General features: G+C 35.2%; 1 protein-coding gene and 1 pseudogene across 1 annotated transcript; one reads left to right on the top strand and one right to left on the bottom strand.

Moving 5' to 3' along the window:
- Positions 1 to 1,660: 1,660 nt before the first annotated feature.
- On the bottom strand, positions 1,661 to 5,337 carry LOC113228640 (annotated as a pseudogene).
- Positions 5,338 to 16,913: 11,576 nt separating this feature from the next.
- LOC113228639 (protein eva-1-like) lies at positions 16,914 to 50,644 on the top strand. Its single transcript, XM_026461997.1, has 8 exons — positions 16,914 to 17,058; positions 18,410 to 18,630; positions 20,466 to 20,604; positions 42,267 to 42,413; positions 44,105 to 44,248; positions 46,560 to 46,670; positions 48,781 to 48,927; positions 49,971 to 50,644. Exons 1-8 carry the CDS (start codon positions 16,914 to 16,916, stop codon positions 50,441 to 50,443), a joined length of 1,527 nt encoding a protein of 508 aa, XP_026317782.1. The 3' UTR covers positions 50,444 to 50,644.
- The last annotated feature ends 21,445 nt before the right edge of the window (positions 50,645 to 72,089 follow it).

Here is a 72,089-nt window from a genome sequence, read left to right as displayed (position 1 = left end):
TCCGGTGCGTGGTCACCATTGAAGAACCTTTCCGCCCCAACGGCCATCAGTTATCCTTGCTATGTGCCCCTCCCACTGCAATTTCAGCTGAGCAACTCTTCGAGCTATGTCGGTTACCTTAGTTCTCCTACGGATTTCCTCATTTCTGATTCTATCACGTACGGCAATACCGAGCATCGCTCTCTCCATTGCCCGCTGAGTAACCTTGAGCCTTCTTATGAGGCCCATAGTGAGAGACTATGTTTCTGATCCATATGTGACCACTGGCAGCATATACTGGTCAAAGACTTTCGTCTTGAGACACTGAGGTAATTTGGACGCAAAGATTTTTTGTAGTTTCCCGAACCCTGCCCATCTGAGCTGGATTCGACGAGTGACAGCTTTCTCAAAGTTGGACTTACCAAATGGACTGTCTGCCCCAGGTATACATAATGGTAAACCACTTCGAGTGTAATGCTCCCAATTTTGGAGCGGGTACAACATGGACATTCGACATCATTTTCGTCTTGTCCATGTTCATCTCAAGACCCACGCTTTGGGAAACACTACTGAGATCTTCGAGCATTGTGTTCAGGTCTCCCAAGGTCTCAGCCATAAGAACTATATCATCGGCAAATCGTAAGTGCGTTAGATACTCGCCAAGTCCTTTCCAATCTAGAAGCATGAAAATATCCTCCAACGCAGCAGTGAACAGTTTCGGGAGATATTACATCTCCCTGTCTCACGCCTCGTTGCAGTTGGATAGGATTAGAGCTCTGATCCCGTACTCGGACTGACATAGTGGCGTTTTTTTATAAGTACCTTAACACATTGATATACCTATAGTCTACTTAGCACCTTTGGAGAGACTGCAGCACCGGCCAGGTCTCGATCGAATCAAAGGCCTTCTCATAGTCCACAAACGCTAAGCAAAATGGCCGGTTATATTCCTCGGTTTTCTGTATAACCTACCGCAGCGTATGGATGTGGTCTATGGTACTAAAACCCTTTTCGGAAACCGGCTTGTTCGGGAGGTTGGAAGTCGTCAAACCTGCGAGCGAGACGATTCGTGATAACTCTCAAAAACAACTTATAGATATGGCTCAGAAGCGAGATTGGCCGATAGTTGGTGATTTGCATATTTATCCTCTAAACAAGTTTGAATGTAAGAACGTGGTCACTAAAAGGCTATTGACTTTGTCATATGAGGAAACCGAAAACCTCCTTCATGTTCCATTATAGTTAATTCCCACAAACACAAACACACACACACACACACACACACACACACACACACACACACACACACACACACACAACAAAATACTTGCCCTCTAGTCTTAAATTTTTATTTATATTTATAATTTTTTGATTTGTATAAACCAAATTTTGAGTAACTTTCATCTCATAGCAATCATTCGTGACGCAGTCAATGTTTTATTGATATTTTATCCGTAGGCGGAGGCCTGGAGACCTATAGCACAGGGTATCCTAGTTTAGGCTCCAGCCTTCACAGACAACAAATGTTTTATTACTTAAGAATGTTTAATTATGGTTGAAATTTTGTGTGAAGGAAATAAATTTATTATTATTATTATTATTATTATTATTATCTCTCTCAGGATTTCAGGCTTAGATGAAATGATGCTACCATCATCAGTTTTTCAGCTTTATCAGTTGGCTAATCTTTAATACGCTCTGTATTAAATTGGCGTATGTCGTTAGTCAAAGACTTCGATATCTGCCTATTTAGCCGCCTGTGGTGACTTGCATCCTCTGAGTTCTGTAGCCTCATTTCATGTCTCTGTTCCATGAGTTGGAGTGTTTTGTCGGAGAGTTTCTTCATTCTGGTACGGTGGGTTTTGAAAAACTTGGACCCAACCGTACGGACAGTATCCACCACCATGTTGTTTCGATCGTTCACATCTATGCTGTTTTCGAGGATTTCGAAGCGGTTTTGAAATTCGAGTTGAAAGCTCTCGGGGTTTTGGAGTTGTGCAGGTATTGGTCGGAGCGTAGACTTTATCAGTCGAGATCTTTCAAGCCTGATATTGATATTCAATGTGCCTTGTACCAACCGGTGATCACTTCCTGTTTTAACGCTGTTGATCACAGAGACATAATTGATTATATGCTTTTTTTTCGACGTATGATGATAAAGTCAATCTTTTTTTTACTTTACTGTCCATTTTCAAGTTGGAGATTTCCTGAAAAAGATGTTCATCATATAGAGATTCTCCTTTTCCATGAAATCAACCAACATCCGGTCTCTGCGTTCCGTTGTCCAACTACAAATTGCCCCACTCTCAACTCATCACCGCAACGCTTTCCCAACTTTGCATTGAAGTCCCCCATCACAACCGTGTAGTGGGTTTTGTAGCTATGCATGGCTTTTGAGATCTCCTAATACATAGCCTCCACTTCATCATCTAGGTATGATGAGGTCGGAGCATAAACCTGGATGACATTCAATGAGTACCGTCTTGATATTCTGAATATCACCCTCCCGGTAGTACAGTAAGTTGCCGGAGTTAAGGATTATCGAGTCCTCCCCCTCTCTTCGGACTTCAGATAGCCCAAGCCCAATGATATCCCAGCGTAACAACTTACTAGTAGCTTCTTCCAATTCTGTGACGTTGCATCGGTCCTTAATATGCGCGTGTTGGAGGTTGCCAGGTCCAGTCGTCGTCGTGGATGGTAGCCGGGTCTCTACCGGGGATTATTCGCACCCCATGCCCTGTTTCCAAAGCCGCTACCGTGACTAGAAAAAGCAGGACTGCCGGGGACTAGGGGCCAATTCTTTGGCGTGTGTACCATAGGGAGGGGGAGGAGGGGGTGCCATAATCGCCACGCTTGGTAGGCGGGTTGGCGATCGCAGTTCTGGCCAAGATGGGTAGAAGACGCTGCTGCCCGTCTTCTGGCAATTTTCCTTTAGTCGCCTATTACGACATCCACAGAATGAGAAGGGGGTGGTGCTATTCTAGGCCGGCACCACACAGCTAAGTTTATTTGTTTATTTTTCTCTTTTTCAAAAAAAAAAACGAAAGTAGCAATAAGTATCGCCTTACCATTATCTCTAAATATATCTTGGCATCGACGTACAGTTTTCATATTAAACGTTTAGATTTCCCAAGTTGACACTAGTTTTATCAATTTTCCTTAAAAGGTGAAAGCGGATGCCTGAAAATAATTTTTGGTATGTGAATAGAGGATAAGGCCCGTCAGTCCGAAGCCGAGGCATAAATAACGAACTTTTAATGGTTTTGAGAGAAACCGGGATCCCTTTTGAATATCGATTCAGGGTTTTTTATGTAGGAAAGTGGACAACTTGCTGCCGATGATTTGACAAAAATTGCTGTAATGGATTTCGAAGGTGTGCTTTTTCGGCGACTACCTTTTTTCCTTTTTTTCTCTCTTGTTTAATTCGCCAATCGATCCAAGGGCAAAGATTGAGTAGTTATTCCAATACAATTATTTCGTTTGAAAGGGTTGTCACGTCTATTTCATTCTATTCCACAGATTCGAATTCAAATTAAGTTTGTCTTACCTGTTGTCTTTGATTCGGTCCAGAGACTATGATGAGTGGGAGAATTGTTTGTATAACTTTGAAAAGTAATTTGTATAACTTTGCCTATACTGAAAATAACAAACATATACTGCCATCTATCCGCTTTATTTATGCCGTTTCCATAAAAAGCAGCTTGTAATTGGGATTTTTATTTTTTTATGGTAACAAGTGATGGAACGAACAAGCAGTGTGCCTGGTGCTAAGCGCCTCGCCTGTCCATAACAGTTGCGGTGCCGCTTAGAGCTTTAAATCGCAAATCTGAGTGATAACTTGGAAAGTCCTATGTGCGTGTAATTTCACCAGCATACATACCTTTCGAAACCGAAACGCAGTAGTGCTGAGATTACTGCTACTAAAACAGCGTGTTATAATTAAAACAATGTTTTCTTAAGAGTAGGTTAACTATTTTTTCTCCGCTTGCAGTATGTCCGATGAACTGTTCTAATTTGAATAGGTTATTACTCCTAAATTGATTACGCAGCTTATTCCAGCAATGTTATAATCAAAGTAAATTCTGTAATGCACATAAGCCAAGTCATAATACGTATTGGCTATTACTTATTATATCAAATGCTTAAATGATGAAGTAATTTCGATTCATTTTGTACAGATGACAGGTTTTAAGCGTTCCGTTTTCAACATGACTCGCTCTTTACGCGTACGCAGCACCAACAACACAATTTTGTTTTAGCATTATACTGACGTCACCGTGACGTCATCACCTTTTTGTTAACACTGCTGTATTAATTATAAATAAATATATACTTTCTTTAGGATCCCCGACTTTCGGGGGTTGCGAACCTTCTTCGATGTGCAGATTTCTTAACGGTATTTTCTTTCACCGAAATGCTCGTAGTAAATTTCAAATTAAATTCCCACCCCGCATAGAGTGAGCGCGGGCGCAGGACCATAACTTCAACCCTCGCATAAGAGGAGACCCGAGCCTAACAGTAGGACTCATAAATGGGTTACTCAAAAGTATATAAATATTGAAAACTGTTTGAACAGCGTACTATGCTTATGCGTATACTTGAATAACTTACATTGTAATTTTATGGGGAAATAGCACACTCGGCTACAAGCTCTTCATTTTGTAAAAGAACGAATAAGTATATTGTAAATGTAAAAGAAACAGACAACTGTCGGCCACATTTTACTACTTTAGATACTTTAACTTCAATATATGCAGTATTTTTTTTAATGGGTCTTTATGGGGAAATCCGAAACTATAGAAGATACAAAGAAACTGTCTTGGGAACCATTAAGTCTTTTCTTGTGAAAACATTTTTGGCATAGTCAATTTTTTGGTCAAGCATGCAAATTAAATAAAATTGATCAAATTTTTTTAGTGCTGATCGACTCAGTTTTATGTAAGGATCATTTCATTGTAAAGGACGAAAAAAATCGAGACAGCAGAAGTTGGTCAAATTTAATCAAATGTTTTTCATAGAAAATGACAATTTTTTTTTTCTTCGGTAACTTTCGAGATTCTTCTTCTCAGCATATTATTATTAACTCCACTGTTGAATATTTGCCTCTTGGTATGTTTTCCACTGCCCTCGGTTTGCGTCTATTCTGCTACAGGTCGATCCTGCCGTCTTTTTGAATTCGTCCAACTATCTCGCTGGTATTCAGAACAAAACTCTCTGGCTCGAGCGGTCGCCATTTCTACGACATACGTGTCCATCCCATTGCCATTTCTGTTTGGCATCTTGTACGCCCACGTCGATGACTTTGGTGCGTAAACGTATTGCTTCATTTCCTATCTTATCGCTTAGAGATAAAGGCATTTAGTCTTTAATTTGCTAATAAAAAATGTCAGTTACGTTGATTTTGCATAACAATGAAACTGGAACTAAATAAGATATTAAAAAACTGATTAGATGAGGTTGTAGATCTAGTTTCGTTCTCAACGTTGACGACAGATATAGTAATAACTCAATTTTGCTAGAAATATCGATTATGTTACTTATAATAACGAGGGCAGTATAACTTATAAGTTGTTGAGAAACAATTGTAATATGCGTTGTGTTGTATGTGTTATATCTATATGTCTAAATCTATTAATAACTTGTAGTTGTGTATTGTATATCAGATTGTCTGTTTACCTACCTTTTGTTTTATTTAATGTATATTTAGGGGACTATAGTTTACTTATAAGTTATGTAATATGTATTTTTTATATATATGTAACTGTTTGTCCCTCAATAAATTAAAAAAATAAATAAAAATATGTGTGCGTGAAACAGATTTTAACTACCCCGCCTAACTTGCCGCTGCGTAGGTAATGCTCATAAATACTTAATAAGTGTTCTCCCTTTGCATAAAGAATCCCAGATTCTGCAGACTATAGTTGCATATTACTTCTAAAGTCTATCTAAGTTCAAAGCCTAATTAATGGAATGGACTAATTGCTGTACCAAGTTACATTAAAGTGCTACGTGCGCTTACGAAATTTCTGCCTCGCATTCGCTTGAATTTCACACCAATTGTCTGGTTTCAGAACTTTTTTTTATACTAAGTGATGGGACGAACAAGTCGTGCGCCTGATGGTAAGCTACACGCCTGTCCGTAACAGTTGCGGTGCCACTCAGAGCTGTAAATCGCAAAGATCTGAGGTGCACTGCCTCTGCGCCCATCATTCTGAGACAAGACTCATGTGCCTGTAATTTCACCCTTACCTAAAATACCTGAAATAGGCAAGGTGGCAGTAGTTCCCTCTTACACAAGGAGCTCTACTGCTACTAAAAATATGGGAGTGTGGTAGGTAAGTGCCCTAAGCGGTTACAAAAATAATCTTGCCATATACAATATTTTCACGACTAGGAATGAGTAATGAACTCATAGTAACGACATTATTAGATACTCAAGGCGAGTAATCTAATACGAGTCTTCTCCATTCAGTGCTTCTATAATTAAAGGGCTGATAATTAATATCTTACCTCTGCCTCTCGCAAGTTTTTTTATCGACCAAACTATGAGTGGTAATTACTATATTTGGGTCGAATGTTTTTGAAGCTTAAAGTAATAATAATAGTTAGCCTATATAGTCCCACTGCTGAGCACAGGTCTCACAATGAGAGGGACTAGGTTGTAGTTTCTATGCAGATTGGGAACTTCACGCACCACACATCATTAAATTGTGTGTGCATGCAGGTTTCCTCAAGATGTTTTCCGTCATCGAAAGCTGGAGGCGGAAGGTCAAACTATTAGGCTTCCACGGCGGAAGAAGCTATCCAAATTGTTAAATTGACGTAATTGTCAAATTAGCTTTATCGACTTTTTAGATTTATGCCATATTGTATCTGCAAAAATAGTTTCATTTTTTTCGGATATAAAATCGAGGGAATCAGCTATAACCGTAGGACTTGCAAAGAGCCCGAAAAGTGAATAGTTTCATTTCCAGTATGCAGCAAGAAATAATAAGGAAATTGAAATTTGACAAGGTATCGAAGTTTAGCAGTTGCTGCCATAGTTTTTATGGCATGAGTATGTAAAAACTCAAGGCTTAAGTTGAATCCGTCCATTAGCTTAACTGGGTCAACTACGCGGAGTTTTCGAAGTTCGGGATTAACCAGATTGCTTACACTAGGTTACTTAGTATTCGTCGTACTAAAAGTGCGCAGTAAGCGCATAATCTGGACTCGTTGAGATGTTGCCTGAAAATTGTGAGTAGCGAAATTCTGAAGTCAGGTAAAATATAGTGTGAAGAGGGTAAAGGAACAAAGTACAAGTACAGAAAATATTTCGGCGAGTGTGTCTATGAGCTTTATCAGCTCATCTCGCCCGCCTCCTTTTACCATCGGAAATCCAGACGTACGGCGGGATATCACCCCTAATTTGGTCAATATTCTCTTCAGGTGTACTAAGCGCCTTTCGCTATCTTTTATTATGCGCACAACCAGAAATGAGATTCCCTGCTTGCGACTGCGTTTTCAAGTGCATACAATTTATTGCCTGTTCAGTCGCACCTTAAGGATACTCGAGATATCCTTAAGGTGCGACTGAATAGGCGTCTTCTGAGCGAGCTCGTTCTAGATCCTATGTTTGCTCCAGGGCTACGTAGCGGTCAAGGATACATATAGCCCACAGAGTTTGTTTTATGTTGCCACAGCATTCCATCAGGTTACAGGTTGTCGAGCAATTATTTCTGTAAAAATTATCCACAAGCTAAAGTAAATGATTCTTAGGCGTGTAGCGAGGAAGGAAATGAGCAAAGCATAGATACTCGTAAATATCAGTTAGGAAGATTGGCACTTAGTACGCATAAAAGTTGTCGGCATTCGAACCATATATCAACAAATCTTCATACGAAAAACATTACAAATCCTTATTTTCACGTAGTATTTTCTCGCAGATTTGCCGCTTTTAACGAAATTACGGTGTTCTGCTTACATTATCGTTTATTTTTCAAAAGAATGTTAAGAAATGAAAATATCTCATAATTCTTCGTTCGTTTAATACTAATGGACAAGTAGATAAATTTCGCTTACTATCGAAATTTATCTACTTGGTTCTCCAAGCATTATATCATATAATATCATAGGAGATTTTTTTAGTTTTCACTTCTGTATGGTAAATGTTAGTCATGATAGCCTAAATAGAAGGTTTGACATTCCGCCTCTCAAGCAGCGGTCATGGATTCGAATCCGGGCTCGCACCTCTGCGTTTTTCGGAATTTAAGTGCGAAATTGAAATAAAAATTTACCATGGACATTTCCGGTGAAGGAAAAAATCGTGATGAAACCTTCACGCCTAAGAAGATTCACAACCCTCGGAAAACGTGTGATGTCCCCAATGCGCATTGGGCCAGCGTGGTGGACTAAGGCCTAAACCTTCAACGGAGTGGAGACCCGTACCCAGCAGTGGGACGTATAAATGAGTTGATGATGATGTGATAAATAAATAATTTCCTTATACTATGTCGTACTTTATTGTTGTTTGGTACACGCACTTAAGTTGAATTTATTTCATTTTATTAGTTAAATGGAATAAACGGAAAAAACGGACGTATATCAATCATACTTCTTAACTTTTATAAAAAAATAATACCTTGCTGCTGCCTAAAAATAATAATAATTCTTTATTTCGGACCATTAAAAATATCCACAGTATGTTAGTACGAGAATTTAAAAACAAGGTTAGTATCATACAGTGCAGACTTAATTTATAACTACACTATAAATTGGGCTACGCCCTTACTTTGCTCTATCCAGAATTTTACTATTGGACAGTCAAAACTTCCCGATATTGCACTTAGAATGCTGTTGGGACTTTGTCTCACGCGACTCAACAGCGAAACAATCTTTTTCCGTATTACGGCCTGGAAGCTGTCCGTGTGAGCTTCCGCAAACATGGCCGAGGCATTGCACCATTTTGCTTTAAATTAAAATCTTTGATTAAAATTAGTTGACAACTAAATCGAAACTGGCACTGGCCCAAGCCTAGCCTATAATTTAAAAAATATTGTTATATTTTTGACGTCTTCGTGACTTGACAACAACTTACCATTTATAACCTGATGATGTTAATCTTAATACTTAATAGAAATTGCCTTATAATTGTTAACTGCCAACGTATATTCATAGATTTGCATACCAATAAAGGTGTAATATGAGAACTGTTAATATATTATATATTTTTAGCATCTTTTGTAAACCCTATTTTAAGCAAACAAATATAATTCATTCATTGAATAGAATCAATCACAACATGATTAAACTAATTACTTAAAATTGCTCCATCATTGTGCTTGATAGGTTCAGATCGAAACAAGTTACTTGTTTATTTCAATCACATTTATTTTCAGGATAATATTTAATTCAGTACTTGAGTAGTAACCCGTGTTTGAGTTTTCGTCGATAACGAGATTACGATCTTACGTTTCGAAATGTCAACATAACTTTATTGTCAGAAGCGCAAAAAATGTCAAAGTACATTTAATACGACACAAAATTCCATAAGTAAAATAAATTTACACGTTTAAACGTCACTTTTAAACTACTGCTTGTTCAATATGCTGACTTCCCTGAGAAGAACGAGCAAGAAATCCTAGGGATTGTTCTTTTCAAAGAAACATAAATGCTATGAAATACATTTTGAATCAAATTTGTGTGGAATCTAGAGCCGTGACGTCTGTCCATTCATCTTTATCTAACACGTAGTCTTTGATTTTATGATATGACTCTTCAATTAATATATTTTTAATATTGTTTTGAAACTTAGGAATGATAATCTTAATATATGCTCCAGAATATTATTGTAAAAACCTATACAATTCCCCATAAACGAAATCGTGTTACCATGAGTTTGCATTAGCTCTAAGGTTAATATTATGGATATCTTCTTTGTTAATGAAATTATGTATATTTTTACGGGTATATAAAATATTTGAGTAAATGTACTGTGATGCTACAGCCATGATACCAGTCTCCTTAAACGTTTCTCTGACAGAAATCCAAGAAACGGTCCACAGAACGAATCGCTCATTTTTGCAATACACATATGGTTTGTAAGTCTGCCGCTTTATCGCACATGAGAATCCCGTAGGACATTATAGTAAGGAAGTAACTAAAGTAAACTATTCTAGCATTGGATGTGTTTTAGTAACGCTACCCCCGCGCAAACGTACTACACACTTTCTAAAGCTGCGTGAAATATATTTAAGTACATATGAATATTTGTGTATTATTTCAAGAATAATTTGTAGGTGTTCCATTTCTTTTGGAGTCGGCCTTTCTAGTCCTCGTGACTCCAAACCCATTATCCGTTTATTTCTTTTTTTACTTTCCTCTAGTTACTTAATTCCTACTTCTATCATAAAAAGTACTTTTAAATATCTTTCAAGAACGTTCGTAATAGGTAACAAGGCGACGTAATAAAATACATTGGTATGTAGAATATGAGTGCTTATTATTAGATTTTTCGGAACAATACGTTGGTCGCACAAATTAGTATGGTTTTTTTTTCATATTTAATATAACTATAAGCATAAATGAATACCAAAGACACTAAAAACGAGTAAAAGTAAGAAAAATCATTCGTTGCTTATTTTTTACTACCGGAAGTCATCAATTCTTTATCGACGATTAGACGACGCTTTCTGGAGTGAGCTTTAGGTGCTTACTTTGCTATGTAAACATCGGACAACATGAAATCTAATATATTTGTGTTTCTATAAATATTTTTTTGCCGGCATACTATAGTGACTTTAAGAGAACAGTTCTGTGAGTACGCTACGTCGTCTGCATACGTCGGTGTGATTGTATTTTAGATATTAATGAACTTAACCCAATTATATTGAGAAGACACAATCTATAAGTTAATATCGAGGTTCACTGTTTAATATTATACTCAAAAATTCATTAATTTTCATACAAAAAGACCTAAGTAATTCTAATCTTTCGAGACAAAACAAAAAAATCTCTATTAAATAAATTTTGAAAACCCGTAATCTTAAGATAAGTTAGTAATGATTCTGTTCATATTAGAATATCTGAACAGAATAGAATATTCTGTTTATATTTATTAAGTTAAAAACTAAAAACAAAAATGCAATAAGCACATAGTGAAAATTCGTAATGTCCGCTGGTTCATTCCTTAGTTCAGTTAGGAGATCGTCAGCCACGGTATGGCACGGTCGCTGGTCCGAATCCAGCCAGATCAAGGCATTTTTCTTTTGTGTTCGACTTTTGTATTAATAATTAACGTTATATCTATATTTGTAACCATAATTTTCCGAGCTTGGAACTCTTATGTAAATAATGAATAATTCTATAATACTCTGTAACGCAGACGCCAGTATTACTGTTTGGCATCAATATTTGTTTTCGCACTAGGAAAAACTCATAAACAATGGGTGTCTGAATTTTGTCCAATCAGAGATCGTTTATTTTATCGTAAACTTTTGTGTGACAAAAATACCGATTAATGTTGAGAAGAAATGACAATCAGCTCACAGTGAAACACGAAGTTAAGCTTCAAGTTCAAAATAAACAATAGTGAGTATCGGTATCTCTTGATATAGTACGAGTGTAGGTATCTCTTGTAGTTGTTTGTGGACCGCTACACAAACCACACGCTTAGAAATTTCATGATGTTGCTATTACATATTGATTGTTAATTGTTTTATCAGGTGTTTCTTACTTGTTTTACAAGCCGACGGTTTCAAGTTTTCAAATACAGTACACAGTTATGTCAACTTACGTGTTTGATGTGTGGTGGTCGATAAAGTTAGAAAAGCACGTAAAATTTATTAAAAATTTAGCAATTTCTAAGTAAGTTTCAATTCAGATAGATTGTCTAATGTTTTGTAAGTTCATTCTATCGCTATTTTTATTTAGTAGTCACAAGAGAAGATATAATTTATCGAATAAAATAACTGTCTACAGTGCTAACATACAACGCCATCCGGTCATCAATTCTTCAAGAGCCGGGTGCAGTGGACGCTTTTTTTGGCGCCCAGCGAAGGCATTATGGATTAAGTACACCTTACTCTGTTATTGATATCATGTTGCCTCTTTTATTATACTAGAATTAATGTAGAATGATCCCTGTGACAGTTCATAAAAATCTAATAAATGTAACCTTGTAACGACGTGTACTAATTTATAAAGTATTTTTATAATTTTTTTTTATAATATATAGTGATGAGACGAACAAGTCGTGCGCCTGATGGTAAGCTACACGCCTGTCCACAACAGTTTCAGTGCCACTCAGAGCTTTAAATCGCAAAGATTCAAGGGGCACTGCCACTGCGCACGTCATTCACCCTGAAACATACTTCCGGAGCTTACTTTAGTAGCAGTAGAGGCCCTTGTGAAAGAGTTCATCCAGGGTACTGCCCCCATACCTATTTCTACCGCCAAGTAGTAATGTGAGCACTACTGCTTTACGGTTTATTTAGTGATTGCGTATTTATTGGCAGTAGAGTTTTTTTAGAAAAAGTTCGTCCAGAGAAGTACTACCTTACTTCGCTCCGGTTTTAAAGGACGCTGGTGAAATTACAGGCACATGGGACTTGTTAACTTATATCCCAGGGTGACGGGCGCAGTGGCAGTTCCCTTCAGATCTTAGCGATTTGAAGCTCTGAGAGACACTGCTACTGCTATGGACAGGCGTGTCACTTAACACCAGGCGTACGACTCGTTCGTCCCGTTGCTTGGTATTATAAGAAAAATGTTGCCGTACGACATTCTCCTTGGTCATCATGGTGCTATTTTCCCTGAAAGCAGTACTTAACAATTCCCTGTCTGATATAACACATATAAAAAAAAGTCCCGCTTTTAAGTTAATAACTTTTGTTTACGTATTTACGTTAAATTAAAGTAAAAATAACAATGAATTAATGTTTATTTGTAAGAAATGAGTAGTTCGAATTGTTTTTAAAATAAAAATGAAGTCTTCTTTCAGTAAAATGTACTATCTACGGTATTTAAGGTACTTTCTGTCCATGTGGCATAGCTGTAGGACGCCCAGTATAATAATTTTCTTATTTTGTAATGGAAATGGTAAAAACAAATGCAAAATAATTTTGTATATTTACTGTTTTTAGTAGCAGTAGAGCTCCTTGTGAAAGAGTTCTTCCAAAGAAGTACTGCCACCTTACCTATTTCTGCCGCCAAGCAGTAGTCACCATTACTGTGTTCCGGTTTTGAAGGGTAAGGGTGCTGGTGAAATTACAGGCACATGGGACTTGTCAACTTATGTCTCACGGTGACGGGCGCAGTGGTAGTGCCCCTCAGAAATTTGCAATTTAAAGCTCTGAGTGGCACTGTAACTGTTATGGACAGGCGTGTTGTTTTCATCAGGCGCACGACTTGTTCGTCCTGTCACTTGATGTTATAAAAAAAAAAATTCAGTATAAAAGGATTTCTATTCCATTTCCAGTTGCTGTTACCCATTGTTTACACCTGAAAAAAAAGATAGTTTGACTTAAAATGTATAATTATATATTTTAAGCCTAAAAGAAAAATACCAGAAATGATAATATTGTACGAATTTTTTGTAGTTGTACGTTTCATGTAGGTATAATGAGCGGTACTATCGATAATAATTCATTGTAATGTGAGACCCAACGCTATTGCTTTTCATGAATTTTATTAATCTTAGCCGCACAACGAAATTAATGTGTTATACTACATTTTATACAACTTTATTACTTGTTTACGTGATATTCTTATACTCACCGATTTTCGTCTAGTGGAAATCGTGGCATGAAAATTTTTTTTGGCTGTTTACCCGGCTTGTTTTAATACGGCATATTGCGCATGTTATTTAGTTTGTTTTACTCTTAATAGGATTTAAAACACATAATATTTCTTAATACATGTAACAATGCACATAATGATAGCTAAAATTACAAAAATTATTACTTATTTAAGCATCACGCAACGACATCACGGAATATAACAAACGGTGTCAACATCAACGTCAAATGAGAAAAAATGGCAGCTACATAATACGCCCACTTTCAAAAGTGCTTAGACAGCACGTAGTTGCATTAGATGAAGGTTTCTTTTTGATTTGAATGGCTTAGAGTCGCCATTAACACGTTTAGACCGGCGTGTACCACCGGTGGAACACGGACCGCTAGTCCGTCAGGCGTAGTGCCTAACCGGTGGTCACACAACACTTGATTTTTGGTATACTAAGAAACCCACGCCGCTTTGAGAGAAAGTGGTAAATTTAAAGTTTCGTCTATGCAAAAGTCAAATTTCCATAGTGTAGCTCAGGAGTTTGATATTGTGTAAGACAGTACAAAAAATCTAGGTTAAAAAACATTAAAAAGAAGATCTAGTAACGTACATAATAAAAAAAGAGAATAAACATACTAAATGATTTCTGAAAATTGTATTAAAACAGTTAGAACTAGCAAAAAAAAATTACTTAACACAATAGGTTAATTAGAAAGAGATAAAGCATTATTTCGCCGTGTCCACGGGTGGCGCACCCCGTCGCGACACATATTATGGTTGATGGGGCGATGATGTACTACCACCGGTAGCTATGTGAGAATCTTTCCCGCCGGACAACAAATAATGGTAATTAGGTTCCCAGTCTGTACGTGTTCAAATCACTGCCTGTTTCTTACGTTGTTTTTCTTCTTAGGAGTTGTGCCAGCCTGATACCTATGACAAACGTCGAATAGAAAGTGTCACAGGGATTATCCTATTTAGAATTTAGTATATATTTATGTACAGTGAAATGAAATGAAATGAAATTTATCTACATTATTCTTGTAGGTTATTAAGGTGCATCTACGCCTGAGGACTCTTCCGATTTTGTCTGTATGGAACAAGATTTTTTAAAGATATTTAAAGAGCTCTTCAAATGTGTTCAATAGCCCTAAAAACAAAACATAAAACTTTAAACGTTTTATTGTAAATTTTTGCAAATGTAAGTTAAGACTCTGTTCGACCGGAGCTTATGTATATATATACATAAAACTCACGCCCTTGCCGTTCAGGAGAGGTAGGTAGAGATCACGGAACGCCGCCTTATTATGACGTGATAAGAAATTAAGTTAAGAGTTTTAGAACCCAGCTTCACTTTTAGGTCTTTTCGTAATAAAATGATTTGGTTAGATGTCTAGGCACTGAAACCATTTTTTTCGGCTCTAAATCAGCTCTAGACCTTTCACAGATCCCACGATCACGGATGACTGATGGGACCTGTAAAGCGCCAGAAATGTTGGTTTGTTTGATAAACAAATATGCTCTATTTAGAGCCGAAAAAATAGTTTCCTTCTGTACGTGTAACAATCGCGAAAACCTCAGATCTTAAATTTGTATTGAATTGATATTCTGTTATTTTTTTGTAAAATTACTCCACTAGACTGTTATAAGTATTAATACAAAGATCAAACACTTAGAAAGCTTAGTTGGCACGGCGTCTGGCACGGTTTGTTTGAAGACGTTGGTCCAAATCCGGCCGGATCGAAGGAATATTTTCTAAGTGTGCGTCTTTGTATGAATAATTATGACAAACCTAAGAAATTAATTAGGTATTTTTAAAATACTGGAAATATCTTTTATTTCCCGGTAATTTATATTTGATCCGTATTGTTTTATTATATTCCCTTATGGCGCGCCGTTTGCATCGTGTGTGACGGCGAGGAAATTCAACCGTCCCAAAAGTTTTGATTTCGGGATAGGAGAAAACATATCAGACCTCAAAATTTAGGCAAAATTTTGTTTCTAACTTCTATGATTACATTTTCGATCTTATAAGTTTATAATTGGAAAGAACGTGGGCTTGTACACAGTTAACATCGGAAATAAATATTATGTTCTTACAGATACCAGTACATTTGCAATTCGGAGCAGTGTTACTTAGCTCCACTGTTTGCATTCTGCTATTTAATAAGTCGCGATTTTTGTGATTAAAAAAAAGAGACAAAGTAACTACTTGCAAAATCTCAAGATTCTTACGTTTATCGCTGTTGCATGTTTTATTACTTATTTCTGGCGTAATAATGTGAGCATTATTGCATTTCGGTTTTGAAGGGTAAGGATGATGGTTAAATTACAGACACATGGAATTTGTCTACTTTTGTCTCAAAAAAAAAAAAACAAAAAGGGTGACGGGCGCAGTGGCAGTGCACCTTAGATTTTTGCAATTATAAACTTAGAGCGGCACTGCTTCTGCTATGGACAGGCGTATCGCTTACTTACTACTACTACTTGTTAGTCCCGTTATTTAGTATCGTAAAAAACAATTGAGATCAATCAAAGCATTATTGATTTTCTTCTTAAGAAACATTATAAAATATCAGCGTTAAAGCTACGACTTAATTACAAATACGGCCTCGTTGAATGAACGGCTACCATGCTGGTCTGCCACGCAGAGCTCCCGGGTTCTATTCGCGGGCCGGGAGGAGTATTTGTATGGCCTACATTTATTTCTCTCGCGAGTTTGGGCGTAACTTCTGGTCGTCTATGTGTCTGTCCACTTTGCAAGTAAATACAAAGTGCATGTTCTTTTGTTAAGGCAGTAACACCACGAGAGGTCTAATTTCGCTAAACATTTATTATATTCTTATTCCGTAGCAAGGAAAGAAACGTCCTAGCAGTAAAAAATTTAATTGAGGAGAATAGACGAATTACATAGAATGAAGAGATTCCCCACATACTGCATATAGGATCGTGAAGTGTTCACAATATTCGTTTTTTTTTTTTAAATTATTAACTTAATCTAGGTTACATTATGTCATTGCTGGTGAGCTTCTTTCAAGCATGAAAATACTTGTGTGAGAAGCCACCGCTCTTCCAACCGCTACCGCTACCCACCTATGTGCTTGTCCGCATGCGAGCGCATCCACTGGTGCAGCAGCGGCGAGTCCCACCGGTCAATATAGACGTTCAGGATGATGTTGGATGGTCTACGCAGGCGGCTCAGCAGCGACGCAGTGCGCTTGCACAGGATAGCGTGGAAACCATCCATTGCCATCGCCGCGAACGGAAGCGCTGCAGAGCCGCAGCAGACCCAGCAGCACCCTGCGTTGTTATATTGTACGTTCAATGTGCCGGCTAATCGCTGCGTATATGACACCCAGCGGCTGCAAGGGTAGACGGATTGCCAGAAAGCATTGAATAGAGTTTTCTTGACTTCGTTGGAGGAGATCAAACAAACCGATTTTAGTTTTGCAAATATTTTTTGAGTGTCCAACGTATGAGGATATACTCATGATGTGTCTCGAGAATACACGTCTCACGATACGGGCGGAGAGGGAGTCTGTCTGGATCCAATACGCAAATAAGCTATGTTACTTATTGATTATTTATTTATTAGTTACACAAGCATTAAACATAGTTTTACTATACACTCTTAAACCTAAACTACGTACGATCGATTTTTTTTTTTTTAGTTTACCACTCGTTCTGTAAACATTGTACTTTGTCATTTGCGCTTTATTTACCTCAAAGTATTATATTCGAATTCGAAATTTATACTTAATTTCCTTGAATGAAGGGGCCACTACATTATACGAATTCGCATTAAGCCGGCCGGAAAATGTCTATGTAATAAGAGCAAAAATGTCGACGAGACGTTATGCGTTTCCCATTGGCGGTTCGGGCGGAAGTAAAACAAGCCACTTCTTTTTTTGATTAAAGAAGAATATATATATATATAAACTAAAACACAAATTATTGATGTAAGTAGGGGCTTTAGGTATAAAGAAACTTTTTGTGGTACCAGGGGCGGTAACAAAAGGGTACTAACTTAGTATTTGTTGGAAAACGCAATGCGTTCCCAGGACAGATTTTCATTAGGATCGTACATAAAGCGTTTTCTGATCGGCCCAAGTTGATTCTACGTTGACAAGTGTGGTTACTCCCTGATCTAAAGGAAACGACGTGTTCTGGTACTGACCTAAAAAAACTAAAAATAGATTTAAAATTGGTTACAAGCACAACTAGTTATATCATCATCAACTCATTTATACGTTCTACTGCTGGGCAAGAGTGGCTTTGTGTGGGTTGGGAACTTCACACGACAGTGAAGTACTGGCACCGTACCTATTTCTGCCAGTAAGAGTAATGTGAGCATTACTGCGTTCCGGTTTTGAAGGGTAAGCGTGCTGGTGAAATTATAGGCACATGGAACTTTCAACTTATGTCTCAGGGTGATGAGCGCAGAGGTAGTGCGCCTCACATCTTTGCGAGTTAAAACTCTGAGTGGCACTGCAACTGTTATGGACAGGCGTGTCGTTCCTCAAGCTAAACTTCAAATGAAATTTCGCACATAAATTCCGAAATGTTTAGAGGTGCGAGTCTGAGAGGCGGTAGGGCAACCCATTAGGCTACAACGGCTTTTTATTAGTATAATTAAGTTTTTTCTCAAGCAAGTTTCTTTTTGCAGCTCTCCTCGGTGGTACGTTGAAGACAATGCAGCAAGCGGCATGCGATGATGAAATAGTCTCCCTTGCCTGCCCAAGAGGAACTTCCATTAGCATCCAAGTGGCTGCCTACGGAAAGACAGCACCTCAAGGACATAACTGTATGACTGAAAGCACCAATTTTCGGGATATTGCGGTGGAGGTGGAAGGTGCTGAGAAATGTTTGTGGCCAAATTCTATGCAGGTTAGTTTTGCTACAGTTTTCCGCTCCATCATGGACCAATAACTCCAGAGGACTGTTAATCGCGATACAAGACACCGTAGTAGGGTTTTTATTAAATATTGGTACGCCAGATGTCGTGACGAGTACCTTACAGTTATTTTTGTAATTTGTTTTACATGATGGCTGCAATTTATCAAAGCTACTGGGGGTCTTTAACCTTACATTGACTTTTCGTACCATGACGCGCTTAAAGTAACTTTATGATAATGTTAAAACTATGATGTTTTATTGGCAGCTTTGTGACTATTCATTCACTCAGTTCGTACTATGACGCGACTTTAACATTAAAGTAATGTAGTTCTTATGTCAAGTTTAGCAGTCTTAAAATAATTTCTCGGACGAAGTGGAAACAATATTATTTTCGAATTTATTGTCTAAATATTGATTTGTAATGATTAAAAGTTAAGTTGAACTTATTTATTTACACACATCTCTACAATATTTTGTTTATTTTTTTATTTAATAGTACATAGGAAATAATTTCTCGTTAAAGAAAAATACGTTAAATAGAAATTCGTAAAATTATGACAACGAATTATGAAAACGAACAATCTTGCTCCTTGCCGACACTAACAATTGACTATAATTCCGAATTCACAACGTGACTATCAAGACTCAGCTTGTTTTATTTATTTTTATTCATGAAAATGCGGAAAAGTAATTGAAAACAACGTAATTTTAATAGATTACATTATTATATACTTTTCTTTTTTTGGTAGTTAAATTTCTCTGAATGTAAATAATATTAAGTACTTTAACATTATACTACGATGGGACGATTCGGAACATCAAAAAAGAAAGAGATGGCATTATAAACTTCATATAGCGTTATTTCTTTCCTATTTTTAGTAAGGAATAGATAATATTGGGAAATCATTCGTTCTTTCAGTCACTTTAGCAATAATACGTTACTTAGTTGATAGGTTTGTCATGGTACGAATATGAGTAATATTAATAATAAACTTACTTTAAGCTTACATTGAAATAAGATTGTTTTTGGAAATGTTATGGTAGGCCCTCAGAGAGTAGTATGTGACACGTCTTTCGTCAGTTCGATTTTTAAATACTGGATGTCAGTCCACCGGGATGCGAATTGTAAATGACAATTACCCATTTATTGTATTATTTCATTTTATAGTCATATTTTATTTTATTTTATTGCATCCTATAATTTATAATTTATTCTATATTATCTAAGGTTTATTAATATTTTTATTAATAAACACTCAAAATGTATTATTTTTGTAATGCCTGAATAAAATTAATGCCGGCTATTCTTTTATTTTGTTTAGGATTAGCGCCACCTACCCATATTAGAACGCGTTAATATGTAAATTAGTTTGTAATACACACTGCTCTCTATTGACACGCATATTTCTCTAAATTTAGTAATTAATTTTAGCTCATGATGAACATTTGAATAATTTTACAGGGAAAATAATATTGACTTCTTATATTTCATCTTGAAGAGGTGTTAATTGATACCCATTAGTCCAGGCTATTGATCAGCGCCGTCTAGACACCTGTTTCAGAGTTATGATCAGTAGTATAATAGTCCTCTTGAGTTATAGGTCCTTGGCTAAATTAATATAAATTTTATATTTTTGAAAGGTTTGGACATCTAATTATATAAACTGTTGCTATTTTAAACTGCATTTCGGAGTGTTATCTAAAAGAGACATAAAGCACATTTTTTTAACAATGAATCTTGTGAGCTTGTATGTCTAGTACGTGCCAACTTTAAAAAATGTTTCACAAGTACTTATGAAGTACAAGTCTAATGTGTTTGTCTCCAGTATTCTCTCCTACAAACCGTGGTGGAAGCGTGTCAAAAGAAGCCACAATGCAAGTTTAGCACTAAGCCGAAGCCAGGTCTGGTAGACCCTTGTCCTTTGGCAAGAAAGTACGTCGAGGTTGCTTATAAATGCCGTCCTTGTAAGTCCTTTTTCATTATCCTTATCTTCTTGCAAAAACATCGTCGGTGTTTTGTAGAAGGGTGTAGTTTTTTTAAATTTGTTTAAAAATTCAATTTTGATATCAGTTTTAAAATGGAATTTAAAACACGGGGTAAATATTTTAGAATAGAAAAACTAAAACGTAGCTCTTCTGTAAAATTTTTCGAAATCACTCTTTTCTATAAAACATCGACGATATGTTCTTGTACAAAGTTACATGTAATTTTAAAAGCGTGTAGACAAGTAATGTTTACACAAACCTTTAAGATATTATTGATGCAAAAATCGAACAAACACGAAGAAAAATTCTTTCGATCCGGTTGGACCGGAACCAGCGACTGTTTTGTCATAACGGGGCTACCGCTCTCCCAACTGAGCTACGAAACGAGTCAGCAGACCCGACGAATTTCTCTAAGTACTTGTTGCAGATCTTTGTTTTCGGGTTTAAACGATTTTTATGCCGTAAAATAGTATACGCCGTAGCATCATCACAGAGAATAGTAAGTTAAAGAGTATCTCAAGGTAGGGTATTGGGACCATTGCTATTCTTAATATATATAAATGGCATTTCTAAATCAATTAACGACCGTATGAATTCGCTGATGATTGTACGGTAATTTATGGCAATGAAACAAGTATAAATACAAATTTGAACTCTATTATAGAATGGCTGAAATGTAATGATCTAGTAATAAATCTTGACAAAACTAAAGTTATGAACTTTAAACAAAGATACAAAAAACCTATGCAAACTAGAGTGGTCTATGAAAGCAAGGAAGTCGGTGAAACAATGACAGTAAAGTTTATATATAGATAATAATCTAAAATGGCAAACACACCTAGAATATGTATGTGGTAAGATACTAAAGTTTTCTTATGCATTGTTTAGGCTATCGAAAATAATAAATTTAACTTAATTTACTTCTCGTAAAGCGTCGTCTCCGTTTATTTCAATTAGTCACACGATCCCGCCGTTCTCATCAACTGAAAAGTAGATTATGTAAAACTGCTCTACTTCAAAAGAGTGCAGAATTTAAGAAATTATTATTTAATTGCCTAAACGATATGACATTCTATAATATTGAGGATTTCTTATAAAATTCACATTTCATATTATTTAATTTGTTATTGATTATTATTTTACTATTGTTATTAAGTTTCATTAGTATTAGATTGCCTTGATTGGACTGCATGATTATAATAACATTACACATTATTGCATGAGAATTACCAAAACTAACAAAACTTTGTATGCCATAAGGCGGATCACAGTGATCCAAAATTCATTCTTGTAACAACTTTATAACCTGTGAATCACAAAGAAGTAAATGATTTTGATTTAATTTGATTTGAAAATATTTAAGATATTCGATCGGCCTCGTATTGACTTTTTATAGGAAGTAAAAGTATATTTAAAAAAAAAAACAACTTTTTGGACCCTTCACAGGCCCTGCACTCTTGTTCTCCATAGATATACTTTTCTATATCTATGTTGTTCTCCAATAATCTTCAATCTTGTGTAATACTCGACGAAATTAAAGGCCGCATAACATTGTCTTTTAATAAGGTCGAGTATTAATTATTTGACAGTAATTGTTTCGGATAGATATCGGATGGACAACGAGAGTAGATCCCCCAGGTCCCATGGTCACGGCTGAATCAGAAAAAATAGTTTAATTTCCTATGTGTAACAATCGCGAAAACCAAGAACTTGATATTTTAATTTTTTAGTTAATTTTTTTGTGTGTGTCAAAATGTTGGCAAGAATTCTAAATTATGATTATTCAGATTTGTGAACAAAAGATATTAGGCACGTAGAATTTAACAAACAATTAAGCGAAAAAATATAAAACATTGCAAACTCAATATCGTTTCCCAGTTCGCACGTTAGCAGCATTTTTCCATTAAACTTTTTTAATTCGGCAACACCTATTTCAACGTTCGCCAAAATGCGTACGGTAGCAATATTTGAGGCATATGTCAAATGAAACTGGGAACATGAAAATGCGAGAAATTATTCCCGCCTTTGCGTTTGATATCGAATCCACAGAATGCGTATTTACAAAACCTGATACATTTGAAAACCTCAGGCGTTAAGGATTACATTTCATATTATATTCGTAGTAATAATAGCTCCGAAAAGTAAGTTAAAAGTGACTTTATTCAAAATATGAATGTTACTGCGTTATTTACTAAGCTACGAAAACTGTTGTGCAAAATAAAAATACGTAAATAACCAAACGAAATACTGAAAGTTCCGAAAAATCTTCTTGACGTTGTACTACTCTACCAATTTAATTTATATTTTACCGAAAACTATTATTAGTCATATTTATCCTAAATTATATTAATTATAATATAATTTGACCTGAAAACATGTTCTGAAAATGTAACAAATTAGCTGCTTTTTCTTATGCTAACGTAACCTGACCTACTGAATAGGGGGCGCAACCAAGATGTGACCTTTGTAAAATACATTGAAATAATTTTTTTAGTCCCAAATATGGCCGCTAATGGCAGCACGCATAATTTTAATACAGTATAATAGTTTCTGTCTTATCAATACTATTTCATTTGTAGCGCCTAAGATGTAGTGGTCTGCCTACTTATAAAACGTATCGAACGATTTCGAATTCGACTTTAGTCTTTGTGAATACGCGCCACAAACGAAAACATTACATTGAATAACTGCGCTGATATCGTCCTTTATGAGTATAGTGGCTAAGTCGTCGCGGCCATTATCTGAAAATTATTGGCTCCTCGCTTTTGTTTCAACTAGTGATGTTTACGTTCCTTTCCTATGGGGTCTCTTGATTTTGAACCCAAAATTATTTAACGTACAAAACATTTCAAAACATTGTGGGTTTGAAATATTGAAACAATTAAACTTACAGCGATATTAAAATTAAAATCGGACCAATTATAACACAGCTGCGTGGGCGAGATAACTCTCGTTTAGAAACATTTCTGGGTGCAATTTGTGTATTTCATAAATTTGATGTTCATTCATGTATAAATTGTTATTCTAAATTTGTATGTATTTAAAACGTTTTAATAAGTATAAACAATTTATTATTTTTCTTAGCTTTCTAGCTTTTCTAAATGCAAGAATATTTTTCTTCAAAAAAAATTTCATTAAGTTGGATGCTTTTTACTCTTTGAGCCCGTGCAGTTATGAAAATATAAAAATTAAACGGGGAGTTGAGAAAACGGCACCATAATATTACAATCTTCTTCGTATCAACAAGACGTCGTTGAAGGTGCTTAAGTGATATCCAAAACAAGGTTAAACAACATTTATACGAAACTCGCCTATTGTCTTAAAAATGTTTGTTTTTCTGATTTGCATTAAATCAACTATGCAACCACATAAGATTATATCTCTTGGATATACGTATGACCTAATACGACGTATCTCTTAGCTCAACGCTTGAGTACTCCATTCATAGTAGTAGATTTATTATTCAAACACAATTCAAGTGCTACAGTATATCACAAACCGGATTTCAACACTGACATGTGACAGTTAAGTTTACGAATAAATATCCAACTGATAAGTCGTCAACAGAGATATTACTCATCTCCAGAAAGAGTATAATTAACGTGACTATACGTCCTACTTGGAGTGGGACTGCCCCACTGTTGAACTGCCTCAGTGGCTGAACGGTTACCATGCCGGACTGCCACGCAAAGGTCCCAGGTTCAATTCCCGGGCCGGGAGAAATATTTGTATGGCCTACATTTATTTCTCTCGTAAGTTTGGGTGTAATTTGTGGTTGTCTATGTGTGTCCATGGCATCCGCGACACAGAGTTTCCCTAGTGCGGGGCTATGTTGAGTGTGTGCGTTATTATTATTATTATTACTGTCCATAAAATTCTTAACAATGTCCATCTTTGACGAAACAGGACCCACGTGACATTACTTAAAAAAATAGCGCGAAAAATATAAAGCCAGCCCACAAGACTACAAAAGATTAGTTCTTTTTAAAATTTTTGATCATTAAACATTTTTAGGTCTTTTTTCATTAAACATTTCGGAACTACTATAAATATTTTTAAACCAATAATAAATATAAGGGCTTCCCGTTCTGAGGGTAGAAAAATAATGGTCACGTTAAGTATAATGCAATAACTTTCTCTATTTATTACCGAAATGTAGATAAGTTGTTACTGCACTCGTCCGTAATTAAATAAAAAAAAATATCAGTTATGATTTGTGACACTTTGAAGCCGCTGTGTTATATTATCCGAAGTATCCAAAGCAACCGTTGAATTATTACGTTAAGCGTGACATAACTTGATTGAGTCACTTAGCGTCTGTGTCAATCAACTATTAAATTAATTGTGTTTGAGCGATCGATCATAGTCAGCAATGTATGTATATTGGATTAAATAACTTTGATTAACGAATTAAATAACTTTTACATTAAATTTTCGTTATGATTTTAATAATAATATTATGTTGTTTTACTATATTATTTTTGTGAAATTACTCCAATTGAGTACATATATTTTATTGAACACAAAGTAATAACTAGACTAGAACGGTTAGATACATAAAAAATGTAAGAAAGTTTTTATACAGAAAATTTTAACATTTACCTATTGAATAGTTATAATTATAAATACGTAGAAAAATTCCTTTGATCTGCCTCTTTGTAAAAGAGTTCGTCCAGGGAACTACTGCCAACTTACCTATTTCTGCCACCTAGCAGTATTACTGCGCTTTGATTTTGAAGGGTGCTTGTGAAATTAGAGGCACATGGGACTTTACAACTTATGTCTTATGGTGACGGGCGCAGTGCCCCTCAAATCTTTGCGATTTAACGACAAGCGTGTGTTTACTAAAAGCGCATGACTTGTTTGTCCCGTCACTTGGTGGTAATTATATAATATTTGATTAAAATTGATTGTAATTAGATAGTTTTATATGTTTTCATTATAGTAAAAGCAATATATTTCTTTCTACGAATTGTAATACGAAAAATAACTTTCTTGGTGCATCACTACGTAACAATTCGAGATCTAGTTTTCCATTACTTTCGCGCATTCAGAGAAGATATTATTGATTTATTTTCACTTTATTATTCTCCATAAATCTAAAAGCAGGGAAAGTTTCTCAATAAACTGTTACTGTTTTGTTACTGATAAACAAAATGCGCGTAAATTAAAAAACTTTGCAGATCACCGCGACTTTATGGGAGGGATACAAAACATTGTTTATTTACAAATAAAGTGTGACATAGTGATAATTATTTGGTTTTAAGAAATAAAAAAGATGAGGAAAATATGTGAACAACGTCTTTGACATTATTAATCATTTCAGTTAATTACGGATTCGCACTTTTTACAGTGCAAACAGTTAAGCAACACGCCTGTCCCCAGTTGCGGTGCCATCCAGAGCTTTAAATCACAAAGATCTGAGGGGCACTGCCACTGCGCCCGTCACCCTGAGACATAAGTTGATAAGTCCCATGTGCCTGTAATTTCATCAGCATCCTCACCCTTCAAAACCAAAACGTAGCAATGCTCACATTGAAAACAAATAAAAAAAAATAAATAAAATCTTTGAGTTAATTATCAAGCTTTGTCATTATTCATTAACAACGTAGATCTAACTATTAATTATTAATTACTATTAGTTAATGGAGTTAACGTATTGAATTCAACATTTATTGACAGGAATTCGTTCTTTTGTTGAATCCAGTAGCTTCTTAGTTAGGTAGTTCATGCATATACGCACGCACACCACTGTGCGGACGAGTTCATTACTAAATCGCACGTTTAAATTTTAAGAGTACCCTACCGTCGCAATTATGTTAGAAAAAATGTAGAAGAAAAATAACTTACTATTTTATTTAAGAGCTGTGAAACAATAAGATGATGTACGGTAAAACTCAAAAGGGTTTATGTTACATCGCTTTAGTTCTTAAGCTAATTTGTAATCTGTTTGTATAATAAAATAAATAAATGGTGCTTGGCGGCAGAAATAGGTAAGGTGGCATTACTTCCATGGACGAATTCTTTCATAACGAGCTCGACTGCTACTAATGATTTGTTACTTTGTGATCTATTGTAGAAAAGCTATAACCTGTATCTACGATTCCAAATGAATAAAGTAGACATTTTACTCTCGCTTCTGGGATTTATTGCAATTTATATACATTTAGGACGTGCAACTAACTTGTACTTACCAAATTACAATACTAATGTAAAGTTACACTGTTATTGAAGAGTACATGTTAGTACGTGCCTTATCTATAAAATAAAATAAAATGCCCAAAAAATCCTTTTTTGCTTATATGTGTATAATACACATATTATTTATTTATTTTTCATCAATATTATAAAACTTGTTACATTAAGCTTGTTTTACAATTATTATACTTTTGTTCCTCTAGTATGAGGAAGAATTTGAGTGCACACGTGTTCGGCATGACACTACTTCGACATCCCGCAACTTCGATGAAACAATGCTACGATAAAATGGCATGAAATTTGTCGAAATTATGTGTTTTCGAAGTGCTGTCATATCGAATATGTGTGCGCTGAAATTATGTTAGACACTCATGTTTTGTATAGACATATGTAGATTCTATAGAATGCGATAATGATGAGTATTAAAATAGTTTTTCTTTCGTCTGGGAATAAGTTTACAAAGTTTATTTTTGTGGATACAACTATTTGTGCTACTTTTTAATTTGTTGGGTTCATCAACAGTTGTTGCATCAATTACAAGTCCAATTTACATAAGTAAGAGTATTTTAACAAGACGTGCAACTAGTAGGAGCGATGCCACACGGGAGTTGTCAGCGCACTGCGTCGTTAGGACGCTTGATTCAACGCACCGGGCTTTACACGAGCAAAGCGGTAACAATGTCACCCCGCTTACTTTCGTACCGCAGCACCCCTCCCCGTTTCGTGTCCTGGTCACTTGTCCGATGCGTCCGAACACACCATGTGGCAGTTCTATATAAATATATGAGTACAAAGCAATGTCACCGCTCAGGCGGCGCAACCTCGACGCGACGCATCGTGTGGCATCGCTTTAACAGAAGAAACTATCTTGTATTGTAAATATATCTTATGGTTATGAAAGGGGAAAAAATAGATTTTGCAATTATTGTGCAACTTCTCGTGTTTCAGGCATCAGCGTGTCACCTTTCAGACATACATAGTTTAGTTCTTAGTCCGTCATAAAAAATAAGTATGAAAATCCGATCTGTTCCTTACCTTATAATCGGATATTTCAATGTTCGAGAATGATTCCGTCTAAAATCTGCTGAGCCCTGAGAACCTGAGATCACTGGTTGCTTCAAATGACGCAGATTTTAAAAAAAGATCTTTAGGTAAACATGAACTTTGGACGTGAATCCTAAATAAATATTAGGCTCATAATAGCATTTTACAATATATTGCTTTGCGTATAATATTCATTTATATAATATTAATAATAAAGTGCCAGGTTACCACATCAATAGCCACAAAATAGGGAATTCGCTCTACTATGAGTATGGTACTCAGTACTGGTAATAGAGCGAATAGCTAGCGATACGTAGGGAGCTACGTAATAAACTCCTTGACAGACATTTATTGTGTAGTGTCACTGATTTGATCGACCTGACATTAATGCCAAATTTTTTACCGACTTTAAGAAAGGATGAGGTCCTAAATTCGACTGTACTTTTTTTATGTGTATGTTACGCGATTACTACGAAGAGGTTACCTAAGTATTAGTCCCATTTAAATTTGAAGAAAATATTTCACCTCTAAGGGTGGCAAATTATGGAATGAATCCGGTTTCGCGGACTTTCCGGTAACCGATTATTAACTTTTTAATTTCATCAAACATCATTCAAATCATCATTTTCTAATTTTTGTTTGTACGTATAAACAAAATTTGAAGTTGGTTCCTGTTTTTAATAAAAAATATATTTAATATTCTATTTCGTCTATGTCTATACCGTAATATAAAATATCGAGTGATACCCGTTATCTCTCATACTTTTCACGCGAGAAATGCGTGACAAAATGAGCAACTAAATGCGGCATTAGACGAGACATTTTGGAGTGATAACATGCCGTTTGAATAAACGACTCTTTCATTGATTCTTATTACGGTGTGGGATTTTGGAAAATGAACGGTAGTGGTGATACGATTCACTTTTCCGTATGCGTTTAAAATGAAATAGCGAAAGAGGGGAATAAAAAAAATGTGTGAATAACCAAATCAGTATTAATAGTGGGATGAAAATATAAGAATGATTAAAATTGAAAATGTATACGCATTAATTAATTTACTTTCGCCAGAAATACGCTATACTTACCACAGCTGCTTTGGGTGATAATGGTATAGGATTAGGTCATCAACATCCAACGAAGATTGGAGAATGAAGACCTTTTCAAATAGTTGTGAATCTTAATATTCAGTTTATTGAATGTCACGATGTGTTACTACCATGATATATTTTTTTTTTGTAAAATTACTTCACTAGTTTTTTTATAATTATTAATACAATGGTCGAACACTAAGAAAAATTCATTCGATCCGGCTGGATTCGAGCCAGCGCCTTCATCATTACGTTTCCGACGCTCTCCCAAATGAGCTATGGAACGAATTAACAGACCTTACTAAGTTTTCTGAGTGCTTGTTGCAAATCTTTATTTTTGGTTTGTAACGACTTGTTTGTTTAGTTAGCAAACGTTGCGAACCTTCTCGAAATGTCATACGATATTTTTCTTCACCGTTAGCGTACATTTATATATACATTATACATACATATATATAACAATGCGTTGCATTCACGCCATAGTTACAGAGGTCATTCTATATCGGAAACTGAACTCAAATCCTAATAAAATGTCCTAAATTCTTATATTTATCTAATTGCGGTAAACTCTGATTCGCAATCACCTGATCCAAAGGTCATGAACTTGCGCGTCACGTGCTACCAAAACCTATAGCGCGGAGAGTCGACCAAGGAACCGCCAATGTATTGCTATCTCTGTGCCTCATCAGTGCGCTCGCTTACGCACTGAATTAAGTCCCGCCACAATTATTGTCTCTCGCGAAATGCCGCGTGGTTTGTTATGTAAACAAGAGAACTGCTACCAGGTTCACCAGAATCTGCATTATATCAAATGGTGCTCTTTCTCATTATGGACGGCAAGTGTGTGATTATTACTTATGGGGTGATGTGAAACGTTTAGTTTACACAGAGGAAATCTCCGTGCGTCGAAGAATTGCGCACAAAAATCATCTCTGCTTTCAAACTTGTGAAATCAAATAAATGTGCTAGTGCTGCGAAAGTTGCAAGGAAACTCTTGACAACGTGCGAATCTTTGCATAGCCGGTCATGGTAAACACTTCCAGCAATACTTTCATGTAACCTAAAGTTAGTAAATACCAAATCTACGTTACAAAAAAACTTTGTCAGTCAACTTTCCTAATTATTAGGAAATAATTAGTTAATTATAACTATACATAATCATAATAAAAAATAGCTCGCGTATCGCTCGGTGATGTGGGAGTAACCGAACGCTCGCGGCATACGATTTACGGACAATTTTGCAAAACTTTACCAGATACAATTAGCCAGAACATTTTTGTTACGTTTTGTTTTTGTTAATTAGCCAGAAATTTAGTTCTTAAATATGGCGCGATTGCAAATGTACACATTGCAGTATAACTTAGAAATTGAAGTTCTAGATTCATATAACCGCTCTCCTACTGGTTTACCATAGCCCAATTTGCTTTATTCTACAATAATCACAAAAACATGTTACTTAGTAAGTATACTACTAACCTCGTATAGTTCTATACCATTACAAGTTTTTTCAATATAAACACCATAACTCCTTCAAAATCTGATACTATTGTAAACACCCCTATTACCACTCTGCTAAAAGTTTATTACAAATGCCACATACTCACAAAAGGTATCTTTCAAGCTTAGTAAACAGATATCCTTTATATTAGATTGTGTTGTAAGAATAATTGTAACTACAGAAAGCTACAGGTAAAACAAACCGTTTTCGTAACGTAAAGTAAGAAAACACAAGTGTAAGCCACAATAAGCTCTCAGTTGTGATTTTTAGATCACAAATCATAATATAATTTACCAACGTGAAAATTTTATTTTCCAGGAAAAGCTCTGCCTCAAATTCAACACCGCGAACACAAAAGCTGCCGCATGTTACAAAAAAGGCAGAAATAATTCCATCAATTTTAATTAAAAAAATAATTACATAAAATTTTACTTTACGCTTCACTGTAACTACGAATAACAATGTAGGGGTTATTTTTAACTGACTGTAAAGAGGATTAAAAATATTGATACTTAAATATTTACAATATCTAATTACTTTTGGAGTCGGTGCCAGCCATGGCAATTTTACAAATTTACTGTACATTAGAATCCATTAAAGTACTTCTTTGTTTTCTTTCCTTGGCTGGCACCGATTTCAAAAATAACCAATTAGATTTTGTAAATATTTATTAAATATCAATATTTTTTAATCCTCTTCAATTTTAAAATTTAAAATTAGTGGTAAAGTAAAACTTCATCAGTAATCGATCAGTAGTAGGTAACGCATACCATACATAATAATATTTTATTAAAATTATAGGTAATAGGTTTGGATAAGAATTGTCACGTTTTAATTGTATAAATAAACCATAAAATGTAGATAGATTGATTAATAAGTTATTATAATACTGTGTACAAAACGAAATACGACAAAAATAAATAAAAACAATGATGTGCATTGTTGTCGTTTGGATTAAAATCTCTGTTTTGTTTCTCGCTTTTTAGTGCAGTTACTATTTGTGGTTTTGAACTTGATTTTTTAAAGTTCTATTTTGTTAACAGCATATTATTATGTAAACGGCGAGTGAAGTATAAGTGCGAACTTGTTTAGATTATGTATAAATTCTCTCGTATTTTACTAAATATAATTAATATTTCTCCACCATTTCACAATAATCATTCAACTCATTCTTAATCTTTAATTTATGTGCGAAATTTAATTTGAAATGTACCATGAGCTTTTTGGTGAAAAACAAAACATCGTCAAACACCTGCAACACGTTGAAGAAAGGTTCACAACACTCGGAAAATACGCGAAGTCCCCAACTCGCATTGGGACAGCCAAGTTGGGAAAACCATCACCGGAGAGTAAACCCGTACTCAGCAGTGCAAAGTATAAATGGCTTGATGATGATTCAACTCCTTCAACATTCATCTCAAGTAACAGCGAGAATATACTGTTGACGCCGATGTGATCTAGACGGAGGGATAGCAACGCCACGTTGTTTTACATAATTTCGATTAACCTCACGGGTCTTACTGATCAAAATTTGAAGAGACATTTAGAACAATTTCCTTTTCATACCGACTGGCACTGTAGACGTTCGAAGAAAACTATGACGTTAGGATTCGATGATTACTACACCTACTTGATATTTAGGCGCAGGAACGTTTATATCGAAATCATGTGTCAGTGAGCTCCAATCCTATACTTTTGGATAGCGTTTCCACGGTTTTAATTGATATCCAAAATGAGATTTATCGTTCTACAACAATTGGTTCGTGTCATTCTCGTAGTTTCTTGCATTTTACTGGTGAAATGCATAGAAAACAAGAATAACCGGTGCCTATGATGAGTCCAGAAAGTAGTTAGCACAATGAAGCTTGGAGACCGCAAGCCTTTGTGAAGAATGCGGGGCTTAGTAAAATATGCAGAAAGTCCTAACGAAACCCTTCAGCTCATGTGGGCGGGTCGTTTATCCCCAAGGTGCGGTCGGGATTGAGTATAAACTATATATAAGACCTAGACAAATTAGTGCGTTTTGCTGATATCGTCATGGATTTTCGTTCTCAAAGCGAAGTTGCTCCAATTAGCCTTTTGGATATAGCTTTTTTTATAATAGCAAGTGACAAGACTAGCAAGTCGTGTGCCTGGTGGTAAACGACATGCAAATCCATAACAGTTGCAGTGCCACTTAGAGCAAATATCTTAGGGGTATTGCCACTGTGCCCGTTATCGTATGACATACTAAATTGACAAGTCCCACGTGCTTGTAATTTCACCAGCATCCTTACCGTGCAAAACTGGAACACAGTAATGCTTAGATTACTGCTTGACGACAGAAATAGGTAAGGTAGCAGTATTTCCCTGGACGAACTCCTTCAAGGAGCTGTATTGCTACTAAACGACGTTTGTCTGCTGATTTACTTTAAGTAAATAATTATAGCTCATCCAAATTCTTGGTAAATTTATTTTTTTAGTGAAAGGTCATGGAACAAAAATTGTTGTTTATGATGCTAGTAATAAAGTCTAGCGAAGTGGCCAGTATCTTACAAATAGCCTTGTTTATACATAAACATCTTCTTCATATGCCATCTTCTAAAGAAAGTCGGCGATTATAATGGCAATCTGAACCTTGAACTCTGCAGTTCCGAATAAAAATCGGGTGTTTCTATTGATTGGAGCTCCTATTGACTGGTGCTCCTTATCACTGGCGCAAATTTCAGAGTCAGGATATTCTTCTTTTTCCTACACCTTTCTTTCGTTGTATTTTGTACGGCACATGCAAAATGATAAATATTAGGAGGGAAATGCTACGTTTGTAGATAGATGTTCTTGGATTAAGCGAGTCTAACATAAGAGGAGTGGGAATTTTGGATCGATTGTAACTTACTACAGCGGAAATGACACAAACACACATCACAACGGAGTTGCTATTATGATCGATAGGACACATGCTTTTCCTTAAAGAATGGAGTGCTTGGGAACATTTCAAAATTTAATTAGCACGCATGTACAACAAGCGATTTAAATTATGCATTAAATATTTGTCTTGCATTTAAATAAAAATATATATCCAGTCACGACTAGTGTACAACCCCTTCTTCACGCGTCTCAAGTAACAGCAAAAAAGACAATAAGTAAGCCTTGCTTTTTGAAACCGACTGAAAAAAAAGAAGTGGGTTCACAATCGACCGTAATTTTTTGTTTTCTGGACGTACGTTACGCGATAACTCTGACATTAGTGAACCGATTTCAATTATTCTTTCTTTATTAGAAAGAAGGTACCTTTGTATTGCACGAATCCAAATTTGAAGAAAACATTCCACCATTAAGGGTGGAAAATCAGGGGATGAATCTGGTTTATTGCATTACACCTTGGCAAATAGAGGTAATTCCACAAAATTTGAAATCGGTTTTTTTAAAGTTTCAATTGTTTCAAGAGTTGCTTTCAATGAATCTACAGTATCACACTAAGATGTTACTGGTTTGTCACTTACCAAATTCAATAACCCGTTAGAAGGCGTTAAAATGCAACAGTAAGGGTGTGTGTCCACACTAAGAAAAGTCACCGGGTCTATGCAAGAATTCGTGTCGATTCTACATACGAACTGTGTACACTGCCTCGATGCCAGACAAGGAAAAAATCTTGTCTACCCCCAACTCGACGCGCTTTGCCGCTATTGTATGGGGCGCATTGTCACTAAACGAACGTTTATGTGCATGGACTGGTGTTGCAAAGTACTAAAAAATGCATGATTTACTTATAAGTTTAGCAGAGGAACAACAGACGATTTCTGCGTATTTATCTTGCCATGGTAATGCACCTATATCGGAGGAAAAATAATCAGTAGACTCGTTAATGCACTGACACGTTTACTCTACACACGTCTGCCCGAAAGCATTCGTGTCGTGTACATACCCATCATTTTCTTGTCTGCAACAGACACGACATATTTTCGTGATTAGATCCGACAAAGTTCTTGTCGTGTATAAGACCATTCTTATTTTTTCTAAGACACGTCTTAGCGTGTATACGCGCCGTAAGTTATGCTGTATTGATTCTATCTTTTTAATACTCATCGAAAAACCAGAGAGATGTTCTTAAAAATGTGATATAATTCTATATGGATTATTCAATAAAAAAACCGACCTCAAAAGTACGTGGAATTACGTCTATTTGCTAAGTTTCATTGAAATATTCCCTAGTTCGCCACTATACAGGACTTGATACTGGAGATAATAAAAATAGGTTCTCACTACGACACTACTCAAAGTACATATATCGAGAGAAAAACGCCTTGAATTGGAGAAATAGCAAAATCAACTAAATGATTGCTAAAAGTAATTGCTCCTAAATTAAAGTTAGGCGCTATTTATAAAAATGAATATTCATGCGTGAACAGCCACCCTTTGAGGTGGATGATTTTCTTCAAAATGAAATGGGACCACTATGGAAGTACCCCCTTTCCAACAAAAAAAGAATCATGAAAATCGGTTCACAAATACCGGAGTTATCGCGTAACATACATACATATTGAAGTCGGTTAAAAATATGAAAGTCATCTCAGTTGAGGATAATTCCATGATATATTTGTTTTTCAATCTAAAATATACTAACTGCATAACTGAAAGATATATTCCCTATTGTATACTCGACAATATCCATGTCACAGCAAACTGTACTTTAATATGTCCATGTTCTATTTATTGTTATAAATGTGTACAAGAAAAAATCGTTCTCTATCTACATGAGCCAAACACACGACCCTTGTAAAACATCCATTACTCCAAATCAAAAACGCCTCATTATTTTCCAAGGGGAGTGGACATCATAAAATACTCTGTAATATTTATATGGAACAAAAAGCGAGGGCATAACGTCTGTTGATCGCGTGAGTTGGGTTTTTTTACGAGGGGCAGTGTAAACTGCAAGTGTATCGGAGTGATTTAGGTGGAAGTTAATAAATACCGAAGTCGCCACCCCGGGTGTGGCAGGAAGCGCAGGAGTGCCCGGTAGGTGCGGCGAGGACTCATTAGGGTTAGTTGCAGACGGGTGGTTAACACGATGCCAAGTTCAAACATTTGATGGTTTTTAAAAATATGTATATACGAAATTTAATTGAAACTATGCAAAGTTTCCAGCCGGATCGAAGGAATAGTTCTTTGTATTAAATAATTATAACAAACTAGTGAAGTAATTCCACAAAACATAATTGAGTATCATGGTAGTAAATCATCATGATATTCAATAAATAATTTTATAAGTAACCTTCCAATTGTTAAAACGATATCTCTAGTCAGCCGCCGGTAGTTGTAAAGGTACTTGGCTGAATGAAGAAAGACTTTCATAAATTTCTCACAGCTACGGCGAAAAACCAAAAACAAATATTTGCAACAAGCACATAAAAAAGTTTCGTAGTTTGGTTAGGAGAGTGTCAGCCACGGTATGCTAAAGGTTCTGGTTCAAATACAGCTGGATTTTTGTGTTGATAATTATGCAAACTAGTTTACTTAATAAATATACTTGTTGTTTAAAGAAAGACAAAAAATATTATAATTATAAGCATGAATGAATCGAGAGTTAGGAATGTTGAACATTTAATTTGAAATGATACTTGTTGTATGTATATTTTATAATTTTTATTAATTTAATAAAAATATAAATAAAATGTGTATATTGCACATGACAACTGACATAGTATTATCTCAAAATTGCTTTAAGTTATATTAATGTTACCTATTTAATTTCAAAGCGACAGTGTTGTCCTGTCACTTTGAAATTAAATCGTATACGAATGACATATAAATATATCGAAATTTTGGAGATAAATTATTAATATAACGCAATTTTAAGACAATTCTATGTTAGTTGCCAAGTGCGATATATTGCCATTCAAGTTTGAGGCTAATTCTAGCTAGCTACAAAGAAAACAAATCACTTTAAAAACGTCGAACAAAATAATTCAAAGTAAAATAAAAAATATTTATACCAGTACTATATTGGACGCAAAGGAAAATTGTAATTACATTTTTAAATCTAATATCTGTCGTTTGTAATATGATTTTATTGTTGCAATACAGTAATAGGAAAATCTTGTTAAGAAAATGGTTCTAAGAGATATTTGTTATTTTCATTGGTCTTTGTTCTGCAACGGTCTATCTAAATTGGGAACGTTGTTGGATAATTACATGGTAAATATTTTCCGTTTAAATAATTTTGGCCTATAAATAGTCCTTGAGGATGTTTTTGTTTTTATAGGATTGAACATTGATATTTCAAAAGAGAAAGGTCGAGTGTCAGTTCTATTTGTGATCTAAATTTAAATCAAGAGTATTTTATTTATGTATTTCGATGTGAATTTTGATTGAACGGATTACCATCCTAAAACCTGCTGGATAACATAATTACGATGTATTGTAGGAAATGACGTAGGTATGTGTATAATAGTTGATTGTAGTTTTACTTTAAGGGAAACCGTTTATTTTTTCCATTATTCGCCTCTGCCTGTTTTACTAAAGAAAGTGATATTTACATAATGCCTACGTATAAAAAAATCTCAATGAAAATTCGAAGTTTATATTGAAATTAAATTTTCTTGGCGGTTGTGGTTTTAACGTTTGACACATACGAAGCATTATTACAAAAGGAATTGCGTATTAATTATATTGTAGTATACGCCTACGTACTACGAATTAATTATTAATATATAGTTAACGTAACATTTCTTACAATACCTTCCACTACAATTGTTTTTGTGTTGCATTATACTATTTAGTAGCAGTAGAGCTCCTTACGAAAGAGGTCGTCCAGGGAAGTACTGCCACCTTACATATTTCTGCCGCCAGGCAGTAACGTCAGCATTACTATTTCCCGGTTTTGAAGTGTAACGGTACTGGTGAAATTACAGGCACATGGGACTTGTCAACTTATGTCTCAGGGTGAGCAGTGGCAGTGCTCCTCAGATCTTTGCGATTTGAAATTCCGAGTGGCACTGCAACTATTATGGACAGGCGTGTAGCTTACCATCAGGCGCACGACTTGTTCGTCCTGTCACTTAAAATTATAAAAAAGTAACGGATTGACTTTTCAATAATAAACTGCCAATAGTGTTATTTAAAAAAAAGCTCTGCTAACTTAATGGTTGACCTACCGCGTCTCAAGTAGAGGCCGTAGTGGGTTCGAATCCGGGCCTCGATCTCTGAGTTTGTCGAAATTCAATTTGAAGTATACCGTGAGTTCTTCGGTAAAGGAAAACATTGTGATGAAACTTGTACGTCGAAGAAGGGTTCACAACCCGCGGAAATGTGTGGACCATGATCTAAATTCTCGCCTGATAGGAGACCCGTCTCCAGCAGTGGGACATATAAGTGGGCTGATGATGGGTGTTTCTTTGCCGAATTTTTTGTTGTTTTGCAAATAAAATAACTTATTTATACGATCGGATTTTCTTTCCGGTTACTATTCCGGCGATCTTCCATTACGTATAGAGCAAATCAAATGGAGCGAAGGATGTAGAATGAAAATGCCGCCGGTTTTCGTTCCGGTTTCAGGGGAAATCAATGTGTATATGTGTATGAGTCAATACACAAAGTAAACAATTGATTGAATCAACGTTTTCTGGCGTTTCGGGTCCTTTACGATTTAATAATCGCTGCCTGAAAGTAAGGTTTCGCAACTAAAGAGGGAAAATGTTATGTGAAGACATATCAATGGGCAAATTTTCATGAAGTTCTGGTATACATTGGTTTCCAAGTCTATATAACTAATATAATAATGAGGTAAACAACACTCATAGCTCCGCAATAGGGAAATCTTGTGCCGCGGGTGCCACGTGAGTCCATGTCTGTATATATATATGTATATATATATACAGGCTGAATAGACAACCAGATGTTACACTCAAACTTTCGAGAGAAATTAAATATAGGCCATACAAATATTTCAATATTTCTCCCGGTCCGGGAATCGAACTCGGGATAGCTGCGTGGCAGACTAGCTTGGTAACTATTCGGCCACGGAGGCAGTAAGTGCTAGCGGATGACAAATATAATAATAATAATGTGCCAGACAAATACACCGATGCGATGGTCTGGACTCAAACTAGGGAATTCCCTATACTATATGAGTACCAGAGCAACGAAATTCAATCTGGGTCACTTCTCAGAAAACCCATACCAGAAACAATTTATAGTCTTTTTCGAAGACGGAGTTAAATGATATTTGCAAGGTTGCCAGTTACCATAAAATTTGAAAAGACTATTTCATAGTAGTGTTGTCGACAGTTTTATCGATAGATTGTGAAAGAAGGTAACATTTCTGAATTTCTGAATTATGAATGTTACTACGTTCTAATGATTACTAATTGCGTTATTGTCTTCTTTATTCCTGTTTTGACCATAGGCCTATTAGTTCCGAAATATATTTTTATTCATATGCATTTTTATAAGGACAGGCGAATTTGATTATCCATGTTGAATTAAAATGAAAAACTTTAAATTACGTCTCGTCTTTGTATTTTTTTAATAGATATAATTCTACGTGTAGCGTATGTATATATGAACTTACAAATATGGACAATCCAGATGAACTTGTGCCCAGAGCAAGTCGATGATGAACTTTTTATTTCATAAGCGTAACCAACATTCAGTTGATAGTCGACACAATATTTATCGACTGCAATCACTAACTACATGCAAGCGCGCAACACCTTTTCGCAATGAACTGTTATTTTACTCCGTCTTCAAAGAAGACAGACTACACAAACGTTAATTTTTTTATGATATCAAGCGACGGAATGAACAAGTCGTGCTCCTAAGCGACATCGTTGTTCACAACAATTGTAATCACGCTCAGAGTTTTAAATAGCAAATATCTGATAGGCACTGCTACTGCGCTCATCACCCTGCGACATATGTTTGCAAGTTCCATATGCCTGTAATTTTACCAGCCTTCAAAACCAAAACGCAGCAATGCTCTCATTAGTGTTTGGTGGCAGAAATAGGTCATGTGCCAGTACTAAATTGGACGAACTCTTTCACAAGGAGCTCTACTGCTACTGACATTGGGACATCCCAATTTGGTCCTACCGAGAGTCAAACCCGGGACGTTCTCATTATTACCATCATCAGCCTATCGCAGTCCACTGCTGGACATAGGCCTCCCCCAATTATTATCTTTATTTTCTTCTCATCATCATTATTATTATCATATTAAAATTATTATTAAAATCATAGTTACCCGTTGGTGATGCCAAATTTAGATTGCTATTTAAATACCTGTAAAAACATTTTTACAATAAGGAATTGTTTCGTGTGGCGGCGAATATGCCGCTCGTCTGAACAGGTACTAATGTAAAATACAAGCAAGAAGACTCGTCACTAATTGCTGGTCGAACAACGAGCTTTTAACGTATTGGAAGCGTCGATGCGGTGTCGAGTTACGATGTAATTGACGAGGAAGAGTTGCCGCTTTGCTAATGTTCTTTTCGACTGTCTAAGGTGCGGTTATAGGAAGAAGTGTTTTTCTCTTGTATAAGAAATTAGATGACGTCATATCTAAAATAATTCTGGGATTACTGTTTGTTGTAAATAGCTTGATAAATTTTAGAAGCAGTTATAGCTCCTTGTGAAAGAGTTCATCCAGGGAAGTACTGCCACCTTACATACTTCTGCCGAAAGCAGTAATGCGGGCATTACTGCGTTCTGCGCTGTAAGAGTGCAGATGAAATTACATGCACATGGGACTTGTCAACTTATGTCTCAGGGTGACAGGCGCGGTGGCAATGCCCTTCAGATCTTTGCGATTTAACTGTGTCTGAGTGGCATGAATGGAATTGCCATTGCTCTCTATGGACAGGCGTGTTGGTTACCAGTACCAGGTCCTAGTGACCGCGCATGACTTGTTTGCCCCGTCACTTGATATCATAAAAAAAATCAAAATATAAGCTCCAATTGTTTCCCATAAACTTGAATAAGAATAGTGTGTTTATTACCATTAAGAAAGTTGATACAGTCAGTAACAACAGGGAATGGGCAGTGTTTGATATAGCTGTACGTTTGACGACAGAAGTAAATTACACGGTGTATTTGCAAATAAATTTAATATAGAGAAATTGTTTATTAATTTCAACTTTTACATTATTTTGACACGAACTATACGGCTACTTACATTATGGAATATTATTATTCTCCATAAATATCTATTAAGTATGGAGGAAGTTTAATGGACCGTGGCGTCTTGGATGATTGGTTTGGATTACATTCTACGACGAGCTTAGTCACTTAAAAAAACAAACATTATAATAGTAATCGTTTTTCTAAGCCTGGCTAACGCAAGGCGCCTCCCTCTTTACAATTATGACTATAAAATTAACCCTAGGCCATTTATGATAACTCCGTTCAAAGTGTAAGTGTATTCGGCACACTGTTTACTGTACCATTTGTTTACGCTTGAAATGTATATTCTAAGCGTTATATTAATACTTTTATATAAATACTTATTAACATTATTTATGTTGAACATTATTTGGTCACGTATAGTGTTTGCTACGTTGTGTTACGTTGGTGGCTCCACCAATTTACATTAGGTTCAAGAAAAAATCTTTTATACCAAAACCCCCAATAGACAGCTAAAGTATTCGGTTGGTGATACCCGGGCCGTCGGCATTCTGCTTGTCGGAATCTCAGAGGACTACTGTCCTTTCAGACTTCGACAAGGAAAAGGTACTCCTTTTCCGTGGAAATTGTATTTAAATTATGACTGCATATTCAGGGTGGCCCGGAAGTGATGGTCAACACGAAATGAGGTACGGTTGAGTATTTCCAATCTATTTGACTAATACAATGGGGTCCGCAAATTGATGGTTCAGAAATTATTAAACTTTTTGTGCTTTTTGGAAAACTCACTAAGTGCATCACTAAAAAAAATCTGAAAAAATATCCAGAAGAACTTTAGAAGTGATTTTTTTTGCATTATGTTTCTGAGATATGTATCTTTTTGATAGAGAACTCTTTTCATAAAATGAGCAAACATTATGTAAACTGCAAATAGTCCTTTAGTGAATAATTTTCTGTTCATAAAAAGCAAAACTTCGTTTTCAAGTGGTCAGTTTTTACATAATAATGATTCCGTGTCAAAGGTATGGTTTTATATTCACAATGCAATTTGAACACAACAATCCTGAATTTGAGGTACACTTGTTCAAACAATGACAAATACAGCAACAAAAACGTCTAATATTTCTACGTTTATTTCCAATGGCGTAGCGTCGATGTCTGCCATCCGGGGCTTAAATTTGCTGCCCCCTCTATATTTACGATATACAAAAGTAGTTCGTCCGGGCAGGCTTGCCTCGATTGTGTTTTACGTTCGCCTGCCGTCGCCACTTTTGTAATTTTAAGTTAAAAAAACAATAATTTTGACTAGTTAGTGCCGCCCGGTGCCATGGCACGCTACGCCACTGTTCAGTTCTATAATAAATAATGCCAGCGTGCGATAGGCGACCCGCAGTTTGCAACGCGAGCGTATGGTGAGATTATGGGAATGCGTCGGTACACGTTGCGCGGCGGACGTGTACACATACAAGCTTCGAACGCGCTTCTCACGAACGCTTGTATAGCTTTGTACTTGCGTTTGAATCGATCCAAACGCAACAATCTGCTTTTTGAGCGTTTACGGTGCCGTAAATACGCGTTCGTGAAACGCGCGTTCACTGCGCGTAAAAAATACATTGTGTGCACAGCCCTTATACCACGGTTTTTGTTTATTTTTATCATTAAATCAAGGGATGCCAATGTGGTAGTTAAGTATTCTATGTATATTTTTGCAGATGAATTTCGAAGCAGAACAGCATGTGAAAACGATGTCTTGAAATTGAGCTGTAATCCCTTCTCCAGGGTGGCTGTGTTCGATGCTCAGTATGGTAGAACTGCTTATGACGTCATCTGTCCTCAGAGACAAGGGGTATCTGATGAAAGTAAGCTATTTCTTTTCTTCTTTCGTCACTGATATATTTTGTATTATTTCAAACGACGTTGCGTTGTTTCTCTATACAAAATATTGCTGGGCCAATAACTACTACGTAGCTTTTTAGTTTTATTCCTGACTTATGGTATTAAACATAAATTGTTATGAGATACAAATACTGAAATAATGTTTCTATTAATTACCTGTCACAAGTTTGAACAGTGAGCTAGAATGACAGAATTGCTATCGGAGATAGACGCTGTTGGCCTCAGTTGTAATTTGTATTTATAGGTTCCTAAAACACGACACAGTTCATGGGACATCAAAGGTTTACTTATAATCTTGTTTAAGGTTATCCTACATAGTTTATACCGTAGCCTATAACAAATTTGAAGGAAACAAACTTCCATTACACTTATGATTTTAGCCACTATTTTCGCATTGCAAACACTTTGGGGAAGTTTTACAAATTCATTTATTCAAATCCTCCAAGTTTGTCGACGAAAACTTGGGAGCGGTTGAATTGGTTCGCAACATACACAACACAAAGTTACGTGTAACAACAAACACACGCGGATTTTCCTTTAAATCAGCGGATATGTCGTTGTGAGATTCCGTCGACGTATTTTTGTACAAAAACGCGCACATGTTCTGTGGCAAAAACAGTCACAAAATTACCACCTGTACGCCGCAATCGGAGATATATCTTTCGTATGATTGCTTTATCACGTGTTTCACGTTTTCGAACTAAGTAACAATCGTGTTACATGAAAGTCAGTCTAATGTCATTTCATTTATTTCCCATATATTATCGAAAGCCTTTTTATGAATCATAATACTAATGCAATTGGGTGAGATATAACTAGCCTACTAATCCTATCAATTATAACCACTTGCTATGATTATCAGAATACCGAAATTAAGACTAAATTTAAGATAATTCGTTTCATAAATTTGCCCAACCGGGAATCGAATCCAGGACCAAGCCCTTACAATTCTAACCGCAGAGCCCTGAAACTGAAAACATAGAGAATTTATTACGAAATTTATCGTATGTTACATTTCATTCCCAACAATATTGTTCTTTTTTTCAATCGTTTCCTCAGTGCTGAGAATCGTGACTCCATTTCATACCAGCTGGCTGAGTGGCTGGCAACACTACACATGCTTTCCAATTGTACTCTGTAATCCACAGTTGAAATATTCGTATTCACCAAAAAACATTAGGACTTATCTTTCTATACCTGGCATACATTTCTCGTTGTCGTTGGAGATACACGTCCTTTACGCGCCGCGCAAACCGTCTTATGTCGGATACAAGGAACCGGCTAGAAGTGAATACTCTATTTTCATAACATTAATATAAAATTGTATCGTATCGAAATACAGTCGCCGGTTGCGGCAACTGTAATTGTATTTGCCGCGGTTGCTTGTATTCGACACAAGATACACGCTTGCGCGGCGCCTTATATTATATCTTACAGTATATGTAGTATTATATTAAACAGGTGTGGTGGCATAAAAAAGCAAGCCTTTACGACATAACGTCATCATGCCAGCGTAACTTCACAGATAATAATTTCACTCAAGACTTTCCACAGTTGCAAATTTGTGATATCGAACATCTCGTTGACGAATGGTAAAATTTCCGGTAAAATAATATGGTAGCACATTTGTTTAACTAAGTCTGAATTTTTACAGGCTGCACAGCACCCCACGCTGCCGAAACGGTGATGCAGATCTGCCACGGTAAGCGGTGGTGCTCCATCACCGCCAACAACAAGACGTTTGGTTCACCCTGTAAACTAGTATCTAGAACGTATTTGAAAGTCATTTATGCTTGCGGTGAGTTTTATAAATTTGGTTACCATTGTTAATAATAAACAGAACGTAAGATTGACGGTCGAGGAGATTCTATACAATCTAATAAAAAGTTCCGAAAATGTCCGACTATTGATTATACACACAAGATAGACAACAAAAGGAAAATTATTTCGCGGAAAGCAAATTTGGTTTCTCGTTCGTCGAAACCAAAATCATTTTCGCTAATGATAAATATTGTATTTGATTTAGTATTGTTTGGCATTAACCCTTTAAGAAGTTGGCATAAACTACGAAAATATAATATATATGTAGACTAGTTTTTTAATGTGAACGTAAACTGAGTTTAGTTTCATATTTTTACTTATGAAATTGTTCTATTTCATTTAATGGCACAGCTTCTTTTATACACTTTTTAATTTAAACGATAAAGTGTTCACAGTATATGTTATAAGGAAATACGATGTACCTAGTACACACGTCTAACTTCTTATATTAACTTGTTTCTGTGTTAGAAATTATATTTACTTATTTATGTGTTATTCGTTTGATCGAATGACAGACACTACATATTAAGATTTGCGCCAGATCTTTGGTACCATTACTCGTTACACCAATTCTAAATATACAATACGTATCATACTTACTTTGCCTATTACATTCATAAGTAACATTAAAAGTTGTACTTTCTTCGTTCGAGTTCCACAAGTTAAGTTACAAGCTCATTTAGGATTGTATCTAAGTTGTAAATTCGTTCCTCGTGTTAGGTTCGCTGTTAATTTGTTTTGAGTTTTTTTTGTGTAAATTGTAAAAGTTTCTTTAATAATCTTGGTACTTCGTACGATTCTGTTTCATTTATAATATTTTCTATTACGTTTTAGGGCGAACATAAAGGTAAATCACCTTATTCTGTTTATACTTGTAATGTTATTCATTTTTCCTAATATTTTACGGCGGTTTATAATAAAAAGCCGTGGTAGCCTAATGGTTCGACTTACTGCCTTTTAAACAGAGGCCGCGGGTTCAAATCCGGTCTCGTACCTCTGAGATTCTCGGAATTTATGTGCGAAATTCAATTTGAAATTTACTGATGAAGGAAAATATTGCGATGAAACCTGGATGTCGAAGAAGCCTCGCAACGCTCGAAAAACATGTGAAGTCGCCAACCTATATTGAGCCATCGCCTCGCCTGAGAGGAGATCCGTTCCCAGCAGTGGCACGTTTAAATGAGTCGATGATGATGATTATAATTAATGAAGTACCAGACAACGACACCAATTACCTGGTTTCAAACTAGGGTTCCCTATACAATGAGTACCAGAGCAATTCACTCCGGGAGATTAGACTTAGAACCAATTTAGTAAAGTTCATATTCCAAATTGGTCCTACCGGTAATAGAACTCGGATCTTCCAGTGCTCACTGTGCAAACCGTTGGGCGTTTTATCCATATTGTTGTATTATTTTCATCATTGTTGAGTTAGTATAATTGATACTCTGTAGTACCCCAGGGTACTTGCTGTTTATCTTTATTTGTATGTCCAATAAAAAATAAATGTATTGTATTGTATTACACGGAAGTCACCTAGGTTTGCTTAAACTTATTAAGTTCATGTCTATACTCTTTGCTTCTGCACGAATCGAGGAGAGCGTCAGGGTTTTTATTCTTTTTTATTCTCATGAATTTTTACTGACCTAATAATTCTCATGTAAGAATAATTGCAATGGTCGTACTTTACTTTTACTGCCTTCCATTTTATATTCTACGTAGTTAACATTTTTAAACGGGTTTGGGGAAAAACATTTATTAAAAATTCAAATGGATATTATTTTAAGGTCTCACGTATATACTTCAAAGTTCAATGTGCGTGATGCACTGCAAGAATAGAGAGCAAAACGGACAACACACTGCACTATGTCCTTACGCTCAATATTGAAGCGGTTAACGACACATTGAAAATGGTTGAAACACACGCTTAATGTAACATAATACTAAAGCGTGCTGAAGGACGCTAACACATAAAACGTCTGAGGACTCATTTAAGTTCTCATTTTTACAAATGCAGAAGTAAAATAATAAATAAATAACGCACACACTCAACATAGCCCCGCACTAGGGAAACCCTGTGTCGCGGGTGCCATGGACACACACATAGACAACCACAAATTACACCCAAACTCACGAGAGAAATAATTGTAGGCCATACAACTATTTCTCTCGGCCCGGGAATCGAACCTGGGACCTCTGCGTGGTAGTCCGGCATGGTAACCGTTCGGCCACGGAGGCATTTAAAAAACATTAAAATTAACACGTAAGTAAAAAAAAATCTATTGCAGTTCCACTTGGAGTTCTCACGGAGAAATATGAAAGCGCATCAGAAAGAGACGAGATTGCCAATAGCGATGGCAAACAAAATGACATTGAAGGGGGCCTTTTTGATGATTCAGGTGATGTATGAATTTCGTTTGTGCATGTGGTTGCGTTGAAGTAAATAGTAGTAGAAAGTAAGCAGCAATGAGTCTTGGTAGAATCGTAAGGGTTCGATGTGAAAAAGTTACTTGCCGGGTTGCAGTATCTCTGATGGTTTCGAATATTAAAATTTTCAATACAAAATATAAGTTGAAAAAAGTTGCGGTAACCTATTGGCTTGACCTGCCGCCTCCCAAGCAGAAGTCGAGGGTTCGAATCTGGGCTCGCATCTCTGAGCTTCTCGGAATTTATGTGCGAAATTTAATTTGAAATTTACCAATTAAGGAAAACATTGTGATGAAACTTGCACGTGGAAGAAGGCTTACAACCCTCGGAAAACGTGTGAAGTCCCCCAACCCACATTGAGCCAGCGTGTCTCATGAGAGGAGACCCATGCCAACAGTGGGACGTATAAATGGCTTGATGATCGATTGTGATGATCGACGCTGTAAACTCATGGACAAGGTACAGAACACTTTTTGTGGAAATTCCATAAGGTTGTTGAAAACTCAAACAGTTACATAACTCTTAATTTAATATCGCAACCTTTGTATAATAAGGCTACGTCTACAAAATTACGACATTTCAGGAGAGTGGTTTAAAGATTCTAGGAACGAAATTAGTCGATAACTTTATCATGCTTAAATAGAAAACTCATAAAAATTCACATAAAAATTATGATTTGTTTCGTGTGATGTAGTATCGTGTTATTTTTATGATTTTCATGTGATTAAGGCACTTTTAACATATGATTTGATATGGCTTTATTATATCAAGAGTATATCACGTATCATACTATATATATCAAGGTATCACGATGTAGGGCAAAAACAAAAACAATATATTTATATTTTATAAGGTATTTAAGTAAAAAGAGTATCTAAAAAAAGAGTATTAAAATCCTTTGAAAAATGCAACATTGAAAACAAGTATTTTATTCCAAGAACTTGGATCTTAAAAGACCTTAAAAGTTTGTAGAACCTACTTGAATAATAAGTCCACATTAAAAAAAATAAAGCTCTCGCCATTTTTACGGTCAGTGATTGTCTGCCTTTTCCTTTTTACATTTTGCATAAGTGTTATTTTTCTTTGAAGTGGCAAATAAAAGAGTTATGTTTTCTTTTCGCATATTTTAAATATTTCACTGCTATAAAATGGCTGAAAGTAAACATGAATATGGAAAACTTTTAATTCATTTTCGTATAAACCACGATCATTGCAATTTATTCGGTAATAACAAGTTTCCTTCTAATGTTACATTTATTAATGCTAATATCGAGTCAAATAAATATAGGTATGTTCTTGTTTCCTTCTGATTAATTTTTCATTATATGTGTTTTCGAACCCCACTTTTACAGTCCGTTATGACGAAGCGGCCTATTACGAGCTTTTGTGGAACCAGTCTAGTTCCATCTAGTTCAGTTTACGTGACAAAACTGAAGTGTTTTAATTTGCCTTATGACTTACATCAAATTGAATGACTATTGCACGGCAAGATAATGGGTTTTTTAATATTAATTATTGTCTGTGGCCTGTCAACGCTGTTAACCTAAAGAGCGAGATAAAGCTATACAATAAATCCTACGAAAAAACGTAGCTGATTCACGATGGGAGCGTTAAATAAGAGTTTATCAATAGTGTACGAAAAAGGAAACATTATGTTTTCTGAAACAATTTTATTATTTATTGTACAAAATACGTTATTTTATAATATCGACGACTTTTTAATCTAACTTTACATTTGTTATAAGACAAAGTTACAAGTCTTGCCATAATAATTGTAATGATTGTGGTGAGTTTACTATTTGATTACAGAATTCTTATATTCTTACATCTACTATGTTCAGCATTTTGCCAAACTCAAAATTGAGGCTATTTAAAAGTTAACTTTACGTGTGTATAAAGTCACAACAATAACAATAAATATACCTCTTGTATCATAAACTTAGTAATTCTAAAAGCGATTGTTATTAACTTTATTCGTAGATGTACATTATAATCGAAGGCTGAGACATTGTAATATCGAATGTACCAGTGCAGATGCTCCTTTTCAACTCCCAGAATATTAACATTTTTAATCTTATTTAGAAGGAGCAAGTGAAAAATGGGAGCCCAATGCAGTCTCTCCTGTAGCAGATCCAGCTTTACAGCCACTTCCTGAAGAAAATATTTCACCGCCAAAAGTAGAGCAGCCAACAATACAAAAACCTGTACAAGAAAGAGATCCATCCTCAGGTAAGATACTTGAATGTGATATATTCACTTGCTTACCTATGTAACAATATAAGTATTCTTGAATGTTATTTTGATGTTTAGTTGTGTTCCTTATAAATTTCTTCATTAGAAATTTTTCAGTGCTGTAATATAGGCTGTTTGGGGTTAACCCTCTTTTCCTATATTTTGTGCAACACATACATATATACATACTAAATATAGGTGAAATGGATTAAGTATTTAAATTTTTGCTAAACTAACATTACGTCTTTCATGGAATTTGCAATCGCCACTTTGGCTCGACTCCGTAAAGTATTGCTGATTTATTTTTTTTACTGAATTTTTAGAATAGTAAAAAAAAAGCTCAAAAGGCTGGAATTTAAATAATTTTGTAATACGTCAATATATTATATTTTAAAACCTACCTTCAAGATTATTAATATTGTATTTTGAATACCTAAAACTAACTTTGGATATGAAATGAAAACCTTATATCTTTTATGTTTCTTTATATTAGCTTCATATTTATTAAGTCAGCTTTACTATTATAATTTATTTCTTTTATTTCGCTTCACTGAATGGGCTTTATCAGATCTTATTATTACTTACTTGTAATGGACCAAGCACTTGCGTCAAAACTAATACGTACTCCATTTTCTGTTTAACTATGTCCAAAATTGGCATTAAATTATCTATGGATTTTCAGTTGCAACAAATATATCATCAATTGCTTAGTTTGCTATATAATAATTCATACATTTATTTACTTTATCTTCATGATCCTAACATAATTATCAATTTGCATAGAAACATTACTTTACATCAGTGTTGACTGGAAATGAAATAAATAATTAATATTGATTTTAATTAAATTATGGAATTCGCGAACACAATAAATGTTGTAAATACATCGATATGAGATTTTCCGTTTTATAAACTTACACTGTTAATATTTTATAATAAAGTTTACCATTAAATTGAATTAAAGAAATCAGCCTCCGATTATTAAGAACAATTTTTGTGCTTCTGGGGTATCTCGATCTTAACTCTAGCATCTTTCACAGATCAAGATCAATCGACGAAAGCCAGCATGTTTATCTACATAGGCGTTGGTCTTCTAGTTTTCATCATCCTAACCATATTACTCATAGGAGTTCGCTGCTACATCATTCGAAAATCTTCGAGAACCTCCAAAACTGGGGATATGTTCACCACAGAAGCACCTAATATATTCAACGACGCCGTTTCTGATATAGATAACGATATCGACGTGGGACATCTTTCTGGGACATTCCATGATCCAATGCACCCTGATATGCTACTTTACAGAGACTTGCCAGGTAACAGAGGTACTTTGAGGGCCATGAGACCTTTGTCAACTATTTATCCATGTGCTGGAGCAAGTATGTACGGTGTTGACTACGTACCTCCGTCCAGAGACGTACCAGTTAGGTTTAAAGATGACGACGTAGCCCCAGAAATATTAAGTCCGAAGAGTTTAGACAGGTATTCTAGTTCTAATTATTACTACGGCTGACGGCGCGACACTGGAGGCAGTGATGACGTCTCCAGGACTTATTGCTTTTAGAAATGCTTATAAAGCAAGTATGTATGTATCTTATCTACATAATTAAATTCTGTATGCAATGAAATGAGAGAGAACATGTTATATTACTCATGTAATAGGGAAACATTGATTGAAGGTTTATGAAGCCTTTTTAATAAAATTTAAGAAATAAAGTACTTAAAGTTGATGCTTGAAATTTTTTCAAATTAACTTTTAACCTTTGAGTACACTGTTTTATTTTGGTACAGTATAGTTTACTAAATTTTTATTGCGTTGCGTTTAGTTTTTTACCTTTTTGTTCTTGAGTTTTTATATTACTTATTGAGTTTAATTGATTGCCCTGAATACTCACATATAGTCGTATCAACAATATTTTATTTTATTTCATTCAAAACGTACATTACTTATACGAAATTTTACTTTACACTAAATACATTTTTTTCGGTAATCAGTGTTGTTATTCCTAATAAAAATTATGTATCTATCCATTGACTTTGATATCTATCATAATTATATATATAACACAATTTGGAGTAACAAAAAAATGCAAGTTATCAGCTCACACCAGCGGGAGTTGTTTAATACTGTTACATAAGAGATTTAAAAATAAGAGCTGTCCTCAAAAAACTGCGCTGTCACATAAGACTTAATGAACACGTGATTCGTACAACGTATTTCAACTTTTTGGATATTGTTTTAATTTTTATTCTTCGTACTTATTTAATTCATGATCGATTGTTCTGCCCATGTAAGTGGCGCTCACCATATTATAGATTCAATTTATATTGCTGCGGAACGTAATGATGGCGAATTTTTGTAACGAAATTTGTACATAGCATAATGAACTTTGTATCAATTGTATAACGTTATTAGAAGCAGTTAGAGCTCCTTGTAAAGAGTTCATTCAGAGGAAATACTTTCACCTTACTTATTTTTGCCACCTAGTAGTAAAGCAAATGCGTAATAAAAGTAATGTAAATGCGTTCCGGCTTTAAAATGTAAGTTAAGGGCACTGGTGAAATTATAGGCACCTGGGACTTGTCAACTTATGTCTCAGGTTGACGGGCGCAATGACAGTAACCCTCATATCTTTGCGATTTTGTTATGAATAGGCGTGCTGCTTACTGCCTGGCGCATGACGTTTGTCCTGTCACTTGGTATAAAAAAAAAATTATATCTACGCGGTCATTAATTACCGTACTACACTATTACTATTATTACTGTCAGAAAGTACAATACAAACTTAAACGTCTACTTAGGCTTTAACGATTATTTTAAAATATTTACGTCCTATGTTAAAATTAAATTTTGATTCTAATTAAGTTTAAGCTTTAAAATTGAATTTAAAGCAGGACGTAAATATTTTGAAACTGTCGTGAAACTGATAAATTTCGCGCTTTCGCCCTCTCTACATAACACTGATGATAGTCCTGCGAAGTTGTTAGTATTTTACAAATAACCCTGTATAGAATTCCCACGACTGCGTGAAAATTCTCCGGAAGACGTGCAACCGGTTTTTTGGCTCCTAGGTAAATTGTATGTTACACAATTGACATAAGGTTCATTGTGCCATGGTTACAAAAACTCACTTCCATTCCATTCCGCAAGAAAGTAAATTGAACCTTCTTGCTTCCGAATTTATGTATACGTAAATTTCATATTTATATATATAATCTCGTTGTGTTCTACATCCGCCTCTTAGTTCTTTCAATATTTTCATCTGTGATGTGTGAAAGATGCAACATGTGCAACCAGAGACGGGCAAGCGCCTGGGTTAACCTGGCGCATTGTTAATGCCGTTCAATGGGGCTATAACCCATTAATGCTCGATCGAGACCAGAAACTATTTACAACTAAATATTTGTAAATCAAATTTTGTGCAAATGTAATGATATATTACAAAATATTTATTGCTTGATTACATATTTCGCCTTTCTATTGAATAGATTCGCTTGAAAATCGCATTGACATGAATCGATTAAAATCATTGTTGTATATGATGTACACTAGAATCGGTTCTCATAAAATATCGAATAGTAATGTGCATGCATAGTAGTAAGTGAGAGTCCACAGTTTTGCAAGGTGGGTATTATGTGGAATTGCCTCTTTTCGTCTAAAATACATTTTTACGTCTAAATTCCTGAATGTATGGAATTGTACTAACTTCCGTATTAATTTAAAACCCGACGTTTTAGGTAAAAACGGTGGGTTGGTTGAATTTTAATCCACTGCCCATCTCTGTGTGCAACATATTCTAGTTTTGTTTTCTATTCAAGTTAAATTGGCACTAGTACGACATGTTTGCACAATTCAGTAATGAATAGAAATGAACACGTTAGAGGTAGATTACAGACAGTAATCATTAGCAGTAAAACGCAAGCTGCATACGGCAATCGTGAGATAACCGGGCCGCCACCGCCACATTGGGATTCTGTAATAACCGTACCTACTGTTCATGTAGCATTCCCTTTTGTGGCAGTATAACAACTCTTTAACAAGCGTAAGAAGAGCGTAAAGTTCTTAAGTTGTCTCTATTAAATTTGTTCTAGAGTAAGGTTGGGGTTAGTTTTGAGCTCTAGAGTGGTGGCTAGTATTTACTTTTCACATCAATGTTCATTATGTTAGTACGAAAATTTATTTAAAATCACGTTTAGTAATTTTTTAATATTTAAATAGGTATAACGAGTATAGAGAACCGCAGCCGCGGCACAAAAAAATTGTTTTTGTATTTTATGTAGTTTTTTGTTATTGAAATTCTAAATTAAAATGTACTACTACTTTTTGCCGCCATTTCTTTGATTTGTCGTTCATTTGTTTTGTTTCATGCTCGTGCCTATAATATACGTGGCCATATAAACTGTTAGTACATTTTATCTTTGGTCTTGCTAAGTCCTTGTTAACACCCAAACCCTGCTTTTGCAGTCCACTGCAACGATGTAGCAGCAGATTCAAGTTTGAAACTATTTTGATAACACATTGTTGGTGATATGTAAACCTGGGCTAATCGGTAACATGTAGTGATTCGGAAATTTTTATTCTTCGTTTATAACGAAATTTGGAGGAAAAGCAGTAACATCTACGGTTTTGTTCTCTGTGTAAATTGACAGGGCTGCGATTTCGTCAATAATAATTTTCAAATGGAAGCGATGAGTCGGCGGATTAAAGAATGCTGAATTTCCTTGCCGTGTCGTCCTTGTCCTTTACTAGCTGTCGTAACTAGCATTAGGGAAATTTTACAGGCCTACCAATTTTCGTAGCTTATGTTAAACTCGTTTTAAAACGGTACTGCAACGTACTATTTTCCGTAAATAAATTAGTTATATTCACAATTATAAAAAGATAGAAATATGACAATTTGTGTAGATGTTCGATTTTGGAAGTTTTCTTACTGACTTACGACAAAAAGTCTGATGCGGCAGTTAGTATGAAAAGGACGATATTGGCCTAAATACTTATTTATTACCTAGCCAACGTCATCCTACTTATTTTTCTACACAAGCATATTATCCTTCATACACCGCCGTCTTTATCCTGTGAATTATATAATTACTGCTATCCAAAGTTTGTCTGGCAGAAATCGCTTAAAGCGATAAGACCGCCCATTGTACCACCGCTTATTTTTAATTTAATTGTATTATTGTATTAGTTCCTTTTTTGGTGTACAATAAAGAATTTTTGTATTGTATTGTATTGTATATTATGTTACAAGTCTATTTAGTTTAAAAATCGGTATTACGCTGTGACATGCTGAAGGTGTGAAAGTGACTTCCCACAGTCCGTGATATTTACCAATCACCTCACACGAGCTCGCATCCGCACACAAAAAGAGACGGTACTCGTCATTGTGGCAGACGCGTCCGTAGCTGTGTACGTACCGATGAGTACCCGTATTATGTCTTTGGTTAATTATCAATATGAAAAGGGTGGGATCGATATGTGGCTGTCTACAGTCGTCTCTTGTGTGAAGAAATCTGTAAAATTACAGATCGTTTTATGCCGACTCTATATGGCATGTAGACACGTACAGGAAGTCACGTTTTATTTAGAAGATTCCTAACAAGTGATGTATAAGTTAATAAAGTAACACCGGTACCGTGCCTCTGTACAAAAGAAGGATTTAGCATAATCGCCATACTTGGCATACAGATTGGCGAATGTTGAAAAGCTGTAAAAACAATGAGATGCTGTACCATACATTTATAATTTATGCAAGTTGCTTTCATTATTTGGGTAAAAGTGTAACTAAGTAAAATAAGTGGTTTCTAGGAATTATATATTTTATATTTGTCGTTTTGCTTATTTACATCATAAAGTGCAACGACGTAAATCGATTGTAGTTTTTTTTTGCAAAATTACAATATAATTTGACAGGGATGAAATATGAAATAATTGTAAATAAAAAATAAATTACATAGACATAGGTAATAAGATTCGTCGGTAATGCTAATAGCTAGCCGAGTGATATTGAAAGAGCGATCGGAAAGATATGTATTTTTTTCTAAAACTAATAACTCTAAGCAACGTTCCCTAACGATTCTTAAGATTTGCACTAAAACATATCGACCCGTATTCGCACTTCTTAAGGTTTAAATTGCAATGCAATTTAGTTAAATTGTCTGTGATTTAATTTATTTATCTCTTACCATAAATTCTGACCTAATTGTAAATTTCATACTTTTGTGTATAATATGATATTGGGATTTTATTTTAAAATTATGAAGGGTGTTGCACAATTAATTCTTTTACTGTAGCTCTTCTTAGTATTAATATGATTATGTAATTCAGATTTTCCGTTTATACATGAAAATAACAATCAGGGTATTCATTTAATCTAGTGGCATAATTTTAATGAAAACCTTCATTTAAATTATGCCACTAGATATGTTTAAATTATGTTTCCGGATAAACAGTTTTATCTGCTAAAGTTGTAGATTCTGGCTTTAAGTTTGCTGAAATAGTGTCCAATGCCCTTTATAATAAAATGTGAAAGAAAATTTTTTTTACATCAAATTTTGTAAATAAAAAATTTCAGAAATTGTGTTTAATTTTCGCTATCTAAGCTGCACCAAATGGATCCATTAGCCACAGTGATGCGACGGTTTAACTTTTTTATTCCTTTTATTTTCTTTTGATAAATGCCTCGTATAATGATTGCGTGGTTTAATGTCATTTGGGGAGAATTAGGGAGATTTTGGCTATAATTCAGCAAGTTAAATAGGGGAAAATGTGATATGGATTTATTGTTACGTTTATATGAAGTTCTAACATGTAATTGGACTTACGAGTATAGGTAACATTCAGGTTACACTTGGTATGTCCATTAAGTTACAATCTCATGTTGTGATTTCCTACATGTGTGTGTCACTAATACTTTTAACTCTGTAAGGGTATTTAATCCATACGTGTATATACCATGCTGAAATACATAAACATTGTTAAGAAAAAAAAAATAGTACTAACAAAATTAAATTAACTGTTATATAGAAATACTCGTATTAATAAACATAGAAAACTGGTTCAATGAATACTTAATATTGATGTTGATTGAATAGACATGAATCCATAATTTCCATCAACGAAATTAAAACGAACAAGGAAAGGGTAAACGTTATCTTTCATCCCTCGACTATAAAGTTTTTATTGGTCAAGAAATTGAATCCCCCAGGCAGGAGAGAAGGAATTAACATAATTTTACAACGATAAGCCTTGGCTTACAACTTGCGAAGGCTTATGGAAGCCCGATGTAGTTCGTATAATTACTCCAATAACGTTCACTATTCGAATAGTTTAAGGATATTAAATTTGAATTTCAAGCAATTTAACAGACGTATGGATGGACTGGACGTGAGGTAAAGTCACGTGTAGGTAAAGACAGCTATAGACGGTAAGTTTGTTACAACTGGGTGCTACGTACATAAACAACCCATTACAATATCTATTACTGTACAAGGCTCTCCTATAATGAGTGTCTATTTATGATACTAATATTGGGACGAACAAATTTAGTATCGTGCGCTTGGTGGTACGAGACACGTTTGTCCTTAACAGCCGTAGAGCCGCTCAGAGCTTTGAATTACAAAGATCTGAGGGGGGTTGCCACTGCGGTCGTCACCCTGAGACATATGTTGACAAGCCGCATGTGCCTGTAATTGCACCGGCATCCTTACCCTTCAACTTCAAGTGGAATGCAATAATATTTCCGTTACTGCTTGGCGGCATAAATACGTACGTAAGGTGGCAGTACTTTTTCACATAGAGCTTTACTGCTACTGAATTAAGAGAGCGTTAGGCTACTAACTCGCAACCATGGGGCGTTCAGTCTTTAGTTCAGTCAGTCAGGGCGCAATGTCTTGTGCTGGATATATCCATCAAAAGATGTACGCGCAAATCTTGAACGCTCCGTGTACGCGCCAGAATTTGCCGCCTTAATGTCATGGTCATTAGACACTTGACACTTTGGGTTGAGGATTTCGCGTTTCTTGAAGATGTTTTCCTTTACTGTTAGCTACAAATTCACTTTCAGCTACTGAATTTAAAGCCATTGGTACTTATAGTTTAGCTTTTTTTGTGATACCAGGTGACAGGACGAACAAGTCGTGTGCCTGGTGGAAAGCGTCATGCCTGTCCTTAACAGTCGCAGTGCCACTCAGAGCTTTAAGTCGCAGAGACCCGAGGGGCAATGCCACTACGCCCGTTACCCTGAGACATAAGTTGACAAGCCTCTTGTGCCCGTAATTTCACCAGCACCCTTACCCTTCAAAATTGGAATGCAGTAATGCTCGGAAAAATAAAAGGCGGAAGAAGGTGGCAGTGACTTCCCTGGACGAACTCTCTCTCTGCTGGGACTAAAACTAAGCTTCTGAATTTGAAGTCATAAGAATTTGAGTTATACGGGTTAATCGATATTTACTTCATCTTTGGCTAGAGATATTTATTAGAGGCACTCTCCCACTGGGCTCCATTGCCCTTCATGTACACACTTTCGTATAAATTAGTGTTGGTAAAAAACATATTTTTATCTTAGTAAGTATTGCAAATAATTAAAGTGGACATGGATAATGTTGTCACAATTCAATTTAACCTGGAAAGGGTAAACGCACTAAATCTTCAGTTACTTGACTTGCTTGCAACAAGGTTCCGAATGAGGTAGAAAGAAAAATGTTTCGGAAATTCTATCATACCCGCATGTGCATTGTGTTCCAATTGAAATTCAAATATGAATTTCATTATAAATATTCATTGAAACAATAAAATATTGTACATAAATAATAGTCCAGGGCCAAATGTTTAGTAGATAAACAATTTAATTTTAATTATTTTAGATAATTTATATATATAGATGGACGTGCTGTATCAATTAAGTATGCAGAAAGAAAAGTAAGCATACCTCATAATTTTCCCCTTTTGTCCACAAACTCGAAAGTTAGAAAGGACGATCGTCATTTGTCCACCTTGTGAACAACTTTGGCCGAGGCTTAAGTCCCGAAGTTGCAAGCTTCCTCAGACGTGCTGCGAATAGGAATTTGGTTTTTTGTGGTTAATTCGAAGGGTATTAGGGAGATATATTGAACGGTCGTTTCATCTAGCTTTGCGGCCCGGGACCCGTGGGTCTTTTATTCATTTGTCATATATATGAGTAATTATTATAAATAACTTCTAAATTTTATATTATTAAAAAATTGGGCTTATTCTTCATTCTCCTTCCCCTATAGGTAAATCAGATCGCCGTTGTAAGCCATTGACTGCACTGAATAAATGTGGAAACTCTTGTCATTTTAAAACATATAAGGCCTTTCAAAGTAATATAGGAACAAATTTATGCTTTTTGAATTTTCTAACGGATTTTTTTTCTCCCGATCCTTCGAGCTGTTTTTTTTATATATCGGGAAAATATTTTTTTTCGGAAATTGTATAAGCCGACCCGGGCTGCCGCTTAGCATAATGTATTCAGGGATCCGATACTTTGAACAAAACGTTTTCAATAGAACTGAGAGTTGCTTTGCTTTCTTGAACGTATGTAACTAAAACAAGACTTTTTTTCCATCCATTTTTCCTACTACTTGTTTGAAAATTCTTATTCTTAACTACACTTTGTAACAAGTTACATTATGTCAGTAAGTAAGTAATACATATTTCTAATGTAGATATTTAAAAAATCATTTCGCACGACCATTATATGTAACATTGTATCTATAAACTGTTTCTTTCATAAATACGATTCTTTTTCTTTTTGCTCTCTTCCTTTTTCTTTAAGATTACACAAATCATAAGTATTATTACCAAAACAAATAATAGTTGATAGTTGTGTGTGTTGTTTTATTGTTTACCTTCTGTTTTTGTCATTTATCGACAACAATAGTTACTGATCTATACTTAATCGCGAAGTTAGGACTCCCATAATTTCGTGGCACGTTTGTCTGGTTAGAACGTTAGCGAAATCATAATTCCTAACACGCGCGGGAAAATAGTGCGAATGTTTCCTTTTCTCTGTCGGAATTTTCAAAACAAGATTTACGGTATTTTCGAACCTTCCTGTGGTAAACGTGTAGGTAAACACACTAAAGAGTAAGTTATCGATAGTATTTGTAAGTAGAAAAAGTAGTTAAGACGGAAATCGTGGTAACGCTGCCAAGAAAAAGATAATAATGTTAACTTTTTACTAAGACGTTCGAATAATGTCTGATGTTAAATATGACCTCGTATCACGAATACTTTTTGTGGAAGATTTCTTTATGATTTATTTAAGACATTTTTTCATCTTCGCTCGTACTAAATTATTTCTGTTAATGATTACCATTTATTATTGTTGTTATATACTTTGAAAAGACAATTTTTATCACTTATCATACTTTTTTATTTTACGACGTCTATGGTCTGAGGTTTCAGGTTTGATTGACCCCTGTCGGGTCAATGTAGAAAAAATCTAACTTTTCTATATTGTTTTGGGTCTGGGTGTTTGTGGTACCATCGTTGCTTCCGATTTCCATAATACAAGTGTTTTAGGTATTTACTTTGGGATCAGAGCAACGTATGTGATGTTGTCAAATATTTATGAACAGACATTTCCAAAAACGCCGTTTGCATTACAGCCTTTATGATATATTTTGCAGCTTCCGTTGCCGAACAGTTACCATGCTCGTCTGCCATGCAGAGGTCCCAGGTTCGATTCCCGGGCCTATTAGAAATATTTGTATAGCCTATATTTACATCTCTCGTGAATTTGGGTGTAATTCATAGTTGTCTATGTGTGTGTCCACGGCACCCGCGTCACAAGTGCCCAATAGTCTTATGCGGGGCTATGAAAGAAAGAAAGAAAATAAATTTATTCAGTACAATACATGTATGTGTACGAGGACAATATCATGCTTTTAAGCTTAAAAGTGTATAGCACTGAAATATGACTGTTTGCGTTATTATATTAGTTATATAGACTGTGGTAAACCAATGTATACCAGGACTCATGAAAATTTGTCGATTGATATGCCTTATTTTCACTCTTGTTGCGGAAACTTAGGTTCAAAATCGTAAGGGATCCAAAATGCCATCGAATCGAAAAAACTTTCGATTTCCCCTGAAACCGACACAAAAACCGGCATTTCCATGGCAGTCCACGGCCCCGCGATTAAGGGTTTTCCTAGTTACAGCTTTTACTGTAGAAGTAAATTACGACTGTTATGTCATAATAGTGCTATATTAATGTGCTATATAATTATGTACGTATATAGTAACCTGTAATACAGGCCTAATACGAACACCAGCGTCTTACAAGTGGGCATAATTATTGCTAGACATATGTTTTTCTTTCTTTTCAACCGACTTAAAAAAATGGACGATGTTCTCAAGTCGATGTTTTTTTTTTGTTGTAAAGAGGGTACCTCAGATGTCGTCCCATTTAAAGGGTGGCAAACTAGGGGATAATTGACTTTTGAGATCGGTTTTTTAGTACTCTGTATTGATTTTATAATACCAAGTGATGGGACGAACAAGTCGTGCGCCTGGTGGTAAGCGACACGTTCGTCCATGGCATTTACAAATACCACTCAGAGCTTTAAATAGCGCCCGACACCCTGAGAAATAAGTTGATAAATCCCATGTACCTGTAATTTCACCAGCGTCCGTATACTTCAAAACCGGTACGCAGTAATGCTTAAATTACTGCTTAGCGGCAGAAACATGTAAGGTGGTGTTACTTCTCTGGACGAATTTTTTTACAAGGCGTTCTACTGCTACTAGAGAGTTATATCGTAGCATATACTAAATCTATGATCGTAGCAAATGGTGATAATAAAAAAATAATAATTTGAAAATTATTTTTCATTTCATTGTGGTGATAATATTGTTGGTAAGTAAAATCCAACATTTGGTAACGGGAACAAACGCGTTTACATACGAATAGGTATTTTTTACACCTACCAAAGGAAACCAGGTAGGTAAGTACAATGCAACGCGAAAATTTAAAAGTATATACAAGCAAATAATTATTTTTGATACAAGTGCGGAAAGTTAGTCATTATTCACGAATCTCGAGGTTTCTTGGCCCGAGCCAGAGGCGAGGACCAAGACTCGAGACAAGTGAAAATGACAAATCCGCATGTGTATCAAACGACGTTTTTTAATACATTTGCGAAAAAACTACATTGAAAGTAAAATAAAATAATACAAAAAAAAACTCATTTTATTTCTTTGTCTGTAAAAATTCAGAGTACAATGGCAACTGTTCCCAGTATTCAGCCACATTAAAATTACTAGTTTAGTGTCTCGCTTAATACTCACCTCCGGTCATTGTTAATACTCAATCAGCCATCTTTATGGAAAATATGTTGGTATTTTTAAATGTAACCCGTTGTTTTATAAAACACCTATGCAATTTAAACAAATAAGATGTTTGTAAGTAAATATAAATTTTAATGACGAGTGATTTACGTCACAAAGCACAATATTGACTAAATATATAACTTATTTAGTTCTATGTTTAAGACTTGAAACAACAGCAAATTAAAAAAAAAATGGAAAAGTAAAAAGCACTAGTCCGAAAAATCCAACTTTCGGCACGATTTGTAATATGAAAAATACCACGTTTTGACCAACTGTATTAAAAAATATATTTTAAATCCATGTTCCTATTCAAGAAGTGAAATAAAATAACGAAGAACTTACAATGAGGTTTAGCTTTACGTATTTTTATCAGTACGGGGACCACTATCCTTTCCCAAAACCCTGTACCTATCATCATCAACACGCCTCGGCCGTAAACTGTTAATATTTGTAAAGGTCCTCACGTCGCAGTGTCACCGGACCCGAGAAAGCTTTCTCCCTCGTTTATAGGTCGACCGAGGGTTCTTCAACGATTTCGATATTTAAGATGTATTATATAGGTTGAGATGTACTATGTATGTAAGTATAGGTTGGTTCGAAATCGTACATGCGACACTTTAGTGGGATTCAGAAGCCGCAAAACGCAATAAAAAGAAAAAAAATAAAAGATCGTAATAAAAAGAGAAGATTTATAATTGTCATCTTATTTACTTTTAAAGCAAAAGAAATCGACTAGCTGTACCACGAGTTAGCAGACTTTAGTAAATGAATTTTAAAAGCTAAAACTTTTCACTTTAACTATCAGAAGACTAGAACAAAATTTGTTTGATTCCTTAGGTTATGCCAGTACGTACCTACATCGATTAAATCATCCCTGTTTCACAACAGTGAATCAAATAAGTTTAAGTAGCAGTAGAGCACCTTTAACTGCCTCCGTGACCGAACGGTTATCATGCCGGACTGCCACGCAGAGGTCTCGGGTTCGATTCCCGAGTCTGGAGAAATTGATGTCTTTATTGTTATGATTATTATTTCTCTTGTGAGTTTGGGTGTAGTTTGTGGTTGTCTATATGTATGTCCATGGCATCCTTGATACAGGATTTCCCTTGTGCGGTGCTATGAGTGTAAGCGCATTATTATTATTATTACCTTGTGAAAGATTCCTACAAGGAAGTACTGCCACCTTATCTATTTCGGCCGCCAAACGGCGATGTGAGCATTGCTGTGTTCCGGTTTTTTTAAGGGTAAGGGTGCGAGTGAAATTGCTGGCAGATGAGACTTGTCAACTTACGTCTCAGGGTGACAGGCGCAATGGCAATGCCCCTAGCCTGTTATTAAACGAACTACATGTGCGAATGTCAACATTACTGCAGGCAGTTATCGCCGCACGCCTCGCTTAGGTGCTCAATGTAATAGTTGACGTCGAGACGGAAGTATGGACACTACTTCCGTTATATTGTTACGCTTTCGTCGGTGTAGCCAAAAACGAAAGCATGCAGCGTGGACAGATCCACGGTCGTTACCTTGCTATAGAGAAGGTGATTTTTATCTACTGTACCCGAAATTAAAACAAGATGAAACAAATTTAATACCACTTTTAATAAATAAAATATAATTTAAAAACAAGAAATTAACGATTTACGCAATAATCTCAGTACAGAGTATTAAAAAAATCGACCTTAAAAGTTCGTGAAATTACATGTTTTTGAAATCGTTATCGGAAAGTGCGCTAAACCGGATTCATCCCCCATTTTGCCACCCTTAGAGATGGAATATTTTCTTCAAATTCAAATGAGATCACTACTAAGGTACTCTTTTTCCTACAAAAAAGAATCATCAAAATCAGTTCACTAATTCCGGAGTTATCGCGTAACATACATACAAAAAAACAGAAAAAACATACATTCGAATTGAGAACTCCTCCTTTTTTGAAGTCTGCTAAAAAATAATGATTGTATCCTCGTGAGAATGTCAAGGACTACTTTTCATTCGCGGACTATCGTTCACATCGATGCTTGAAGTCGCATCAGCATGACGACTTCACGCATTAACTGTAAAATATGCAGTCAATCTGTTAGCAGCCTTATCTTTGCTGTTTAAAGGTCTGAGTGGCACTATAACTACTATGAATGCTAACTATTAGGCGCGCAATTTCTTGGTCGTAGAAAAAACACGCACTTGATTAAAATGTAAAAAAAATCGTAATGTAATCTGAACTGTATAATGGACCTACTTATACGAAAATCGAAAAGGTTTCTAACAAAAGTAATATAACTTCCTTTATCGAAAAGCTGACATAAAATCGAAATCGGTCAAACGTGTAATTAGGGATGGAACTTTGCTTTAGTTTAGCAAAAGCCTATGATGTATTTAAATGAATTGTAAATTCAGCTTTTACACACTTGGATTTAGTTACAACTTTATAGAATAAAAACAGAATGCCATTCTCCTTGATCCGCGGATATGAACAGATTTTTTGCCGATTTATATCCACTGGGAAGGCAGCTCTGTTAGTAAAAATGTAGCCCTACTACCCAAACCCTGTAAATTTTCATTACTGAATACGGGTGTCCACCAAGGAGCGGATTTTGCACCATTAATCTAAATTACAGTTAGAGACTTCGTCTGTTCGAAGAGCCTCATCGCGCTATCTTTGTTTAATGTATCAGAAATGAAAATCTCCATACTTAAGATGTACCTACATAGGTAAAAGCAATGGCCAATTTTGCTTTTCACCTCTACTAGGAGCGCACTATTAATGCTTCTAAAAGCACATTAAACCACTTGAATCTTGCTTTAAACTTTAACAATAATTTATTACAGTACCCATACCTCTCTAATTAGACCCTTACATTTACAAGCGTTTTACAAGCTGTTAACGTCTCAAGAAATACAACCCTATAAATGGAGTAAGTACCTATGTATGGAAATTTTATATATTTGTAAGCCTGATATTTTACGTGCAGTTAATGACTGAACGCGAGTTATGACGTCATAAAGTCAGGTGTGTCAAGTAATGAATTTTTATAGTCTAACTGGAATATTTATAGATAAAGGTTAGACAGGGTTTTCTATCATAGCAAGATTTTTTATGTGTTTATGGATGGATATCTATAATATCCCATTCAAAATCATCCCTTTTTTTTCTGAAGGATTTTTTGTTAGTTGGCCGCTGATGGCCTTAACTGCGCCACCGGATGAATGGGCAAGCTAAAAACTCTTAACGCACGGACCTCGGCTCAGGAAGCTACTGGGGACTTCCGCTAGAAGGGCGTGCTGTACGAGAGGATCGATAGGTGTTTTTTAAAGTTAAATGTAAAATTTCATGATGTTTCTTTAATTAAAGGTACTTAGTAGAAATTAATCATTATTATTGACCCTTTCGATCGGCATCATAAAAATACAGGTTTTTTTACATTTTGTCGGTTCAATTCCCAGATGAGGCAACTTTAAAAAAAATCTTTGATTGCAGTACTATTTAGTATTAAAAATAAAACAACGAAGCATATCCAATCTACCCTGGTTGTATACACGATGTATCTACCAGTACTTTTCTCCAGTGTTCTATAGCCGTGAAACAGGCTGTAAAGAGTCCAAAACGTTGGTTTGTCTGAAAAAACAGTTATTAGCTATTTTATATCCTAGAGAAAAAAATTGTTTCATTCCCAATGAGTGACAACCGCGAAAATTGAAGAAGTCGATATATAATTATTAGATAAAAATATAAAGGGTTATTTGTAAAATACTAACAACCTCCCAGGACTATATTACTAACATCTGAAACAACAACTTTTATTCCATGATTTTAATAATTTATCAAATCACAGTTTCGTAGAAAAAAATAAAATATTAAAAAAAGAGAAAAAAAAATTAAAAACGATGATATCTTTTTGTAATAATAATAATAATAACACACACACTCATATAGGTCCGCACTAGAGAGATTCTGTATCGCGGGTGCCATAGATACACATATACAACAAATATTTCTCCCGGTACGGGAATTAAACCTCTGCACCCGAGCAGCACACCCATATCTAAATATATACTATAAGATATCTAATAGAATTTAATTCGAATGAATATTTTAAGAGTTCAAATTCCCTCAAGATATCTCGAAGAAGGTTTCTAGATAATTTAAAGAAAGAGTGGGCACAACTTTATTAGTAGATCACAAGAGTGCTTTGAGAAACTATCTGTAGGTAGTGTTAAGAGTGATTCTTATCTTTTTTCTGCAGTAACCCTTCTAGAATGCTACAAGACAATTTGTAGAATGTAGACAGTTTTTATTTAGTCTTGTAGATAGTTTTTAGATAATTTATAGTCTATGATAGTTTTCTTAGTAATGCTATTTTAAAACCAAAATACTAAATAGTTACAAACATAGGACGCAATTCTCTTAATACTAATAGATTTCAAGTTTAATGGCTTAAATTGCATGCATTGCTTAAATGGTTAAATTGCAACATGGTGAAATTAGACATAATATTTCTGTCTTTTTCGCGCAATGTTTAATTGGTTAGAAAGCGCAAATTGACGTGCGACTTTAAATACATTGTGAAAAGTGATGTAAAACCTGGCATAAAAGTAATTCGCTCGCTAAATTTTAAATATTTAAGTATAAAATATAAACTTATTAAAAATACAATTGTCGATTTTCGGTTTTAAATATTTATAGAAAGCTTAAATATACAAAACAACTCACAAAACAAACCATTTCCAAGAAGTTCTAGGCTTCTTCAAGCTAATTTCAACTCAGATTTACTTTTCAAAAAGAAAAGAAATTTTTCTTGGCTACTTCATAGTCATTCCTTAAAAATAAAAATGGCGATAAGAATTTAAAGCTTTTTTCGAAACACAGTTGGGAGCATTTTGTCTATAGCTTTATCTATAGAAAAACTGTAGAATACGAAAAGATTATTTTTACTTGCTTTAGTGTAGTTGAACTTGTCGAAGAATATTCCTCCTATGAGATTTTTATGATTGTCTACAAAACGCGATGTTTCTAAGCGGTTTTTTCTTTTGACAGTATTATAAAACCTTTATAATACTAAATTTATATAGGTTATACGAAAAAGTGAGTTTATGCAATAAAAAACTTTTCAAAACACTAGGTCCAAAAAACAATTGGAAAAAATCCAATTTGTCGCAAAAAAACGTTATTCTGTATAATTATAAGGAATGTGCTATAATATGACTAGAAAGGTGGATATATTTCGTATCATTTAAATATAAGGAATATTTTAATGACATACCTAACTTATGATGGAAAAAATAACCTCAATTTTCATTACAAAATTGAGGTCATTTTATCACGCCAACCACATTTCACACAATGATTTCACTATATTCTATTGATAGATGGCACAATACACATACACAACATTGAAGTACAATAGTTTACGCGCTCATTTCAATTATTTTTATCATTTCACAACACGGAATTACTTCACAATGTTTATTTATTTGTCAACAAACAAATGCCGGCCATGACCGGCCCGAGCGCGAATTACGACTATTGTACCCAGCGTTGCCAATTTGTAGGGAATTCCCCAAATTGTGGGGAGTTTCAACTAGATAGGGGATTTTGTGGGGATTGGCGCTATGCGAGGAAAATGTCCCCACATTTTCCTCGCAAAGCGCAATCTAACATTTTATCATTTTGTTTAATCTATCAATTGCTGATGCATCGCTAGTTTGATCGTTACTGTTAGAAAGACTGTGATGGACTATATCGACGTGTTATTCAACATCGCACATCCCTCGTATTATTAACAAGCAGCTTAAATAGAATTATTATTAGAGCACTTGGTTCTGAATTGTAAAATTACCAGTCGGTGCATGTTGAGTTCGCGATTCTTCCTCCCGCTTAGGACGGTCCCCGGTATGAAGCAAAACGAAATCAGCTATTCATAAACAAAGCCGAGCAGTTGGTACTTCCACACCGCAACTTACCACTCGTCAACTTTAAATATTAAATATAGGTCGAAACTCATTTATTATTTCTAACGTTAACATAGTGTCACCAAATGCACAACAAATAATCAATTTGCTTAATTTTGTAAGGCAAAGAAAAATGATTTTTTGTTCAGACTGATTACAGATTAATGTTGAATCTAATTGATATTATAATTAATATAACTGCCTCCGTGGCCAAACGTTTACCATGCCGGACTGCCATGCAGAGGTCCCAGGTTCAATTCCCGGGTCGGTAGAATTATTTGTATGGCCTGCATTTATTTCTCTCGTGAGTTTGGGTGTAATTTGTGGTTGTCTACGTGTGTCCATGGCACCCGCGACACAGGGTTTCCCTAGTGCGGGGCTATGTTGAGTGTGTACGTTATTATTATTATTATATGTATAGTGATTTTTAGGGATTTTGAACATTTGGCATTGGCAACGCTGATTGTATCGAATGATGTGACTTAATATCCAAGGTTTACCACTTCCACCAGATCTTTTAATATTCTTTACTTTATCCATTTTGCATGAACTCTTACAACGTCCAATAGAGTAAAAACCCTAATTGTAGTATTTTTTTAAATAAAATCTACTGAAGACGCGCTATAACGTGTTTGTCAATAAGTACAAACACTACAGAATGTCTATAAATTAAATATATCTAGAATAAACTTAAGAACACTAGTTTTTAGAGTGTTAATAGGCTTTACTGGATGTGTATAGAACAACTTTACTAAAAATAATCAGTTGTTCTACAGATGAACTTAAAATAAGGACTATAAGAGTAAATCTTAAGAGAGGTTACACTTAAATAAGATGTTTGGTATTAAGAAGGTGTTAAAATTTTGACTTGAGTGAAATAAGTCTGTAAGAACAATTTCTTTTTCTAAAACCATTTATAGAGAACTATTATCTAAATCTATACCATATTAAGACTGTTTATATGTATAACAGTTTTAAGGCTTATAAAGTGTGCGCCTTGGGCAGTGGCAGTCCAGCATGGTAAATGTTCGGCCACGGAAGCAGTTTTGACTCTATGTGATAGCAAAAAGGAAGCACGCATCACCAAAATTTATTTTTATGAATGACAGCACGCGAGAGGCGTTGCTAAACAACTTACTACCAAAATATAGTTTTAAAAAGTGTTGTAAAAAGTCACGTAACAAAAGATGTTGTATAAGTTGTCAGTAATAATAGTCCTGCGAGGTTGTTCGTATTTAAAAATAACCATTTGCAAATAAATATCAGCAATAACCTCTTTAGCAAATGCAATCAACATACCGGATTAAAATTATTCTCAGTCAAAATGTTCCTTTAAAAAGCAATGGTCAAAACAATTAACTATCGTACCTCGCTTGAAACGGCATCTTGCTCTCGGAAGCACGTTTAATGGAAGCCATTAAAATTTAAAGGTTACGTATAATCTCAGCAGATGGAAAGAGTCGGTAATAATACGTGCAAAAATTGTTCTTTTTTTATTTTTGAACCCCCGGGCGTAAGGCGCAAAAGGATACGGGCTGCATGTTTTTTGACATCTAGTAGAATGGACACTTAGCGTATTCAGCCTGGTGTATTTGATACTACTACCACCTACTTCGCGTAAATTTTCATAGATGGCGCTGTGCGTCGCGTGAAATAAAATATTGGTAAAGGAAAACGCGAAGGTTTTTCGTTTATACTTCTGATAAATATATAATTACGTAGGTACGTGTAGAAATGTGTCGTTCATTGTAAAAGTGTATTATTTTGCTTAATGGTATCACTTTTAATCATATCGTCTACAATAAAAGTGAAGTAACTCTAGTAATCGCACTTCTTACGAATTTATTCATGGTTTTATGACAAATAGTGACAGATACAACATTAATAGGAGGAATAAAAATAAACTAGCAGTTCTTGACAGACTTCTTCATAAAGTCTCATATTCATTTAAGGGGCAATATGCGCTCCTATGATAAGATTCCGATTGATATTCACAATTTGCCATATACGAGGCTTAAAAGTATTGTGAAACAAAAACTTTATGCTAAAAAAATACAATTTCTGCCTACTTGGATGACAAAAATCTGTGGTAGTAACCCATTTAGCTCTTTCAGGTATTCTCGATCTAAGATGTTTAAATTAAATATTGTAATGATAACTGTATTCAAATGTATATTTATTTGTAAAGAGCAACCCCTAGAGTTTCTTGCTCATTCTTCTCAGGGGAATCTGCCTTACGAATGAGCAGTACAGTTTAATCACTATAACGATTTGAAGTGTAATTTGCTTACCTATGAAATAAAGATTATTTCACATTGACTTTGAACTAAAACTGCTAAATATTCATTATGAAAGTGAAGTAAGTCACAAAATTGGGTGTAATATGTGGTTGTCTATGTGGCTATAGCACCCGCGATACAGGGTTTTTCAAGTGCGGGATATGAGTGAGTGTGTGTGTGTGTTATAATATTTTTAATTGTCATTAGAGAGGAGCATCCAATCTCGACGTACTATTGAATTTTTTGTTCGTCTGGCGCATCCTGGGTAACAAACGTATTCTACGTTACACAGACTGGGAAATCTTTCTCTACAAGGGCAAGCATTATACTGTATCGATACGATAAGAAGAAGATTGTCCTTGTATTAATATATTTGTAGGCGTCCTCTAAGCAAATGCCCTGGATCGTCATGTTTGTTCTTAATCATACTGCACAATAAAGATGGAATTCTTTGTTCTGGGATTATGTATAATCATTTCTTAAGATGTGTGGGTTTAATGTCACATGACGGTGTTGCAGACACAATAAGTGACGAAAGTTCCGGCGAGGATTATGAAGAGAATGTAATTGGATACTTTCCTTCAAGCTGCTTGCGGAATATCAGATAATACATTTCAATATTTAAGAAATATTCTAGTTAATGCGGGGCCGTATATATATTGTGTGCACTAAGATACTCAATAAAAAACACCTAAAGATGCGTTTTAACAAATTAATTGCCAACAAATGTATTATTAGTATTTCGAAGTCCTGTATACATTTTTCTAAATTTATTATTTATGATAAATTTTGAAAATTTGTTTTATAATATTGATTGTAATGCTGTTTTACTACTATGACATTCGTTTATTTTTTGTAAAATTACTTTTTTATACTTATTAAAACAAAGCCTTGTCAAATTGAAAGAATTTTTTTTGTGTTCGATCTTCGTATTAATAATTATTGTTTGGAATTATAATAATAAAGTAATAAACAGAAAAAAAAATCGAGAACAAAAGTAAAAACAATGTAAACAATTTTTAGAAAGTATGAAATAGTTCTTCCAGCAAAGTACCACCGTACATATTTCAACTCTAAGAGCACTACCGCTTTTCGCGTGAACAGTTAACCCTTAAGAACTGGGGAAATGGTATTTGCCAACTGTAAGTATCAGGGTTACCGGTGCAGTAGTAGTGCCCTTTATATTTTTGCAACTTAAAGCTGAGTGTGGCACTGTAACTGTTAAGGTAGACGTGTCGTCTCACCACCTACGACTTGTAATTCCCATCACTAGATATCATAAATTATAAAAAGTAAATTTTTATATTCAGTGTTCCATTTGGCAACTCGTCGGTACTCTTGAGCAGGCAGCAGGCAACTTACAGTAATATAAGACTGAACGAGGAAACTATTAATTTCAGGTTCATATTCTTGCCTAAACGACTTCTCAAGAAAATTTCAAAGTTTTATGCGGTATATAATGAGAAAGAATCATTCTCTTATTTTTCTGTCAGTCTATTTTGTACTTTAGTAAAAGTAAGTTAAGATAGTATTTACCTAAATCTTGAATAGTTACATGAATATGTCATCAGTATAATGCATAAATATTTTAGTAGCAATAGAGTTCCAAAGTTCGTTCAGAGAAGTAATTTCGGTTAGGATGCTAGTAAAATACCTGTAGGTACGTGGGACTGGTCAACTTGTCTCAGGGTGACGAGCCGACACCGCTTACTACCAAACGCACAACTTGTTCGTCCCGTCACCTGGTATTATAAAAAAATGCACAAGTGAATAAATTATTTAAACTTTTTTGCGTAATACAATAAAGTACAAATGTCAGACTTTATGCCGTAAGACATTATGTACAAAAAAAAATAGGTTGGTGACACACTCAAAACTAGCATTACTCAAAATGTGATAATAAACATAAACATAGTTAATATACATATATAATATTAAACTGCCAAAGTGGCCGAACGGTTTCTATGCCGGACTGCCACGCAGAGGTCCCAGGTTCGATTCCCGGGCTGGGAGAAATAGTTGTATGGCCTACAATTATTTCTCTCGTGAGTTTGAGTGTAATTTGTGGTTGTCTATGCGTGTCCATGGCACCCGCGACACAGGGTTTTCCTAGTGCGGGGCTATGTTGAGTGTGTGCGTTATTTATTAAAAAAATAAATAAATACATGTATAATACATATGTACACACAGCAACACAGTCGTGATCTCAAAGCTGGCCATAAAGATGTTTGCACAACATGCGCATGGAAGATACTTCGATCTGAACTCGTCTTAAATGGAACGGCAGCGCGTTCCAATTTCAATTTCAATTGTTTATTGCATATCACGTTACAAATTTGAAGATGGAATATTAATTGATGGTATACATGTGACGCCCTGCACAAGGGCACAGCAACATCTGAGGGCTAAATTCATAAATCATACTATTTAATTATATTAAATTATTACATTACAATATAATATCATAACATTACGTTATTATATCACATTATTACATTGCATTATTCTTAATTAGTAATGGAAACATACTTTATACAATACAATAATTTCAATAATTATTAATAAGAGATGTCGAAGTA

Source organism: Hyposmocoma kahamanoa, unplaced genomic scaffold (assembly GCF_003589595.1).
Source record: "Hyposmocoma kahamanoa isolate Upper Pololo Valley unplaced genomic scaffold, ASM358959v1 232, whole genome shotgun sequence".
NCBI lineage: Eukaryota > Metazoa > Arthropoda > Insecta > Lepidoptera > Cosmopterigidae > Hyposmocoma > Hyposmocoma kahamanoa.
This window is presented reverse-complemented; position numbering and strand designations above follow the sequence as displayed.

Coding starts and splice junctions, on each gene's coding strand:
- LOC113228639 (XM_026461997.1), top strand. CDS start 16,914: ATGATGTTGGATGGTCTACGCAGGCGGCTCAGCAGCGACGCAGTGCGC. Junction 46,671..48,780: donor GGGCCTTTTTGATGATTCAG/GTGATGTATGAA, acceptor AATCTTATTTAG/AAGGAGCAAGTGAAAAATGG. Junction 48,928..49,970: donor AGAAAGAGATCCATCCTCAG/GTAAGATACTTG, acceptor CATCTTTCACAG/ATCAAGATCAATCGACGAAA.